The sequence below is a fragment of the Lathyrus oleraceus genome, chromosome 4, assembly GCF_024323335.1.
Source record: "Lathyrus oleraceus cultivar Zhongwan6 chromosome 4, CAAS_Psat_ZW6_1.0, whole genome shotgun sequence".
Lineage (NCBI taxonomy): Eukaryota > Viridiplantae > Streptophyta > Magnoliopsida > Fabales > Fabaceae > Lathyrus > Lathyrus oleraceus.
Genome location: NC_066582.1, coordinates 161742004 through 161814092, shown reverse-complemented (window position 1 = coordinate 161814092; position 72089 = coordinate 161742004). Strand labels below are relative to the sequence as shown.

The following is a 72089-nucleotide window of genomic DNA, read 5'->3' as shown; positions in this document are numbered from 1 at the left end:
TACGTGATTCATTCGCGGCATGGGTATCGTCTTGGTTAGCCATTTTATCTGTAATATAGAAATGATTCAATAAGACCCAAGTAAGACAATGATTCAATACGTGAACACATTCATATACCTTCCATTTCTCTCATGTTACAACAATCTAAACTCTTTTTTTTTATCATTATTGAATACAAACTCACACACACCTACTGCATGCAAAAGACCAATGCAAACTTATGGTGTTTGGAACATGAACAAACTTGCATCCATAATCATCAAACTTCCAAGCACAAGCTCAAACACACTTCAAATATATCAGTTTTCAATCAGAAATAAAAAACTCAGTTTGCCCTAAACAACATTAATCAACATAATGCACAAAATGAAAAACTAAGTTTAGAAAATGCCCTAATCAAACACATGAAGAAAGTGAACGGTAACGATGGAGAAGAGAAATACCTTAAAGGTGACGGTAACGATGGAGAAGAAAGTGAACAGTGACGGTGGAAGAGGTTAACGTAGTGAACGTGAACGGTGAGGGAGGGAGAACGAATGGCGACGATGACGGTGAGGGAGGGAGAACGAACGGAGGACGAGAGTAATCGCAGTAGAGAGTAATCGCAGTTGAGAGAAAACCCAGTTACGTAAACGAAATAGCTTATAGAGAGGGAAAATAAAGAGACATGCAGTATATGTTATAATTTTAATGTTTACTAAAGGGGATCTTAGAGGGCGCTTTTTTAAAAAAAGCGCCCTCTAAAGGGGGCCTAAGAGGGCGCTTCTGAAAGCGCTCTCTAAGGCTTTCCAAAAGCGCCTTCTAAACTGGAAATGTACATGGACTTAGAGAGCGCTTTTTCAAAAGCGCCCTCTAAGGGTAACCTTAGAGGGCACTTTCACAAAAGCGCCCTCTATTGTTGTCCCTCCATTTTTTTTTGGCTTCACTTTAGAGGGCGCTTTGTTACAAAAGCGCCCTCTAAAGGGGGCCTAAGAGGGCGTTTCTAAAAGCGCTCTCTAAGGCTTTCCAAAAGCGCCTTATAAACTGGAAATGTACATGGACATAGAGAGCGCTTTTTTAGAAGCGCCCTCTAAGGTTACCCTTAGAGGGCGCTTTCAATAAAGCGTCCTCTATTGGTGTCCCTCCATTTCCTCATTATTTTTTCGCTTCACTTTAGAGTGCGCTTTGTTACAAAAGCGCCCTCTAAAGTGCGCTGTCTATTCCAATAGTATGCTCCTTATTTTTTCTCTTCACTTTAGAGTGCGCTTTTGTAATAAAGCGCCCTCTAAGGGGCGCTGTCTATTCCAGTTTTTGGCGTAGTGTCCCTAGGGCTTGGTATGAGAAACTGCATCAGGCTCTTCTACAACTTGGTTTCATCTCCAGCAAATGTGATCATTCTCTCTTCATCTATAAAAATAATAATGTCATATTATATGCCCTAGTGTATGTAGATGACATACACATCACAAGTACCTCATCCAAACTAGTTCATGACTTGATCACCGAGCTTCATCATAAGTTTTCAGTTAAGAAACTATGAAAGCCAAATTACTCTCTTGGCATCGAGGTACTTGAGCAACATGGTGGTGATATCATCCTAACTCATACAAAGTACATAAAAGATATACTAACCAAGGAAAATATGGAAGGTGCAAATGGAGTTAACACTCATATGTTCAATCAATGCAAACTGAACAAGCATGGCATGAATATTATCTCTGATCCAATAAACTACAGATCAACTATTGGAACACTTCAATATGTGACTTTAACACGACCAGGCATTGCATACAGTGTGAAGAAAGCATGTTAGTTCATGTCAAAACCACTGGAATCTCAATGGAGTGCAGTCAAACGGATCCTTCGATACCTCAGTGGCATTGCATATCATGGTTTAATGCTTAAGCCAACAGCCTCTTTACAAAAGATGACAATTTATGCCTACAATGACTTTGACTGAGCTAGTGATCCTAATGATAGGAGGTTCACGTACAACTCATGTGTGTACTTTGGTCCAAACCTTATTTCCTGGAGCTCGAAGAAACAACCCTTAGTGGTACGCACTAACACTAAGGCAAAATATTGTGCCCTTGCTCACACAACATCTGAAATCCCGTGGATTAAATCACTATTGAGAGAGCTCCATGTTCCATATCAAACTCCAGTTTTACTTTGTGGTAACATTAGTGTTATAATAGTGTCAGATAACTCAGTTCTACATGCTAGAACAAAACACATCAAGTTGGACATTCATTTTATAAGAGAAAGAGTAGCAGCTAACAAACTCTTGATTCAACATATTCCTGGTACGATGCAGATTGTTGATGCACTAACCAAATCACTTTTTCATACATCATTTCAAGATTTCAAAGACAAGTTCAAAGTTGCACTCATTCTACAACTATGATCTTGCTGAGGGATTTTAGTGTTATACATTATGATTATACAAATATAAAAAGTTAGTTAGGATAATGGTGGTTATAGTAGGAAAATTAGTTAGAAATACTAACTAACTGGAGCTCTAAGGAAATAACTAACTATAGAAAGTGTGCATCATATATATATATATATATATATATATATATATATATATATATATATATATATATATATATATATATATATATATTCACCTTCATGCATTGTAATATTCAATGAATCATAATCACTTCACAAGGAAACCTTGTGATAACTCTCTTTTTTTTTTCTCTCCCACTCTTTCTTCCATGATTCTTTCAATTCTAATATTCTTGATTAGGAAGTATTTATTACAACAAGCATCTAGATTGTTTGAATAAATATAGAAATTTATTCATTTTAATTAAACCGTCTCTTCATATTATTATAATTTGTATATATGTTTCACGAAAATTGAATCTTTTAGAGAATTTTATAGAGTCATCAAATATGTTGCACCACATTTCATATTGAGCTTTTATTGTACTACTAAACTTAATCAAATAAACAAAAAGTTATTTAATTCACTTTCGCCTAATATGTCTCTTTAAAAACTTACATTTATACTCTCTTACTTTGAGATAGAGCTTTCATATAAACTAATTTCACATTTGTTTTGTACATTTATATTCCCTTGCCACAAAAACTAATTTGACATTTGTTTTGTAATAACCCAATTGTGATAACTAATTTGACATTTGTTTTACAATAACCCATTTGTGATAGAGTGTATAATATATTGTAAGAAGTTTCAAAAGGAAGGTGTCCTTATCAGGGTCACCGTGTCAAGCCAAACCTTTTTTGTTGCAAAAGCTAAACGCCAAGGCAAAAGTTGATAATGATAATGCATTTGTCTTTCAGTTTCATAGGTCCAAATAAACCCCATGTGATTTATCCTTAACAGTAGTTTATTAAATGGACAAAGTGTTTATTTGGAAGATTAGTCCCTACGTGCTTCATATCATGTCATCTTATCCTTAAATCAAATCACTGCATTGTTCATGGGTCTTAAACAAGTAAAGGACATTAACTAATTAGAAGTTATCATCAGGCAACAGGACAAACTAATAATTGTTGTGGGGAAGTTAAGCGTGCTTAGGGGATGCTAAGCGTGATTAGGGAAATTGGACTTAATGCATCGAATCAAATTAATTTGGGAATTTCGTTCAAAATCTAAACATGACTTATTTTGAGACTTTTTTTTTTAGTTTAAGCAATTTAAAAAGTGACAATGACCTTAGAAGATCACATATGAGATACACCAAATCTTTTTTAGCTAACTAGTAGAAGACCTGTGCGGACTATTATATTTTTTAATCGGAAATGCTAAAATTATTTTGTACCATACAAAACATGTTATAAATTAGCAAAACCCTCTATATAGATATTGTCCTCTATTTATTATAATTCAGGAATAGAATACTAAACAAAGGATAATGCGAAATCCTCTATATTTTTTAAGAAATGTCAACCAAGTTTCACTTTTTTCCTTTCTTTTGAGAATCTTGAGATGTCATGGCTTTATCATTGGTCATAATCAAATTGTTATCAAGTTTCCATCGATCTTCACCCTCTTATCAAAAAGTTATGTAAAATGAGAACAAAGGATAAATTTCAGTAGCAAATTTTCTTAACCAAATGGCAAAATTAAAAAACCAGAACACATTTTTATAAGTCAGAAATATATGTTTCAGCTTTGAAACTTCATGTAAGTAAGTTGTACCAAAAATTTATGTAATCATCATTTGGAGAAATAGCTTTTGATTTTAGAGTTCAAGAATATGTAAATATATCAAAAATTGAAACCAATATGAATAGATTTTTAGCAGAATATATTGAAGTAGAATTTGAAGCTAGTGCTAACACAATATAATTGTAACATAATATATTGAGGTAGAATGTATTGAAGCAGAAATTGAAGATAGTGCTAACACAATATAAATGTAGAATTCATACACTATTGAAGCTGAATGTTAGTCTAACATAATATTAAAGAAGAATGTGATGCAAACACAATATAATTGTATCATTCATAAAATATTTAAAGATAAAAAATTATATAGCAAATTCTAATAATAAAGTGAATGGAATAAAGTATAATTGTTAATATATAAGTAAAGTAGAACAAGAAATGAAATTTCCCCTCTTGGATTGATAATAAGGTTGTTTAAGATAAAGGAAAATAAACCAAAAGAGTTGTAAAATATATGAATTTCTACACAACATTATGAAAAACCTCTTTGAAGACAACATTTGTTGTTTTAGATAAAAGATTTTTATCTTTGTCATGAATCAATATTTTGAGTCCAACTTTGCTCTTGACTCTTGACATGGCTACATATAGTTGTCTGTGACTGAATATATCATTTGGAAAATATAAACCAACATAATCTAATGATTGACCTTGAGACTTGTTAATGGTCATTGAGAAAGAAACAACAATGGGAAATTGTCTTCGAATAAGTTTGAACGGTCAAGGAGATTGAGAAAGAGACAAAGACGTTCTTGGTATGTAAATAGTATTTCCAATGTGTGTACCTGATATAATTTTGGCTTCAATGACGTGATTTGCTAGTCTAGTAACCGTCAATCTTGTTCCATTACATAGGGCTTCAAATTGATCCAGATTTCGTATCAACATGATGCATGATCCAATTTTTAATTTCACGAAATGATTTGGCAAGCCTGATGTTTTCAAACAGTTCAAGAATTTTGGAGTTAAATGTTCAAAACCATCAATATCATTTGCTTCTGATCTGTCAATGGAGTCACTACTCAAAAACTCCTTAGTGTCACCTGTATAGTTGAGTATTTTGATTAAGATTTAAAGGGAAAAATAAGATAATAGAAAGGGACAATAGTAGATAAATAATTTTACCTGGAAGAAGATTTATGACATAATCATTGATTTCGTCAACTATTTCAACAGTTGAAGCCAAAATAGCTCGACTCTATAGGTAGGTAGTATCAGTAAAATTTTGAAGGAGATTTGGATAGGTACTTGAAACAATTTTGTCGATTGGGTCCAAATAATCGTTTAGTAGGAACTCGGGTGGAATTGGAATTTCAGCATATCCATCATTTGGTTCAGATATTTTTCCATCACCAACTTGTAAAATCCATTCAGAAAACTTACGAATGTCTTCAACATCGTTTGAAAGTGACTCAGTTCCCAAACGCATATTTTTGGTTAGTGTTAAAACTTTGCAATGGTCCCAAATGCATGAAGCATTTATTGTAGAATGTACAATGTCATACCTAGTACCTCTTGGAACCACTGGCAGAATTTATCGGAAGTCACCACCAAATATGACAACTTTGCCTCCAAAAATTCTATCGCAAGGCACATCATCAATACCCATGATATTTTTTAAAGACTTGTCAAGAGATTCAAAGCAGAATTTGTTTGTCATGAGTGCCTCATCCCAAATGATTAGATTTGTTATTTGCAACAACCCAGCCAAGTCCGATTTTTTCTCGATGTTACAAATATAAGATTCTAGGCATGGGACAAGTATTTTGAATCTAGAATGTGTTGTTCGTCCTCCTGGTAAAAGCAGACTTGCAATTCCATTTGAAGCCACATTCAAAATAATGTCGCGGTTTGAACCTAAAGCTGCTAGTTGTGTGTTCCACATGAAAGTCTTCCTAGTACCACCAAAAACGTATAAAAAAAACACCTCCTTTTTGTTCAGCAACTGCAACCATGATCTCCTTAAAAATGTTGTGTTGTTCGTCTAATATCACCGGAAATTGAGAAACAAAGAAAATAATAAGTAAAAATAAAGAATCAATTTAGATGAAATTGTAAAAATAATTAAGGAACAAATAGAAAAATAATTAATGCTTTTAGTAACAATTGTTTTTATGCTGTGCCATACGAGTAATTCAAGAATCAATAACATAATTTCAAATTTTTGTTCATGCGACGAATTCACATTAAAGGCGGATAATGTAATAATATTTTAGAATTAAAGTAGACACATTCAATTTAGTTTTAAATGCAGGTCTATATGAAAAATTATGAATTCAGATTGAAATAAAAGAATAATTATTTGAGTTTCAGAATACCTGTTAGCTTTTGAAACAAATCTTGGTATAATAGTTTCTAAGCCGCAACATCATATTGCCGTTCATCATAAATCAATTTGTTGCCAAGGAAATCTAGTACATAATGATCTGGATATGGCATAGGTTTACAGTCTTTCAAGCTCCTTTTGTTTTTTTGTAGTTGTGTCTCGATTTCCATCAAAGTAAGTTGTTGGAGTTCTTCAGAAGATAGTGATAAATATATAATAAATAAATGATGAGATGAAATATATTTGAATCAAGGGCATTTCATGATTTGAGTCAATTGAACAAGTAAAGTGGAATAAAAGAAAAACAAAGTTTTGACCCATTTTTTAGTTGATTCTAATAAAGAGAAAAGTCGGTTTCGAATCAAAGACCCTGTGATTCGAATCTTGTGTTAATTTTGATTCAAATCAATCAAGCCAAGCCAACTGAAAAATATGGAAAAATTGTCTGATTCAAATTAGGTGTTAAGTCTGATTCGAATCAATTCTAAAAGAGGTGACTGAAGGAGAATTGCCATCCAAGGCGCAGCGGAATTTAAAAATTTCTCCATTTAGTGATCCTTACGAATGGGCATGATCAGTGATAGAATCGTTACCTCTTGTGGCGATTCAAACCTTTGGTGCAGATCTCTTGAAACGACCAAAACCTTGGATACAAATCCACGGGGCGATCACGAACGTTGAACGATGACAACGTCTCTACTCAGTCCACACGAACGGATTCCTTCAATCGCAGTGCTAGCTGTTATGAATGAAGGCTTTGAGTGAGAGAAAGAGGGAAATAAAATTCCAAGTCTCTACTTGAATTTCTGTCTGAGTGGAGTGGAGTAACAATGCTTCTACCCAAGGGGTTCTATTTATAGAACCACTTGTGTGGGCTTCAAGCTAAAAAGCCCACTTAAGTGTATTTTGGCCCATATCTTATAATATGCCCAAAATCACTTAAGTATTTGGTATCTTACCATATTTCGTCTCCCACTTAAGTGCACCGTACCTTACGGTGTTCCTTAGTTACTCTATCTCTCATCAATCCGTCCTTTGTGTGTGACCCTATAGGTTTTCGCGACGTTGGCAATTATATTAAATCACGCATTTAACATAATAAACAGTGAGCGGTATCTAGCAACACATCACTGCTACCCAAGTCACGAAAATGTCATGTGATCTGACAAAACCTCCTGTGATAATAATTATGTGTATAATTACCCCTTTGCCCTTATGTCTATATTGAACACAAGGTATAGACCGTGTCACCCTTGTCCAGTTCAATATTGGGCCCATAGACATTTATCCTGTTACGCAGGATTGGCAAATTCCATCTAGGACACTCATGTCCCTCAGCATGCTTCGTGGAGTACCCATTAACTGTCTTTATGGTTATCCAGTTACGGACAACGTTGGATCAGCAATAAAGCACTCGACTCTACATCTAGGATCTATAGTGGTTTCAGGTCGAAGAGTGGTATACACTATTATCACCATGAGAATAACTTATGACACTTTACATAACTTTCTATATAGTATTCTCATAGCGGGTCAATCCGGTATAAATATTACTCCTAATATTCATACCTATGTTTAAGACTTGATAACTCTTTATCCATGATCCACGAGATGTGATCATCAGTCTACAAACATAATAGTCTTAATGCTTTAATGTTATCCCACTTCACATTAAAGCTCGACTACGGATACTTTAAGAACAGTGCCCTTGTGTTTAATGTGTTCTCATGATTAAGTCACACTTAATACATTAAACGGACTATCTATTCTAGGGACTTTATTAATCAACCATAATAAAGAAAATGCCTTTTATTATTAATAAATAATTCGATACAAGTACCAAAAGTATTGGCCTCTAGGGCTTACACCAACAGTGACCCTGAGTTGGCTATTTCGAATCATGTGTCAAATTTTATTCGAATTAAATTATTTGAAAAATTCTATTTTGCCTCTATCCAAAGTGATATGAATCAGGATATGTGCTTGATTCGAATCAATCACCCAAAATCTCAATTTTGCATAATTTTCAAAAGACTTTGATATTTTTATTTCCACCTAGCTTGAATCAATAACACATATGGTCCTTATTCCACTAACTCATGCAATTGATTAAAAAAACATCATGATCAAGTTCAAACCTAACGAATGGTTTCTGCATGCTAAAAATGAATCATTTCAAAACTTGATCCAGAGAGGTGTAATCATGAAAGAGACTAAATAATCGAAAGTAAATCAAAATGAAAGCGATAAGACAAGCAATAAAATAATCGTATTGGGGTTCTCCCCCTGAATGTATTAGGGACATGCAACTATATTCTCTCTCATGCTTGGTGCTTTCACTTGGAATTAAGTCGACTTTGAGTAAAACACAAAAAAACGTGTATGCTCCCCTTAAACATTGCACACAAACCACAATATAAAACACATAAAATAATTCTAGACTCACATTAAATTTTGTTTCCTTTTGACAACATCAAAAAGAGATAGATCGAAATGCATCTAAAAACCCAAATAACCAACCACAAACAAATAATTATAACTAAGAAGAATATACAACAACAACGATCTCATATTGAACACGAAGATAGACATGCCATATGCAATAAAATTCAAATAGACATGCAACACCAACATTCAACAACAAACAATTAAGTGATCAAAACCATTATGTAAAGGGATGCATTAACAATCATTAATAGTGCATGAACAATTGCACAAATGCTCAAATGCACATAATTAGCAATACAAATTTAGATAGACTTAAATGCAAAGTAGATCAATCAAGAATATACACTAGAGATAAATGAGTGAGGTAAGGAGGAAATAAGCAAACAAATGCACAACTCCAGGACAATCATATACAATGACATAAAACTGTATACAAGAGTTTAGAGACATACCAATGTAGTCGGTAAAAAACTATGATTTGCTACAAAATAGTGTTAGCGAAAACAAAATTTATAGCAAATGAAAGTAAGAAAAATCATCACTATATTTAAAGCACAAAGATTCTAAGACTCCCAATTCCCTACATATCTTGTGAAAGGGATCCAGTGACAATGGTTTTGTAAAAATGTCAGCAAGATGACTTTTAGTGCCAACATGTTCAAAAACAACATCCCTTTTTCCACATGACCTCTGAGAAAATGGTATCAGATCTCAATGTGTTTGGTCCAAGAATGAAGTACCTAATTCTTATTAAGGCTTATAGCACTAGTATCGTCACACTTAATCGGAACACAACCAAGTTTTATATCATAATCTAGTGATTATTGTTTTAGCCATAATACTTGTGCACAACAACTACCAGCTGCTACATATTCAACCTCGACGGTAGAAAGAGCAACGTTATGTTGCTTCTTGCAGTGCCAAGAAACTAAACAGCTTCCAAATAAGTGACATGCATCGCCAATACTTTTCCTATCCAATTTGAACCCCGCGAAATCGGAATCAGAAAAATCAACTAAGCTATAAGCACTACCTTTAGGATACCAATGATCATGGTTGGATGTTCCCTTAAGATACCTCAAAATATGTTTTACGATCGTAAAGTGAGATTACTTAGGTGATGCTTGATATCTAGCACACATTCACACACTAAACATGATACCTAGCCTACTCACGGTGAAATAGAGTAAGGATCTGATTATACATATGTACCTGGTTACGTTGAAATCACGTCCTCTTTCACCTTTGTTAATAAGCACATTTGATGCCACGGGTGTCGAGATACTCTTTGAATCTTTCATATCGAACTTCTTGAGAAGCTCTAAGCAGTATTTTGTTTGACTTATGAAAGTGTCTTCTTTGACTTTCTTTATTTGTAATCCCAAGATATATGTTAGATCTCCCATAAGAGACATTTCAAATTCTCCCTATAATAAAATCGCAAATTCTCGACAAAAATATTCATTAGTAGACGCAAATATTATATTGAAGGTGGCAAGAAACACAAGAAATGAGGGTTTGAATTGAGTTTCTAAAAATGAAAGCTTTTTCGAAACCAACTCAATCAAATAATAACACGATCAAGAAAAATAACAAGGTTATTTTTATACTGGTTCGGTGTTAACGAAGCTACCTCCAGTCCACCCTACCAAGGTGATTTTGCATTCTCAACAAGGACTTAATCCACTATAGCCGAAACTGATTACAGACAAAATGTCTTTGTCTTCTTAAGTCTATCTGACTAAAACCTAATCACTCAAGGAAACCACTCAAATAATTTGAGATTTACAAGATTGTGTTTACAATATTGCTTATAAGAAAGCAGATTAACATAAGTTAAGTACAATGAATCTCTCACACAATAACGAGCAAAAACTCTATGTGTGTTTACAAAACTATACACAGAAAAATATATACTTCAGCAAAAGTGTGTTGTGTATGAGCGTAGTATTAGCATAAACAATTTCTTCCAATCTTCCAAGTCTCCTTTATATAGGTAGTTAAAAGATTCGTTGGAAGGTAGAATTGGAATAGCAAATTGCAGTTTTCTCTTTGTATAATAGTTTGCATATAGGAGACAAAATGGTACAATAGTATTGTTCTTAGCCCACAAAATCAACATAGTGGAGGGAATGGTGATCTTGTATTGTGTACTGTTTACTTGACGTAAAATGTTTTATAGTTATCTTCTAATCTTAAGAGGCTTCTGATGAAATGATGTTGAAGCATGCTTAGAAGGATCAAGAGAATATTTGAGAGAATCTTCAAAACCTCGGTCTTTAGAGTCTTGACACAGTTTCCCAAAACCTGGTCTTTAGAGTCTTCAAATTTTTTTCTTCATAATATTCAGAACTTGAGCGCATAATCTTGAAGGTTGACAATCCTTCAGAGGCTCTTTAACCAGATTCACAGTTAGAAGTTTTAGCACAAACGTTCATCAGAACCGTTGTCTAAGAGCTTTCTAGAACTTGACAACATCTTGTAAAGCACTTGTATCTCTTCATAGTCAGAGTGTGTTAATTCCAAAATCTGATAACGTCACACATCAAAGCTTTAGAGTCAGAACGTGTTAGCAAAAGCTACACACTAGATAAAAACCATTAGTGTATAAAATTATTTTCTAAGAAACATTGCATTGTTATCCTCAAAACTAAAGGCCAAATGCAGAACCAAATCTTGTTCTTACACATATCATCTATATAAATTTGAACTAAGAGAATATACTTTTACTTATGTATTATAAACAAAGTGGTGTCCACTTTCATACGATTGAATCCTTGTTTTATCAAAACTCCACTTAATCGCTTATACCAAGCTCTTGGAGCTTGTTTAAGACCATAAGTAGACCTTATAAGCCCTTTCACTAAAAGCTCATTTTCAATGGTAATTATGGAGGGATTTTCCATAATAACTGCACCAAGAATTTTACCTTTCGTATTTTCTTTGTACATGACGTGACTGCTTTCCTTCTTATCGACCTTAAAGAACACTGAATCCTGTCATATGTCTTGAACATCCACTATCTAGAAACTAAAATATTTTCGCGGATGCAAGACTTCCCTGCAACAATCAAATAGGTAATTTAGGTCCCTAACTAGTGAGTCCTTTAGGGCTAGTTAAGGTACACTTAGGAACCCATGTCATTTTACTATTGGGAACTTGAATGTTCCTAACATGACAAAGAGGCCTAATGTGACCCTTATCACCACAATAATGGCAAATAACTTCAGATGAAATATTTCTTCTATTTATTTAGTGACATTAGGGTTTTTCTTAAAAACCTTCCCTCTTTCACTCGAAGGACTAGAATAAGTACAAGATAATGAAGTAACATGTATTAGTTATCTTTTAAGAGTTTCAATTTCAAGTATTAAAATTGGATATTCAACACATTCCATTATTTCCATCTTTTCAACTAAAGTATCTGAAACATTATAATGCTCATCAACTAGAGATGTATGCGCTTCCTTAAGAGTTTCCAAAGCACAATTAAGATTATTTATCCTCTCTTCAAGTTTTAAAATCATTTCTTTTTAAAGATAAATCTTCTTAAAAGCATTTATAGAACCAACATACGTATCATTGAACGCTTTAGACAATTCACTATAAGAATACTCATTATCGGAATCAAAATTATATACATTTGAAGTTTCACCTTTCTTACATGCCATCAAATATATGTTGGCACACTCATCATCCGAACTTGAACAAGAATCATAGGAGGAGCTCTCATCCTCTTCTTCCCATGCGATATAGGCTCTACGATCTTTGGAGCTTTTTCCTTTCGTCTTGTAGAATTCCTTATCTTTTTTTTTATGATGTTTAGTGAGACTTGGACAAGTGGTTCTAAAATGTTCTGATTTTCCACACTCGTAACACTTAATATCATCATCCTTTTTCTTGTGTTCTTTCTTAGGTGGATGTGTATTTCTGAAATTTACTAGTCCTTTGTCACTTTGCTTTAGCTTGTTTCTCTTTAAGTATCTATTGTAACGTCTGGAGAATAAACCCACATCTTCCTTTTTAGAAGATTCTTTGTCAAAGTAGTCACTCTCTTCCTTTGAATTCTTCCCTTTAGATGGTAAATCTTTCAAAGAAATATCTCATTTCTCTTCTTTTCATTTCTCTTTATTTTTCGACTTTACTTTGTTATCAACGAGTCGGTTTAGCTCATTCTCATGATCGACTAACTTTCCAAACAACTTTGTAATATCCAAAGTAGTAAGATTGATATATTCTTAAATAACAGTAACTTTTGGTTGCCACTCCCTGCACATAGATCTCAATATTTTGTTATTAGAATATTTGTTAGAAAAGGTTTTACCCAAGTTGCATAATTTGTTGAATAAATGGAGGAATCTAGTTTGCATGAAATCCACGGATTCTCCGGGTTCCATATGAAATAGTTCAAACTCCTATGTAAACATACTTATTTTAGAATCTTTGACGTCATTCGTTCCCTCAAAGAGAATTTGGAGAGTGTCTCACATACCTTTAGCACTCGTATGATATGAAATTGAGTAGAATAATTTCACGCTTAAAGGGAAGAGATAAGTATGTTCCTATATTTCAAATTATATGAAGCCTTTTTTGTCTCATCATCCGTCCAATCCTTAGGATGTTAACAACATCATTATCATCCATAGGGATAAATGGTCCTTCGGTGACAACACACCATAGGTTTTTGTCAACGAATTACAAGTGCACATACATCTTTGCTTTCCATTAAGTATAATCCTCGTATTTAAAAATAGGTGTTCTATTGTACACTCCCTTAGGATCGTCATCGTCTGCCATATTCACAACTTTTTGATGTTGATATTCACAATTTTAATCAAAAGACCAGCTCTTTATGCCAATTGTTGGGTGTGAATAGGGAAGTAGAAAATCAGTCTAGATGAGGGTGAATAGACCCTTACTAAAAAATGCAACAGTTTTTTTCAAAAAGAGTAACATAGTTTTTCAAAAGATACGAGCGGAAGGTTTAAAGGAAAAATATGAAAATTATACTTTTCGAAACTTGATCACGTTAACACTAAAATCGATTCACAAATATCACAAATGATTTTATGATGATACACAAAGGTATTTAATTGATTTAGTTGTATATTCCACAAGATGTATTTATACAACGATTCAATGACAATGAATTATAACCTCAGTTCTTTCTCATATTTTAATCACCAATGCAGTTAAATTAGGCACCAAATCTAACAAAATCAAGGCTTACGTAATAAATCACTATCAATTGAATAAACGATAAACTACGCTAGAATTGAAATACCTAAGCATGTAAATCCTATGAAAATAAAATGCAAGAGTAAGGGAGAGAGATGACATCAGGATTTATAGTCATTCAGCGTTCTTCCTCGCTTTGCCTACGTGTACTCTTTAATGGTTTCCCATTGGAGCCTGCATTGTTTATTTTTATTTGACAAATATTTACAAGAGTTCATATAATCACAAATCCACAATAATGATGAGAATTATTAAATTTCCTATCATGATCTTGACTTGTATACAGCGTAATGTCAAACTCTTTTGTGTAATCTTTACTCGATTGGCGTTTCTTGAATCTTCCAATATCACCAATCTGCTCCAAGCCTTCATGTGTAGCAATCATCCCCTTGATCCTACCAATTCATTGAGCAATGAATTTTACGAAGATTTGAGAAAAACTTCGTCTTATTCATAGCCTTCCCCCACAGTCACTATCAAGGCAATCTGGAGAGAAGAATCTCCTTCTTTTCACTAGAACTTGTCGGCACCAATGACAAAAACCTCAATCTTACAAGCTACCTAAAAATCTCAATCAACTCTTAAAGAACGATTAGTTTCAAAAGCATATTTCTTTCAATCAATTACAAATCTCTCGTTATCAATATCTGGAATCAAATTGAAGTTGAAGATGTAAGAATTTTGTTGAAGAATTTTAAACTTTCAAAAACATAGTGTATTGATTTTTCACATAATCACACAAAAAAACGATTATCAATTTGTTGATTCGTAACATGAAAAAATGTTTGACAAATTTTTTTATGCGCTTGAGATTAAGCGTAAACTATGGTTGAAAACATAGTTAGAAGTGTCTGGTATTTTAATCAAAGTGTATAAATTATAAAAGTGTAGGGATAATTATAGGAGTAAAATTTTCGAACATTAGGATCAGGCGTCTACAATTTATAAAGTAATAACAACAAAAGATTTTAACCATAAAATATTAAAAGCAAATTTGATTAGAAGCAAAATTAAAGGCATGTTTGATTTTAGTTTTGAAAAAATATTTTTAAATTTTAGAAATTTGAAAATAATAATATTACTTTAATTACCTAATTTTACAAAATTATTTTTAAAAACTATCTTCTATTTATAAATTTTGAAAACTAAAAAAATTAAAATTTTTGAAGTTGTTTTTTTTTTCTTTTGAAAATTGAAAAGAAAAAAGAAACAAGAATGTACAATTTTATTAATTACCGGTTACTATAATATTGTACAACTTTAAAATAGAAAAATAATGTATATAGATTATCTCGCTTTATAATTGCAAAAATGTCTGTTATACAGGTTTCTTTTCATTTTTTTCATTTTAAAAATAATTTTCAAAAATAAGATTAAGAAGCATGTTTTTTTTTCCTTCAAAGTAATATTTTGAATTGATTGATAAGATAGATTTTGAAAACCAAAAAATAAAGCTCACTCAAAGAGGTTCTAGCCCTATATTTTCTAATCATAATTGCAAGAGTTGCAATTTCCATTTTCATTTTTTTTTAAAATCTTAATATTTGGCCTTGCGACCCACTTATATAAGGGAACCATACTCACCGTCTATTTGCAAGAGCTCCGTCTAAAGAGAGAGTTTGCTCCATATGGACTTATCCAACACAAGAGTGACCCACTTATATAAGGGAACCATACTCACCGTCTATTTGCAAGAGCTCCGTCTAAAGAGAGAGTTTGCTCCATATGGACTTATCCAACACAAGAGTTATTTGCACGTAACGGAATTTAAATTTGAGACCTTGAGAAGGACACACTCTCAACACTCAAGTCTTCACCACTAGGGTTGTTTTAAACTCCGGGTATTACTTCCTACAGTCCTACTGCCAAATGATCGATAAAAGTCCCATATGATGAGCTGATACAATCCACCTTCCTAATGGTAGCCTAGAGACGTTCATAGATATTATTTTGAAACATCTTATGTACATGAGAAAAGGTAAATGATCTACATTCATTCAACCTTCAACATTTACACCTTAATTTGTAATCACTCACCCATGGCATAGAAAAATAATTCAAACTGTATCAACTCTCAACGGGAACAGTTAAAATCTAAGTGTGTTTAAAAAAAACCAAACCTAAGTTGTGACAGGCATCACACGGCGGCAACTTATACACTTGACAGCACAATATTGGCATTGCTGCAGCTTTTTCTTTCCTAGAAAAGGGTGAGATAACATGAAGAGAAGAGTCGTCATTCTTCATCATTCTTGTTGTTTGGATACACCACAGAGAAATAGTGGCCAACTGTTTTGGATGTGAGACCAGGGAACCTATGAGGTTTTCCTGGCCTTGGGTCAATCTTGATAAATGGCCATCTCATGATTTCTGCAGCTTCACATTCTTCCCATCCATCTCCAATTACACAAAAGCGAACATTGGGATGGTTGAAACGCTGCTTTATCCATCGAAAACATTGAGTTTTCCCCACATCCCAGGAACTATACACTGAAATGAGATAGATAATACATCATTTTCACTGGCAAGTAACATTGACTCATTTTCAAGAATGAACTCTTAATCTTAACTCTATTATAATGATTATTACTAATTTTGAATGGTTGAATTTTTGAAAAGATAATGGTTTTTGGGATGATAAATTTTCAAGTTTAGATATGAATTTAGTCACCAACAATTACAGTATTTTTTTTGTTTTAATCACTAAGTTTTTTTGTTTGGATTTAGTCCTGCAAATTCAAAAACTACTGCTTCTAGTCCCTAACGTTAGGTTATTAGGCCACGCCACGCTATTAAATTGGGGCATGTTATGAGGTCATGGACTAAAATCATATTTATACCTAAATATATTGTCACATTGAATTTGTAGTAATCAGAATAGAATCAAATGACTCACCATTTTCATGTGTTATTAAGCTGTCGAGATGAAAGAGCAGGCATTTTACCAGAGATGGTATCAACGATCCAGATGTCACCAGAACATTTACACGCTGATGCTTTGCATTAGTTGATTCAGTGCTTGTGTTACCATAAGCAGTGGAAGAAACCACATCTTTCTTTTCACCGGAACACTCTTCCAAAAAGGCCCGTGCTAATATAAATAAAAACAAGAAAGGTATAACTAATACAGGTTATGCAACTGAAATATATAAATGGATTGTCAAAACATACCTGATGAAAGCCATTTGTCAGTATATTCATCAGTTTTACCATACAAATCATCCCATACTTTTATTGTCTCGTGATCTAAAATATTATGTAAACCCTGAAACAAGAAGAGAGAAAATAAGTTTATCCTTCAACAAAGTTAACTTGTATGGTTAATATTTATCCAACTCGGCAAAATATAAGGAACAAACAAATTCCTCATAGAAATGCATAAAAAGTTTAGCAGACAATTTTTTTTTAAACAGCATTATTTACCAGTTTCAAAAGTCTTTTATATCTAAAATACATACTAGAAAAGATACATCAAGCGTCACATGATATTATATGCAACCCATTAACCTTCATTAAACAAGTTATGACAGGAAAAAATGACAAACCAGTTGCAAGTTTTACCATACATTTTCAGAATGTTCACAACAAAATACCATCCCTATGTTTGCAACCATCTACACTAATAAGAGTAGGCCTACAAATAACACCGCAAAAACTATGTTCTGTAAGTTCCATTTTAATATCTAGGAAGTTTGTGACAATGAGTAATAGTTAAAAAAACTTGCTTCAAAATCTGTTATACACATTACAATTATGGTTTTCTAGAGAGCACAAACAATAGAACAGATAAGTAAAAGTGAACTCAATCAAAAATCATGTTACCTTGTAAAATCATAGATATCATGTTGTAGAAACATATATCGTTAAATAAGAGTGATAAAACAAAACAATTGTATGGTTTACTCGTATATATGACAAAGAACTCACCAAACCCATAGCTTAAGAAGAGAGAGAGAGAAATTGCATATTATGATTATTGATTCAAATGGAATGAATGAAATGTACAAAGGGGTAGTTTATATACAATAATTCAACAGGTAATTAGCTAATCATGTAATATTTACCAAACCAGTCCATCAAGAAAACACAGGCTTTAATAAATACTCAATGTTCAACAAGTAAAATTCAATGTCATCCATAATTTGTCGTCAGCTATACCGGCAGTTCTCCAGAAGTTTTACCTGCAAGTATTTTTGGGCTATAACTCTATGCCTATATGCAAGTTTTCTTTTGTTGACATCATCATGTGGGGGGCCTAATCCATCTCTGTTGAAGTCATAATCAGATAGGTCCCTCCCATCATCATATTTGGACAGAACATCAAGAAACGGCTTATTGTAATTTTCAATCTGCAAACACAAGAAACCCCGCATCAAACTATCTCTCCACAACTAAAAACAAACCACGGAAAATAATCGGTACGGAAAGCCAACAAAGTTTACTTGGTCGTAGAAGAAATTATCATCGCACAGTTGTAGAATGAGATTTTCCCACACCTTCCCAAGCTCGACACCTTTTTGCGCATCCTTCAGACCGTTAAAAGCCTCAGCGTATGATGATTTCAGCAAGGAATTGAGTAGTATAAGGGTCTCATCCATGTCCCACACATAGACATCCAGCCTGGGATCGACGTCGTCACTGGAAGACACTTGCGTGTCCTCCTCAGCTATCCCAGATGTAGCAGCCATTCCAGCACACACTCAAAGAACTAACCTAACTATACCCTGCAGAACAATAACATGATTCATTGCACACTGCTACTTTATTTCACACATTTACCTCCACATATTGACATCATTATCTAGTTTTGTTGATAGCAGATCGCAGAAAATAGCAATAAAAGTACATTAATTACATCAAAGAATTCCCAATTAGAAACCTAATACATGAGATAATTAGGATTAGAACAAATGAAAACAGGTTTACCATCAATCACACATTCAATTGCTGTACTGATTTAGGCAAACCTCAGGGGAAATTAACGGAATCATTTTGAAATGATCAAAATTTTAGCACTATGAATAAAGAATAATTAACGGTGTAAAATATGAGATATTGAGATTCGAATCAGCGTGTAAACTACGGAAGAAAATATTCAAAATTAATGTATGAATGCATAGTAATAGTTGAAGAAATAGAAATTTAGTTACTTTAGGTTAACGATGCAGAGAAGAACGATGATGAAGTTGTGTTGTGAATGTGGAGACCATCACACTATTCATACTTAATTTTAATTTCTTCTAATTTTCCTATTTTGTTTTTTCACATGCCAAATTAGTAGCTTTATGGCCCGTTATATGAACATGCTTCCGACCCCGATTAGAACTATACCCCAAATCACTTGAACTTCTCAAAATACATTTCATTATAAAACAATTTTTAAAAAATCTATTTTTTTAACAAAACACATGGTCTAAGAAGAAGAATTTGTCCTGTCACCATATTTTGTTGAGAAATAAATGTGAGTCGTGTATTAAAAAATGGAAGTTCATTATTGTATAAGTGAGAAGATTTATATATCTATTGCCTTAAGATTTTGGGTAAATATGTGGTGTCTCTCACATTTATTTGGACGAGCCTTTGACCTTTAGATGAGAATTTGACTCAAAATAGATGATTTTCTCTCATGATGATCCAACAGTGGTATCAGAGTCGATGGTTCGAGTAAGGGATCAACTCCTTATATCGAAAGTTTTCCTAACATTGTGGTGGTCATACGACGTGTACCGTCGAAATGAAAAATCGACTTCATAACTCATCTCGTTATCAAATGTCCAACGCAATTGCCTTAAGATATGTTCTTGGATGATGATTTTGACAAAGAATAGTCTCACTTACTTACGTGTTTTAGTTTACCTATTTTTCACACTACTGTTAAATTCTTCAACTTCCTGCTTTTTGGTACTTCAATTCCAATATATTTTGAATTAATAAAGTGTGATGTTTGCAAATTTAATTTCTCACAATGTATCTTTTACCCGCCTTTTTATTTTGACAAAGGGGATAAGTATATTTCTAAGGGGAGTAAAGTATATTCTCTACTTAATTGAGGGGAGTTTAACCACTCCAAATATATATGTGTTTGTCTCTTTTACCACATCCGTAAGAGATGCGTTGTCATCATCAAAAAGGGGAACATAGAAGGAAGAAAACAAAGGTTTCGATCAATGGATGAAGAAGATATAATAAAAAAAATTGAAGAGTAATTATTTTACAAATGGTTAATCGTTATAATAATCTTAAACTTATTAAAGAAGAAGTTAATGACAAAATGAAGAATGTGAGACTTTGATTAAAGGAATATATATTGAGTAAAATAATGTATTCATTTAAGTCGAAAATCGGATATAGTAGGAAGAAAAAATAATTAAAGTATTAATATAAATAGAAATAGGTAGTTTGAATTTTCTCACTATAATAAATTATAGTTTTGCGAGTGCAATAAATTGTATTCGACATAGTCGAATACAACATGGAGTTGTTGAAATATGCTAGCAGTATTCGACAGAGTCGAATACAACATATTATAGTCGAATGGTGTAAGATAATGGAAATCGTGTCCTTCTCATTGATCAGAATAGAATATATATACATCAATGTGTAACATTTGGTCAACTATCTAATTATGATACACCATAATTATAGGAAATTAATTATGACTAATTATAACAAAATATTATATTCTATCACACCCCCGCAGTCAAAGCGGGAGGTTCACAGACGCTTAGACTGGTTCGAAAATCATCAAAGAGAATGCGAGGAAGTCCTTTGGTGAAGATGTCTGCGATTTGATGTCTTGAGGGAACATGAAGGACGCGAGCGTGACCACGAGCTTCCTTTTCCCGAAAAAAATGAATGTCCATCTTAATATGCTTAGTGCGCTGATGCTGCACAGGATTACCAGATAGATAAATGACATTAACATTGTCACAATACACCAAAGTGGCCTGGGGAATAGGAAAATGGAGTTCCAGGAGAAGATTGTGAATCTAACACGATTCAGAGACAACATTGGCAACCCCCCTATATTCAGCTTTAGCACTGGAATGAGAGAGAGTTAGTTACCTTTTGGAAGACCAAGAAATAAGGTTGTCACCTAGAAAAACATAGTACCTAGATGCAGAACGTCTGGTGTCAGGACATCCACCCCAATCAGCGTCAGTATAAGAGATAAGCTTTGTAATGGGAGATGAGGATAAGTGTAGTCCAAAATGTAAGATGCCCTGAACATAGCACAAAATGCGCTTAAGAGCAAGCATGTGTTCCGTGCGAGGGGCATGCATGTGAAGACAAACTTGTTGAACAACATATGATATATCAGGTCGAGTGAAGGTGAGATATTGTAGGGCCCATGCAAGACTCCGATACAAGGAGGGATCCTCGTAAGAAGTGTCGGAGGAGGTGCTGAGTTTCTACTTGGTGTCAACAGGAGTGGTTGATGGTTTACAAGACGCCATGTCAGCACGTTCAATGATCTTTGATGTATAAGTGCTTTGACTGAGAAATATGCCATCAGGATGACGAGATACTGCAATACCCAGAAAGTAACTCAGAGGGCCCAAATACTTCATTGCAAACTCAGATGCTAAGAGTGACATAATTGATTGGCGGAGGACCTGAGTGGAGGTGATGAGGATGATGTCGTCTACATACAGCAGAATGTAGGCCATGTCTAAACCTTGTCGATATATGAAGAGGGAGTGGTATGATGTGCTATGGTGAAATCCAATGGTGGCGATATAGTCAGCAAAACATTGGTACCATGCCCGAGGCGCTTGCTTGAGACCATACAATGACTTCTTCAACCGACATACATAATTTGGATGACGGAGGTCGCGGAAACCCAATGGTTGATGCATGTATACAATCTCATGAAGATCACCATGTAAAAAGTCATTCTGGACATCCATTTGATGAATGAGCCAAAATTTGGAGAGAGCGATGGTACACACTGCTCGAATGGTAGCGGGTTTCGCCACGGGGCTAAAAGTCTCATCACAATCCACACCTGCAACCTGTGACCTGCCATCACCTACAAGACGAGCCTTATAATGCTCAAAGGAGCCATCATAATTATTCTTATGCCTAAAAATCCACATACATCGAATAAGATTAGCATCACAAGGACGAGGAACTAAATCCCACGTCTTATTTTGAATAAGAGCATCAAATTCAGATTGCATTGCGGATTTCCAATTTGGGTCTGATAAGGCTAGTTTGGGGTTTTTAGGTATGGGAGAGATGGTGTGGTCAGAGTGAGAGATTGATAAGTTAAATATCATGCGGGGTTTGACAATGCCTTTCATGCTTCGGGCGGTGATGGTTCGTGTAGGTGGAGGTGGATGCGGTTGAATTGATGGTGGTGCTGGAAAGTTTATTGTAATGGGTGTGTTGATCGAAGAGGTAAGAGATGATGATTGTTGGTTTATTGAGGGTAGTGGTTGGTCAATTGGGATTGTGGGTGTTGGTTGGTCAAGTGCAACAGGTGGTGAAATTTGATTTTGCCACTGATGTATAAGGTAGGGGCGAAAGTCATCATTTAGGAATTGATAAGAGTGAGGTGAATGGGATTGTATCTTGGTGAAGGGAAATTGAGTTTCATCAAAGATAACATGCCTCAAAATTATTAATTTTCTATTAGACAAATCAAAACACTTATAACCTCTATGATTCGGCGGATAACCCAAGAAGACACACGGAGTAAAACGGGGTTATAACTTATGAATGGTAGATGGCATGAATAATGGATAACATAGACAACCAAAGACTCTGAGATGTGTGTAGGTGGGATCACGATGATACATGAGTTGTGTTGGTGACTGATTATGGAGTGTTTTACAGGGAATAATATTTAACAGGTAAGTTGCCATATGGAGAGCATGATGCCAAAATGAGGGGGGAACAGAAGAATGAGCTAGCATAGTACGTATCATATTATTAATGGTTCTTATTTTGCGTTCCGCTTTCCCATTTTGTGAGGATGTGTGGGGACAAGAGAAACGAAAAACTAGACCATGATCAGTGCAATATTTTTGAAAAAACTCATTATTATATTCACCGCTATTGTCACATTGAAATGTTTTGACTTTTTGCAAAAATTGAGTTTGAATGAATTGAGTAAGTAACTTGAACGTTTCAAACACATGAGATTTTCTGCTAATAGGAAAAGTCCAAAAGAAGTTTATAAAATCATCTAAGAATAAGACATAATATTTATGACCAGCAGAACTTAAAATTGGAGACGTCCATAAATCACTATGTAAAATGTCAAAAGGCATCAAAATCGTAGTTTGAGAATCAAAAAATGGCAATTTAACTTGTTTGCCTAAAACACAATAGTCACAAACGACATAAGAATTAAAAGGTTCATAACATATGAACTTATTTTTGCGAAGGGAATTCAAAACAGACACGCCAGGATGACCAAGACGACTATGCCAAAGATTGGATGTGAGGCCGACAAAACTGGGAGGAGTGGTAACTGGATAAAGATCTCCACGACTGTCACATCTGAGAAGGGTGATCCCCGTCTGAAAATCAGAGACAGTAAAACCAAAAGGATCAAAGGAAACAGAAACATTGTTGTCAATGGTGAGTCGTCTCACAGAAATTAATTTTTTAATAATTTTCGGGGCATGCAGGACATGGTTAAGGTGAAGGGGTTGGTGAGATATGGTTATTTGTGTGTGTCCGATGCCGTGAATTGGAATTCCATGGCCACTACCTACAATGACTTTTTGATTTGAATTACTTACTGGAAAATAAGACGAGAGATTACCTTGTGATGCGGTTGTGTGAGATGTTGTGTCCGTGTCCATGTACCACTGATTGTCAGGAGTGTGGAGTGACATGGTGTGCATTTCAGTCTTAATGTATGTCAGTATCTGAGATGAGGTAGAGGTTGCATACACCTGAGGATGTTGTCATAGAATATCTGGCTACTTAGGAGGCCCGGCAGGGCGTGTCCACTGAGAGGTGGGGTACGGACACGGTGGCATAGTCCATGGTGGTGGAGTCCAACCCCATGGTTACCAAGTTGGGTACTTCTGTTGCTATTGCCAAGGAGGAGCAGACCAAGGTGAGGGAGCGCTGGGAGCTCCAGATTGAGGTGCACTGTGGTTACCACGTCCCCCTCCGCGATCCTGGTTGCCACGGGAGCGAGAACGGTTGTTGGGGCGGAGCCTGCCACGCTGAGAGGTGTCTTCAGTAGGTTTCGGTTGAGTGGTGTGCATAGCAGCATGAGAGCCTGTGTTTTCCATCTTATCCATACAGGCTTCTTCCAAAGTGAGCATGGAACGAGCCTGATAGAATGCCGTAAGAGGGTTGCTCTGGCGAATCAAAGTAGCACTATGCCAAACAAGACCTTAGACAGCGCTTTTTTTGGCCTTAGACAGCGCTTTAAAGCGCTGTCTAAACCTCCGCTGCTAAAGGTTTAGATAGCGCTTTTTTAAATCTTAAAAGCGCTGTCTAAGCCCCCCCCTTAGACAGCGCTTTGGCCAAAAGCGCTTTCTAAGACCCTCCTATTTTAATTTTTTTAGGTATACTTTAGACAGCGCTTTTGGCCAAAGCGCTGTCTAAGGGGGGGGGGGGGCTTAGACAACGCTTTTCAAAAAGCGCTGTCTAAGCCCCCCCAATTTTAATTTTTTTAGGTATACCTTAGACAGCGCTTAAGGCAAAAGCGCTGTCTAAGGGGGGGGGGGGGGGGGGGGCTTAGACAGCGCTTTTCAAAAAGCGCTGTCTAAGCCCCCCCCCCCTTAGACAGCGCTTTTGCCTTAAGCGCTTTCTAACCCCCCCTTTAGACAGCGCTTTTTACAGAAGCGCTGTCTAATGTATACGAAAATTTTTGTAGCTTTTGTTTTAAATCCCATTTTTTCCAGGTTTATAAACCAGAATTTCTACCTGTTTTCAACCAGATTTTGACAGACAGTTATCACATTTTATACATGCCATTTTGGCCTTTTTTCTACCAATTTTTGGCTAACAAATATATATATATATACCAATTCAAACCAATTTTGTACACATTTACAAATATGACAATTAGTATCAAAATATATACAAATTTATGTACACATTTACAAGTCATTACATATACTACAAATGTACACATTAATTACACAAATTTATGAAAAAACTTTGAGCTCTATCATGAATTGACACCACTCCTCTTTGATTTCGTCCACTTGATCCTTTGTATAAAATGCACACTTGAATTCCTCAAAGTACTACATAATAATATAACATATTTTGAATTAATTCCAACTATTTAATTATATGAGATATGTGTAAATATAAAAATAACTCATAGGTTAGAAATACATACATCGGTGGGAATCACTAATCGGCCCAAAGCAAGAGTATCCCGCATAAACCTCAACACGAAATACCCGCAATCTATTTGATTACGTTGTTGAGGACACTACATGAAAAAAAAATATGGATTATAAATCCTAAGTTTTATCAAGTGTCATCACTAATATAATAAAAAATGTGGTAATTAAAAATATACCGCCACTTTAATCCATGTAATGCGGTTGGCGCTCCTCCTTGAGGTTTGGATATCTCGTTGGGCCCGAAAAGCTTGTAGGACGCTAATAAAATAAAAATGAAGCAATTAGAACAATTCACATAAACTAAGAAAAATTTTGAACATTCTCACTTACGTGTCAATTAGGTCCTTCATATCCGGGTATGTTGTCCAATCATTTCCTAACGAGTCAAGATAATACACAATTTCTCGGATAGGATTGATTGCGAGCAACAACCAATGTCCACTGTAATGATTAGGCAAATGTTAGATGGTAACTTGGAAAATAATTATAATAGATGAATTTAGAATGAAATGCTAACCCGGTATTAAACGGTATAAAAAACAACTTCTCCGCATCTTTATTCTCCATGAGGATCCGAAGAACATACTCCGTCACGGTATGCGGTCTACTTAAGATTAAACCTAAGTTGACGCTCGCGGGTGCTAAGAATCCGAATGACTCGTCCAAATCATTGGGGCGCATCAATTTGTCATACAAAAACCTAATATAAAAACATCATTAACACCTCTTTTGAAACATAAAGTAAACCGGATTAACATAAAGTAAACATCATTAACATAAGTTGTTTAATTAATAAAACAAAGTAGACCGGATTTACCTAATATATGTATTGACAATGTTGACGCCGATTTCTTCATGACCAAAAACTTGCATGAAGTCTTCATTACCAATCATTTGGTCGTAATCAAAGCCGAAAATCCCTTCCTCCATATGTATAGTCCGAACACCTCCGGTCGGTATATCGGTCATCTCTAGAAATGTCCTGAGGCACGACCTATACTTGGTGGTAGGTTTTTTCCTAGCTACGGTCTTCTTAGCACCAGAACTTTTTACCCGTGCGGAGGCGTTCCTAACCTCCTTTATTTGTTGTGCGGAGGCATTGCTAACCTCATTTTCTTGAACCTACATGTCATATAAATAGTTAGATCAAATTAAGAATGTAACAACTTCCATGAATATATGTCATATAATTGTATATTACCTCTTTTCTTGATTTGGATTTTGTGGGAGTCTATTTAACATAATCAAGGAAAATATGTAAGTAAAATTTTAAGCATAAATTTTAAACTTTGAATATACACATTAAAGTTAACATAAGTTTTAAGCATACCTCATATCCTACGCATATGAGGTTTGTCGGCCATGCAACAAACGAACCTACTGCTTCGTGCACCGTTGTTGCATCCGAATCATCGCTAGGATATGGTAATAATGCATTCGGGTCAACTGCAATATCAACTGATACCTTCAAACATCCAGCAGGGAGCTCTCTAGTGTGGAGTAATACTCCGCTAACGTTATGCACTTTTCCCTTGCCAACCATCCGATAGTGTGGTGACGACAAATACAGCTGACAATGGGAAATGCCCTAAAACCAATAATAACAAGAAATCGTTAATGTGTATATATGTCAAATACATAATTTAAGCAAATAGTTCAATTTAAGACAATTATATGTAATTACCTCTGGAATGTTCGGCTGAAAGGTACAGTTGATACTGTTTTTGTCCGAAGCATCTCTGTATACCGTTGAGGCGCTAGCCTCTCTTTCTCTCCTCAATGCATCAAGCTCAGCTTGCATGGCTTCCAATCTTGCATGAAGCTCCCGATTACTAGGAGCCTTTCCTTTTCTAACACTGAGGGAGGTCGGAGTGACTCCAAATCCCTTACCCCTCACCCGACCAGAATACTCAGGGACATCTAATGCCCGACTAAGTATGCTCTTAGTATCATCGGGAGATAGAGACTGAGATAGCTCCTCCTGAAAAATCAGATGAATACCGTATACTTGTCAAATATGTGTATAAAAATGTTATTCAATTAATGAAAAAATATTATACTTACACATTTCTGGTATACGTTTAAAACTTCTTCTTGTGGAACTCCAGATTTGCCCACACGGGCTTCCTTCCACAAAACATGTGCAGGAAGAGATGTTTCTGAACTTTCCTCCTTCTGCAGCTACACATTAAGTCATACAATTTGATCAGATAAAACTAATATATGATGAACAAATTTGTTTTCGCAATTTATAAATACTTACCATGGATTGTTCTAAGCGTCCATATCCGACACGTCCTTTTCGGTACGGATATGCGGGACTTGATGCTCTTTCCCGATTCGTAGCACTTATTCTTTGAAAAGTCGGGTCTTGTCTCTTGGATTTGAAAGCTTCCCATTCTTCAGCCGATATCAAACTTTCATATTTTCTAGGAAGCTCCGCATCCACAAAATTACCATCCGCATCCTTAAGGAACTTGGATGATAAAAATGTCCGAAACCCTCTAAGAAGCTTTCCGGCCAATTTCATGCAAAACCCTCTTCTTTCTTCTTCGATGTTAAAACATCGCTAAGAAAAACATACTGATTGATAGTTAGTATCGGTAATTGAAAAAAACATAATTGATACCGTATAATTAAGGGCCAAATGATTGTACCTTTATCTCACTCCAATTTTTTTCTTTGGACTCTTTCAACTCTTTATTTCTCCAATCATCACATGTAATGGGAATTTCATTCCTTACTAGTGCACCGATGAAACTAGTTAAGGTATGCCCATTAGGTTCTATAAGTTGTCCCTGGTTGTTCCAAGAGACATCTAGTATGATGCCTCGAGATCTTCCTTGGACCACCCTTCGCATTACTGTGATGCCTCTTCGGATTTCTTCTTCCGCGGATACTTTACTAACTTCCTCATGTTGGTCATCAGCCATGTCTAACCTGTAATAAACCAAGGAAACCATCAAATATCAAATATAACTTATAATCAAAACAATTGAAAACAAAAAAATAAAGAAATCATGCATTATCAGATATAACTTATAATCAAAGCAATTGAATACAAAAATATAATGAAATCATGCATTACCACATATAACTTATAATCAAAACAAATGAAAAAAAACATAAAGAAACCATGGATAATTTACCTAAGTCACTAACATCTCTTTCTTTTCTTTGTTGGAATATTAATCACTTGTTTCTTAGCAATGCGTACGGATGAATTGATCCAAATTCCCTCATTATGATCGTTTCTTATATATGACTCATCCGGTATAAGATCCTCAACTTCATCATTTCTATTCAACTCATTCCGTCTAATGCATGACTCATTCTCAACATCAATATCACATTGATCGACACCGCTATCATCAGTCACTTTGTTAGAGAAAAGCACTATAGACCATTTTGTACTCTTCGGGTCATTCACATAGAACACTTGTTTAGCTTGAGATGCTAGAATAAAAGGTTCATCTTTGTACCCCACCCTAGTAAAATCAACTTGCAAAAATCCAGACTTATCCATTCGTATGCCACTACTATTCACCCACTTGCAACCAAAGATGGGAATCTGAAACTTCTCGTAATCAAACACCCAAATATGCTCAATAACTCCAAAATATGACAAATTTGCATATTTGGGGTTTAAGTCCTTCATACTTGATATATGCATTGCTTCAGCTAGCACGGTGACACCACTATTTTGCATAGTACTCTTATCATCTTGTTCTTTGGTATAAAATGTGTATCCATTAATTGAATATGCGCTATGAGAAAACACATGCAAACTTGGACCATACGCCAAACATCTCAACCTTTCTGTTACCGAAGAAGGATCTGAAGAGCGCTTCAAATAAATATGATCCTTCAACCATTGTATGAAACTTTGATTGTGCTCTATAACTATCCAATTTTCATTTCTGTTCGGATTTAACTTTCGGAGTACATCCTTGTGCATTTCAACATATGGCTCAACCTCATTATTATTGTGCAGAACATACAAATGAACTTGATCCCGTTCATCCCTTGATATTATCACAATTTTATTCCCAATTAATTTTTTACCTTCCATTTTGTCGAAAATCTGAGCTCTGGGGAGTCCAATCGATTGAACGTTAGACAAATATTCAGTACAAAACTCAACAGCTTCTTCAACAATGTATCGTTCAACAATACAACCCTCTGGTCGACTTCGGGATTTCACGTACCCTTTTAATATTTTCATATACCGTTCAGCAGGGTACATCCATCTCATATAAGCTGGTCCACACAACTGTGTCTCTTTCACAAGATGAACAACTAAATGAACCATTATGTCAAAAAAAGACGGAGGAAAATACATTTCAAGCTCACACAAGGTAATTACAATCTCTTTTTGTAGTGTTGGTAAGATCTCGGGATCGATCACCTTACTACAAATTGACCTAAAGAAAAAACACAATTTAGTTATGGCACTTCTTACTTTTTCAGGCAAAATAGAACGTATACCTATCGGTAGAAAATGTTCCATTATAACATGGCAATCATGTGTCTTCAAATTCTTCAACTTGAGGTCTTTCATAGAAACAAGTCTTCTGATATCAGATGAGTATCCTTCTGGAACCTTAACTTCACTCAGAGACTTACACAATTTTTTTTTCTCCTTTCTAGATAAAGTAAAAGCAGCAGGTGGTAGATATGTTCGTCTTCCTTTCTTCACGGGTGCTAATTCAGTTCTCATTCCCATTTTTAACATGTCCTCCCTTGCTTTAAGGCCATCCTTAGACTTGCCTTTTATATTGAGTAATGTACCGATAACACTTTCAAATACGTTTTTTTCAATATGCATAACATCGAGAAAATGTCTCACGTACAAAGACTTCCAATATGGCAATTCAAAAAATATCGACCTTTTCTTCCACCCACCTTTCACAATCTTATGTGCAAAAGGCTTGCCAAACTCAGTACGCACATCTTTCACCTTTTCAAAAACTTGTTCACCTGACAATGCGGGTGGAGCTCTACGATGTTCGGTGTCTCCATTGAATGCTTTTCTCCACCCACGGTAGTGATGTTTAGAATGTAAGAATCTACGATGACCGAGAAACACATTCTTCTGGCAAAGTTCCAATCGAATCGTATCGGTTCCGTCTTCACAAACAGGACACGCACGTTGACCTTTAATGCTATACCCAGATAGATTCCCGTATGCTGGAAAATCATTAATTGTGCCAAACAACATCGCCCTCAAATTGAAACTTTCTTTCCTATATCCATCATAAACCTCCACACCGTTCTCCCACAAAATCTTTAAATCTTCGATCAGAGGTGTCAAGTATACGTCTATGTCATTCCCTGGTTGTTTAGGCCCAGAGATTAACATAGATAACATCATGTACTTACGCTTCATACATAGCGACGGAGGTAGGTTATAAATCATAAGAATCACAGGCCATGTGGTATGTGAGATACTTTGAAGACCATGTGGGTTCATTCCATCAGTAGATAATGCCAATCGAAGGTTTCTTGCTTCTGATCCAAACTCAGGATAATCATTATCAATCTTCGACCACTGTGGTGAATCAGCCGGATGCCGATACATTCCATCAATAATTCTTTCATCTGCATGCCAAGTAAGATGTCTTGCATCGGTTTCACTACGAAACATGCGCCTAAATCTCGGAATTATCGGAAAATACCATAAGACTTTTGCGGGAGATAATCTTTTCTTATATCGAGACAAACCGCATTTAGGGCACTCAGTTAACATTGCATATTCGTTACGAAACAAAATGCAATCGTTAGGACAAGCATGTATCTTATCATAGCTCATGCCAATAGAGCACAACATTTTTTTTGCCTCATAGGTTCGATTAGGAAGAACATTATCATCCGGTAGCATTTCTCTCATAAGGGCCAACAACTCTGTGAAACTTTTATCCGACCATCCATTACCCGCCTTTAAGTTGTACAACTTTAATACCGCAGAAAGTCTTGAGAATTTAGTGCAACCTTTGTACAACGGTTTCTCAGCATCGCTTACCATCCTCTCAAACATTTCAGGACAATCATGAAGATCTTCTTCCAGTGCTTCTACAATCTCTTCAACTCGATCACAATCGTATGTTTCCGTGTCTTTGTCGTATGAAGCATAGGTCGTACTACTTTTTCCACTCGATTCAACATTCTCGTTAATTTTCTCACCATGAAATATCCAACACTGATAACTTTGATCAATTCCATGCCTCAGCAAATGCGATTTCAATCCATGTGCGTCAACCTTACCAATATAACAACAACGCAAGCAAGGACAATGCATTCGTCTGGGGTTTTCAGCGTGTTGAACAACATACTTAACGAATTCCAAAACCCCACTCTCGTACTCTTTGGTCATTCGATCGGCACAGATCCATGTTTTATCCATGGTTTTCCTACTTTAGAATGAAAGTGAGATGAACAACACTTTCACAGTTAAAAAGAAAAAAAACTACCTATTCAAATGCAAGAAAACATCACCTCTTCAACAAAAAATCAAAATTGGACATGGGGTTGCATATTCTTGCTTGGACATTGTTTATCATGGGCCGGTTGGATAGTTTTTCAGGTATAATTATCAATAATCATACACCGGGAAATACCTAAAGTTTAAACCCTAAACATTTTTATAACAAGAATTGTAAATTTTTGTGCAGGATCCTGTTGTGAAAAAGTATCCAGCTAAACTCACAATGACTTCATTCACATGTTTCTTTGGATTGATCCAATTCTTGATCATAGCAGCCTTTACAGAAAATGATTTTGAAAAGTGGAAGATACAATCAATAGAAGAGCTTTCTACCATCCTATATGCTGTAATAATCCTCACTTTAATTCTCAAATATTTGATTTAGACTCTATATCCAATAAATAAGTACTTAAGGCATAAGCACTTATTATACTCTATGCAAATAAATAAGCTGAAAACAACTTATGGACATGTTATAACTTATAAGTTGTTTCCATAAGTTCTTTAAAAAGTCTCACAAGTGCGCATGCAAATAAATAAACTGCCTGCAAAAACTTTAAACCTAAGGAGGCTCCAAACAATTTAGAAATTGAACATGGTACTCATAGAATCACCCTAGCTCAGAAAAAACACACAAACACAAGAAAAACAATAAAAACGAAAAAGAAGTATCTTGAAACAGGGCAGCCATATGCTAACACCAACCCATACACATACGTTCAGCCATGGATCTAATTGCACACATACAAGGCTATAATAAACAACAACGGGTCCATTCAAGCAGAGCAATTAACATAGGCAAAACATACAACTGCAACAAGTATAAGAGAAAGAAACTATTGCAGTAACAAATCCAAGAACACTCCAACATTCTAACTTCATTCTATGACAGAAATCCCACTGAGTTCATTAATTTTTCTTATTGTAATTGACAATGGAAGAAGAGGAAGTGCATTAGAGCAGAACGTATCGTATTCAAGTGTCTCCTTGCGCTGCAACCTTTGATTGTTTGGGTGACGGCGGAGGTTCGGAGGTGAGAGGCGAGTGCGGCGGGTGACGGCGGAGGGACCCTTGAAGGCAGAAACTAGGGTTTTCGGAAGTTGAAGGAAAATAGGGTGATATGCGTGATGTCGTGTTTTGGAGAAGAAGGTTATGGCTGTTGGAGACTGAGGAGAAGAAGGTTACGACTGCGTGAGTGAAGAAGAGGGAAAACAAATGAACAGAAAACGAAAGCGCTAAGGTCTGAAATTTTATTTTTATTAGACCTTAGAAAGCGCTTTTGTGGAAAGCGCTTTCTAAGGTATGCCTTAGACAGCGCTTTCCAAAAGCGCTTTCTAAACCCCACCTTAGACAGCGCTTTTGTTTTTTAATTTTTTTTTTAATTTAAAGACTTTAGACAGCGCTTTATCAAAAGCGCTGTCTAAGGTCTATATTAAAAAGCGCTTCCAAAAAGCGCTGTCTAAGGGGGGGTCTTAGACAGCGCTTTTAAAAAGCGCTGTCTAAGACCCCCCCTTAGACAGCGCTTTTAGTATTTTCTTGGAACATTTTCAGCGCTTTATTTTAATTTTAACTTTAGACAGCGCTTTCTGTTAAAAGCGTTGTCTAAGATGCGCTGTTAAAAGCGCTTTTTGGCGTAGTGTAGAAACACTGCAGTAAGCTTCTGGGAGACCAGAGATCAGAAAGCATCTTAAGACGCTGACAGTAAGCTGAGACATTGGGAAAATCCTCCATACGAGTGTTAGAAAACTCTTGCTCAAGAGTGACAACTCGAGCATTTTGGTTGTCCTAAAAATTATCTTCCAAGCGATTCCATGCTTCCATTGCAGTGGAGTTGAGTTCTAGAATAGTGGTCAGCAAATCGGTAGAAATAGTGGAATAAATCCACTGAAGAACGATGGCATTAAGAGTGGACCATTGTTCATGGTTGGCGTCAGTAATGACTGGTGGCTCTTTTCCGATAGATGGAACGATGTGATGCAGGACTCGATGTGAGCGAGCATGGATGTGGAAAAGCTCGACCCAGGTACAATATTGATCTTTTTCCATCTCAAGAATAATAGGAATGTGGTTCTTAATATTGGAGACGATAAGTGCGGGATGAAACTCCGATTTGGAACCTCGAAACATGGTGTTCTTGGGTTGGCCTGAATCACCAGTATCAGCGGATTTGTGGGTATCGGCGTCACTGTGTTCTGAATGGTCTAATTCAGACATGGCTGCAGGTGCGACATCGGCGGCGCGAACAGAGGCAGAAGGCGAGAGAATAGGGTGGTTCTCGTGTTTGACGGCGGCGGTATAGAGTACGGTAGTCCGGTTGCGGCGACAGACTTCAAGGAGGGAGAAGAAGCATGCGACGACGGACTAAATGAGGGAGAAGAAAAAATGCGTTTCTGCGTTTGCTTTTTTTAAATAAAAAAATTTAGAGAGGGATCAGTTAGGATTGATACCATGCAAGATAATAGAAATCGTGTCCTTCTCATTGATCTGAATAGAATATATATACATCAATGTGTAACATTTAATCAACTATCTAATTATGATACAACATAATTATAGGAAATTAATTATGACTAATTATAACAAAATATTATATTCTATCAAATGGAAGTAGTATGTATTCGACTCTATCGAATACATCTTGTAACAATCAAGTTTTGTTAGTTGCATATAAATAAGCATGTGATGATGTAGAATCATAAGCATTATATAACATTCTCTTTTCATAATACAATTATTTTTCTCACTATTCTCTTACTCTCTTTTCTTTATTCTTGAACAGTCTTTCGTTCCAACAAATGTGTCTCTAATCCTATCTCCAAGGTAAAGATATAGCTTCATACATATAAAAAAGACTTGGGAGGCAACTCTTCCAGACTGACCAAACGGTCCAGCAATTTCGGCCCAACACCAAATGCCCAATTTAAAATATCTTCGTAGTAAAATGATGAACAAGTGAACTGTAACACTCGAGGCCGAAGAGGGCGGAGAGTGGTTAAATGTAACACCCGAGGGTGAGAAAGTTGTTGTAGGTGCATGATGCATGACAATGAGACACTCCTAGCAGCTTCTAGGAAAAAAAGTTGAATTCACATCGAAATGAGAGTGATCTTGAGGTTGTGCAGGTATGAGACTGCATGGTTGAATGAAGGCTTATAAGGATTAATTGGTACTACCTATACCAACGAGATGCATCTTCTTTTCGGTAGCCTAACAAATAAGAACTCCATAATTAAGCGTGTTTGACTTAGAATAGTATTTGGATGAGTGACCTTCTGGGAAGTTTTCCGGAAAACGTGTGAGTGAGAACGAAACATGATGAAAAGAGCCGTGTTGGTTTATGGGGTCAGTCGATAACCTTGAAAGTAGGCTGGGGTGTTACAAATGGTATAAGAGGCAAACCTCTTCCAATACGATGTGTCCGAATTCACATCAAAATGAGAGGGATCCTAAGACTGTGTAGTATGGAACTGCATGGTTGAAGGAAAACTTATAAGGATTAATCGGTACTATCTATACCAATAAATACATTTTCTTTTCGGTAGCCTAACAAATAAGAACTTCACAGTTAAGTGTGCTTGACTTGGAGTAGTATTTGGATGAGTTCCCTTCTGGGAAGTTTCTCGAAAGCGTGTGAGTGAGGATGAAGCATGCTGAAAATAGTCGTGTTGGTTTGTGGGGTCAGTCAATAATCTTGAAAGCAGTCTGGGGTGTTACATGAACCCTCGTCAAAAAATTGCACACCATATCTGAGTTACTTGTTTGCCATCAGCCATTGGATCCAATCCAACGATCGCCCATATTCTGCATTGCGTTAATCGGGAGCGGTTTTAACTAGGGGTGGCAAAACGGGCTCGGCCCGCGGGGCATGCCCGTTTTTCCCGCACTTTTGTGCGGGGCGGGCCAAAGATTTAGGCCCTCACCCTCAAATGTGTCCGCCCCGCCCCGCCCCGTTTTTTTCGCGGGCTTTTGCGGGCACGTGTATTTACATAAATTTTTGCGTTTTTAAGCTTAAATAGTGCAGTGCCCGCGGGCTTTCCCCGCCCCGCCCTCACTTTTTTGCGGGGCGGGTCTAAGTTTTAGGCCCACATCCTCAACTATGACCGTCCCGTCCCGCCCCGTTTTTTTGCGGGCTTTTGCGGGGCGGGCCTAAACGGGGCGGGCATACCCGTTTGCCACCCCTAGTTTTAACTGTTCGTTATATATAAACTTGTCTACAGACTTGGTGTGTGACTCAAATTATCGATATATGAGACTTGGTTTTTCCAATACATCATCTTACGTCCAATATTATTGGGTTTGGTGTGCATATGTAACTGGTGGGTGCCCCAAATCAATAGACTCTTAATACCATGTAAAAATTAGAGTTTGACATAATTTAACCCTACAAAACCGACTTATAAGGTGATGGATATCATCATATATATAAATAACTTATAGACTTTACGTAAAACTTACATTTCTTTTCAATAAATACCATAACAGTTAAGAGTTTTGCATCCATAGATCATCGATCTTCTGTTCCATTATAAATAAAATTGTTAATACACAATAAAAATATACTTAATCTTATGAAATGAATACATGTTTATGTCATTCTTTTTTTTGTCAACATATGCTTAAATCATAGGGTTAGTCTAAACAAATAGATATAAAAGCTGATACAATAATACACTAAAAAAAGTTATACAATAGTGGTCAAAGCCAAGGCAACCAGGAAAGTACTCAACATCTTCTTCTATCGACAATTGACAAATAAACTAAAGTAAATGATTTAACGACTTTTTCTTTGCTGACACAACAGCTTCATAGTTTAAGCTCAACGTTTTACAGCAACAATATCTTCTTCCTTTTCTAATTGCTTCTCTGTCTTTTCTCCAATCTATATAATTAACATAATCAACCATTGAACTCAAACTAAGGACATATTATGTTATCATTAACCATTACTAAACTTTAATTAGATATTTTATTCATTCTATGATAAAAAAAATATGAAACAAAGATCTGCCGCCATCGATGCTGACATGTTTGGTTTGATCCAAAGTGAGATTGGATTAAGGATTAACAAATCCCTTGTCATTTGTCAACTATGACTTTCTTCTGATTCTGATTATATACTTTTTATTTCAAGACAAGTTTCTCCATATCAATTCATGTTTATCCTTTTAACTGGTCATCATTTGCTTTCACTTCATGATTTTATTTGCATACAAAAAGAACATCAGAAAATTCTATAGTTATAAACAAACACTCATATTATATACAAATGATTAACAAAAACTCAAATGTTACAATCACTCTTTTAGAACTCAACCTCAAAACTTGTCTTAAAACACAGTTTACAAGGTACAACAAGGTGTTCCAAACATATACAATAGATGAAATATAATTTGAGGAAACATGAACTAACAACACGGTTTTGTTAAAACCTCATTCTTGCTTTGGCCAACATATGGAACAAAACCAAAACCAAATTCCTGTCTTTTTCTTCTTTATTGACAAGAGTTTTGCATCCCTATTGGTCACATAATCAGCCATATACTTCACAACTTCCTGGTGTAACCAACAATGAACAAAACATGATTCAATCAAACCATTGAAAAAACTAAAACAAAACAACTATTATTTCAAGTTTAACCTTTTATACAATTTCAATGTAAAATGTTTTTTTTATCTATAAACGAAATGATCATAACCACTAGAAACTCACACACAACCGGAAAAGTCAGGATACGAACCCTAGCCGTAAGGATCAAGGTTCCAACTCTGATATTAACGTCAAATATAGCAATAGTGACTTTTGTCAATTGCGCCAGGATTTGCAGACTCAGTGTAAAAAGTTTTCGGTTGTCTTTATAAATCAAATCTTATTGCTATACACCAAAATCAAAATCAAAATGCTTTTATTTACCTGAGCACCCAACTTGACAACTTCTTTTGGTGGTAACTCGAGAGGAGTTATATCAGCCCGAAAAACTCTCAACTTAGACAAGAACCTAAAAGACTCCGGCAAAGCTTTTATTTGATCATCACTTATATCCAACTCCTCAAGCATTTCAAGGTTTCCAATTGATCTTGGCAATGCTCTTAGATCAGCAAAATTCTTTCCCAAGTTCAGTTTCTTCAAACCAACCGCGAAACAAAGATTCTCCGGTACGAATTCGAGTTCATTGAAACTAACATCAAGTTCCTTCAAATTACTTAGATTACCAATTGTTGTAGGCAACTTCTTGATTCTATTATAGTGCAAAGTGAGAATCTCCAAACTCTCAAGTTTCCCTATTGCCTCTGGAAGTGCTTTGAGTTCATTGAAATCTAGCTTCAACACACTTAGTGAAGAGCAATTTCCAATTGTGAAAGGTAGTTCCTCAATCTCATTTGTTTCAGCATTTAGTCTCTTTAAGCTGATTAAACTCCCAATGGACTCAGGTAACTGTTTGAAATCATTTGAACTTAAGTCAAGATCAGCGAGATTCGTCAAGTTTCCGAAACTATCAGGAAGTGATTTCAATCTATTGGCATGTAGGTCAAGTTCAATTAGGTTTATCAATTCGCCGAACGAGTTTGGAAGGTTTATGAGTTGGTTTGAGTGAAGATCAAGCTTTGTTAAAGCTTTTAGACCTATGATCGTTGTTGGAAGAGCCATGATTCGGTTTTCAGATAGGTCTATTTGAGTTACATCAGATAATTTCCCAATTGATAGTGGTAACCATTCCATTTGATCCACTAATTTTCCTCTAAGCTCAAGGGTTGTGTCTTTGTTATTAGCACAGTTTTCAATCATAGTAGCCACTTTCATTAGACTCAATTTCTCAATGCTTTCATCTCCTACAAAATTAAAGCCAAACCAAAGAATAAATCAAACATCATATAAGATGTTTTCATAAGTCAACATGTAAGGAGTATCAGTGTCGTGTTTCAGGTGTCCGTGTTTTATAGATTTTAAACAGAGAATCCAAGAAAAATTATTGGAACTAACCTGTTATCAAAAGCTGCTTGTGTACTGAGGAACCCTTTTGAGGTTCAAAATCTTCATCACTCTTTTGAGGTTCTTCATGTTCCTCTTTTTCATAGGTAACCATAGCTTCTATTAAAGTGGAAACTTTCTTTTTCTGTGTGTCCTCATCATCAGGAGAAACAAACTCAGAAGCTCTTTGAATGAGATCACCAAAGGTTTGAAACATCTTTTCAAGTTGAAGAAGGTGAATAGCTTCTTTTCTCAGTTGATGACTTTGAAAGAGGACCATGGTGTTCTTGAGTTGTTGAAGAACAGAGAAAAGTTCTTCAGGAACATCTTGTGGTGGTTTTTGGTTTGAGATATCTTGGAGTTTGGTTTGTTCCACGTTGTTAAGGGTGTCAAGAGTAGAAGTGGCAGCTTCTACTTCTTCTATGGAAGGTCTAGGTGGCAGTGAAGAATAGATTTGAGTGATTTCTTGGATGGTATTTAGAAAGGCACGTGAAGGTGGTTGTTGTGGATAAGGTGTGGTGGCCATGACTGTTGATATGGTGGAAGATGGAGGAGTTTGGAGTAGTTATGTAGAAGTAGTTGTAGGATGAAACAGAGTTGGGAGAAAGAAACAAAGTGGAAATGAAAAAGGACAGAAAATATTGTGTTGTGAAAAAGAGAGAAATGGTTGATATGTACACCAAATGATGATTTGGTTAGGTACTTGTCTCTATTACTTTGTTAAAAGATAATAAGGACGACTATGGGAATTTGATCTCTACAACAAAACTTCTTTGATATATATATATATATATATATATATATATATATATATATATATATATATATATATATATATATATATATATATATATATATATATATATATATATATATATATATATATATATATATATATATATATATATATATATATATATATATATATATATATATATATATATATATATATATAATTTAGAAACCATCCAAGTATGAGAGTTTCAAGAAGAATTAAATTAATATATTTGATTTGTGATACATATTTGAATTAAATTAAAAATTTAGGTTTTATGGCGTATAATTATTTATATTCTTGAATCGAACTGGTTGTTGAGTCGACTTTCTTTAGAATAATAAATGAATTTTTTTATTGGACTTTTGGCTGACTCAAAAAAGTTCTCCATAAGGCTTTATATGAAGTGTTAAATGGAAAGTCTTCCACAATATGTGATAGCCTAATTTTGTCAAGTTTGCCGCAAACAAGATTTGACGTGTTTAAGTGATCGAGAGGGGAACAAACACATTAAATCTCTTTCTCGTCACTAAGGTGCTTCACATGAGTTTTAAATATGTGCCCCTAGGCTGGTAGATTAGGGCGTGGTACTAGACACCTTGGGTGTTTAAGTGTACTTAAGTTTCGTGGTATTCCCGATGTGTGATTTGACAGTTGGTTTTCGTCTTTCTCTTTCTTTTTTATCTAAGACGTTGCTTACTGGATTTACCTTTCCCTATATAAAGACAATTTTACCTTCAGAAGAACTTTTCGTCCTCATTGTTCTCTATAATTCGTAGATATTTCGTGATTTCACTCTCTAATACATGTAGGTGACCATTGGATTTCTTGTTGTCTCGTTGATCTATGGCTAATACTTCCTAATCCACATTGTCTTTGGTCCCGCCTATTATTCTTCTATTTCGATCCATTTTCTTCTTCTCATGTATCTTTATACCTCATTTACCCATATCCCACACATTTCCATTCTCTTGGAATGGCTAATTTAGGGAATGTTCGTGTGAACATGTTCAGTGAGTCTGACGATGGGAATTTTTCCCCGTCGTCAAGGGTTGACCACCCGACCCTTGAAGAATTTTTTTATGGCAACCCTTTGAAGGTTAACTATCTTGTCCATGATCCACATGTGTTCAACGATAGTCTCAAGCGTGGTTTGGAATTTGAAGAGGGTGATAGCAATCTTAGAGTAAGGGAAGTCACTGCTCACATTATCTCCTTTGCTCGTGCTTACTCGAACTTGGGCCCATTTTGACTGTGAAGACTGTTCGATCGGTTACTCTATTAGGTCCCTAATGGGTTTCTACCAACATGTAGGATATGGTTCTTACTGAATTTCATGACCCTTTTATCAATCTTAATAGTGATTTGATTTTTTTATGGCAGTCAAGAAACTATGGTGCATCGAGAGTACCGGATGAAGGCGTTAGATCTCGCTTAGTACTAATATATTCAGAATGTTGGGAAATAGCTTGCAACTTCAACACTACCGCTAGAACTAAAGGTGCCTTTATGGATGTAGACCCATCCTCCAAGTAGTGTAATTCCCCTGTTGATACGTTATAAAATTTACATGGGGTGTTCCATCCCCATTTACAAGTGTCTATTCCAAAGATAAAAGTTGAGACTCCCTTTCACCGAGTTCGAGAAAGGGGTGCTCGTGCATTTGCATATTTCCCCTTCTCAACTATACCATGCATCTTGGGCTTTCGTGAAGATATTCCAGCATTGGTATGATTATAAAAGGGCATGAGGGTTCTGGTTTAGAGAACCTTTTTTCCATATTTTCGCAGTCTCCTTCAACACTACGAAATGGGGTCGTGGTCGGGGGTTGATTTCTTTGGGTCAGGCTAACAAAATCTCCAATGTCTATATTGACAATTGGAAGTACTTAAAGGACCATTATCACCTGGCGACTCCCTTACCTGGCCGCTCATTCTAAGTTTTATCAGTTTTCGGTTCACAACTCTGCCTCCTCGACCGTTACCGATTTAGCACAAGATATATGCATGGGTAATATCCATAAGTTTTAGTCTTCAGACCATTTTGATCATGACTCTAACGTCTACTACATCCTCTATCACTCGCTTACAACCTTAACAAGTTGATGTAAGTCGATTTGTTGGCTTACTTAGATCGATTGAATGTTGAATAAAGGTTTGGCGCTTCTCCTTCGGTCCAAGGGGAATGGTTTATTAGCACCCGGGTGGTGGTTGATACAACTTTTTCTTGAGTTAGGAAGGAACTCTTTGGTAAGAATGTTTGTGTTTCTTAAAACGGTAGTAGCTTTTAAGTTTTTCAGAACATTCCACTAACATGTCTTATCTTGTATTTTAGAGAACATATGGGCTATTGCGAGGGATCTCTCCAAGAAGAAGAAAGATTAAAGCATTATGGAAGCAACACAACCTTCCTCTAATAGATTGGGTATATTGGTCCCTGAACTGCTAATTAGATGGGTTGTGGTCCATTCTGTTGTTTGGCCACAATCTGACGAAGTTGTAGGGTCGCATTCGATGGTCCCTCATCCATCCTCAGAAAGATGGAGAAAGAAAAGTAATGATCATTCTAATGCTTTGGTCAAAATGAGAAGAAGAACAAGGGCAATGGGTTGATCCAAGAGGAAGGACCGAAGGAGAAACTCAAGACTTCTGAATTGGATTATACTATTGTTGTTCTACCTGGTCGTGGAGCCTCGTCTTCTTACAAGTTTTTCATTATCTTTGGGTATAGGATTCCCCACACACCTTAAGAAGTGAAGGCTTGCTTGTCCGAGGAAGACTACACTTATGTGCGAAATTTTACTGACACAGGTAAGTCAGGGTTGTTTGTTGAGTCAACCTATCATTTGATTTGTGGTGTATGTTAGATTTCCTTGGTTTCAGAGGGTCTAAGGGAATCTCTGGCTCTTGACAATTTTTTTAAGGATAAGTAGTCTTGGAGGAAAAAGTATGACCGTCTCATTTTTTAGCAGCTCCAACTTTAAAAGGAGTTGTCCAACCACCATAAAGAAATATACTACTTGTCTAACCTTAAGGAGGAAATAGATGTTTAAGGTGCACCTTCTGAGTTGGCCTCCATGATAGTCGACTTGATGACTTCTCTTGAAGAGAAGGGGAATATTCTTAACGATATGGACCCGTCAAAATGGGTTAACCTATATGGGTCGGCCCGCTAAGCCCGAAAAATCATAAGGCTCATGCCTTAAAAATTATAGCTCATATTTTTTAGGGCTTTTTTAGCCCGATCTTAAAAAGTCCGTTATCCATTAGGACAAGCCCGTATGGGCCGCGGGTAGTCCGTTAGGCCCGCATAACTATAAACTTTAAGACAATTATATTAATATTTATGTTGCCTCCCTCCAAAATAACACATTAATTTTTCTCACCTCAGTAAATTTTATCTCTATTCTATTCAATCTTTCTTATTTAAATATTATACATTAATATAATTAAATTAATATTCAATTGTTTTGTGTTTTACTTTACAATTTCCTCATCTTTTGTTAGTTTCTCTCATTTTAAATATTTGATTATTATTATATACACTTTAGACATATTATTTAAAAACATATTACACTATTTATAAAAATAGTATAGTACTTAAAAAAGTATTGTGCTTAAAATATTTTTTTTATTCTTAGGTTTATAATAAATATTATGCAAACAAAATGAAGATCGGAAACACAACAACTAAAAATTTCTCAATCAAAATTCTAAAAAAGTATTAAGCCAATAATATGAAGAATAGAAAATGCATTAATCATATAATATGATAGTAAACATATATTTTAACAACATTGTTTAAGTTTTTCAAGTTTTCAACATACATGAACTTGTAAATTATTGTTGACTTAACAAATAGTTGTACCCTTATGGAGTTTGCACTACACAACCATAAAGAGACCCTGAACCAATTGCATCCAAAACACCATCCATATTAATATTACCACCAAAATTATGTAGCACGCATTTGGAGAAATAAAATCAAACATAAATCCACAAATAAGAAACATATCAACAATAAAATCAAACATAATTCCATACACTTAAAAAACCCAGCAGATAATGCATTCTCAAGTCTAAAATTAAGAACATTAAACTCAATAAGCACACAAAACCAACTTCAACTTTTGCAGTTTCATATTCTACAAACATTTTACACAATCTCACAGTTTCAAACTGCTAGTAACCCCTTAACATGCAAGCTGGGAACAATGATGATGGGGAGTATCCTCTTAATGTTACTACTTCAACAAGCTCCTTTGTAAAAGCAGAGTTGAGAAACATTAAAATTAGTACATTGTGAGTTTTAATTTGAACCAACATTATAGACATATAGAAAACATGTGAGTTCAGGTTGAATTAATATCAACTTCCACTTGATAAGTTACTTAAGTTATTAGAAATGAGGACATACAATTGGTTGATCTTAATTGTGATTTGGAGTGAATGTTCCCTTATTCAAAACGGCAACATGAGATGTGTGATGCCAACATATGTGCAAAAGATTTATTTAGATTGACTTGATTACAAGCATGAAAAAAAATAGATTAGAGAAACTGGTCAATCGTAAAATAATTATTGAGAATGAGTTGTTGGATACCTCATTTGGGTTAAGGCAGTCCTTCAATTTTTTGATAACAACATCATCCTCAATGAACCTCACAAAATCAAACAAACAACAATAAATCATAACCGATAAAAGTAGAGAAGATAAAACCAAAGATAAAGTATAGCAAAGTAAAAGAAAGCTTCAATATGATAAATGAACATCAAGACATAAAATAAACAACAACAAATCACCATGAATGGGAAGTAAAGTTGGAAAATGATGTTAAATATACTTAAGAAAGAGATACTGAAATAAACAACAACAACAATAACAACAATAAACCACCATGAATGAAAAGTAGATATAAAGAAAAACTTCAAAGATATGACAAAACAAACAAAAAAAACTAGAATTGAAAAACCTGTGATACGAAACAGCAGTGAAGAAATTAAAGAACATAAAGCCAAACACAAAGTAACATAAAAAGACAATGTGATAATACAAAACCAAAATCTAGAAAACTAGTGAAACATAAAATGGTCAAAAGAAAATACATAAGATATAACCAAATACATAAGAGAAGTAATGTTTGATTGCTGTTTACACGGCAGATTTGATGTTCAACTCTTACACGATGTAATATATGTGGTTTATTGTGATGGTTGAATTAGTAGATCTATGATGGACATTTACAGTATCCCTATTACTAGATTTGTTGTTGGATTCTTCAAATCTATGACCTTTACTAGAGATGTGATATTGTGTTCGCTGAATTGTTCGTTAGTTTATGTTCTATTTTTTAAATCCAACCAAACAGATTGGTGTTGGCTTTCTTAAACATGTTAATGGTTTTCTATGTTTCTTTGTCATCATCAAATTCAATACCTTAATCTATTTGGTAAAAAATGATTGTAAATGCTTATTGTAACATGTTAACAAGTTGTTGATTAATAAACTTATTATCACATTAATAGCCACGTTTATTCTTCATTTTCAAAATATGGATTATGTGTTTGTCAGTTCACTTTTTTTTGCGATTTGGTTTTACGTTTGTGCTCGAATTTGTTGTATTATGGATGTGATATGTGAGGTATACCTTTGGATTTGGACTTGATTTTTAATTTTGCTTTCCTTACCCATTTGAATTACACTTACATTGTATCACCTATTTTGCTAGTTAGTTTTTTGCTCATTGGATTAGATTCTATGTCCTTCAGTTTTTGTATACGGTTTATTTTTATTTAATCTATTTAGGGTGTTGAATATTCTTTTGCATCCCATTTTCTTTAAAAAATTGTATATCTTTGATTTGTATGTTGACAAATGTTTATAGAAAAAGTTTGTTTAAATATTAATGTTGAAGTATGCCTTACAACCTTAAGTGATGAAGAGAAAGAAAATATATTTGAAGATTGCATAAACTAGAAAAGAGTAAATTCCAGAAAGTTAGGGGATAAAAAATCATGCAAAAATCAAAATCGGCGCCAATGGGTGATTCTCAGTTTGCATGCTTTAGGACTTTTTCGGTTCAATTCATGAATCTAAATGTTAATGGGTTGCATTTTGGGTTTTGTTATGGATTTGTTGGAGTTTAGCAATTATAAATATGTATCTCTTCTATTATTTTATTTGTGAGAATATTTAGAGGTTTAGAGCTAAAGGGAGAAATAAGGGTTTAGGGTTTAGGGAAACCTTTAGAGTTATCTAGAAGGATCAGACAATACTTCTAATTAACTTGGATTTATATGATTACTATATTGAGAGTTAGAGAGGATGGGAAACACTTGGGTAGAAAATAGGGTTTGTTCTTGGGGACTTGAAAGGTTATTTTCTTGTAACTCATTTGTAATCTATTGTAACAACTTTTAAAGTATTGTGAATTGGAGATATGCTCTCTCCTCCAGGCGTAAATCATTTGATCGAACTGGGCAAACAATTTTTTTTTGTGTTTCTCATCTTCTTTTATCATTTTATTCCGGCGAGTTAATTCACTTTCTTATAGCATTAAAGGTTATTACTACTGAAGGTCATTTGTTTTATTGCCATTTTTATTTGTCCCACCCATCAAATTTCTTGGTGAGAATGAACTCTGAATAATATCTTCTAAAAGAGTTTTAATTATTCTATCAGTTTCACAACAAGTGGTACCCACCGTGGGACAAAGGGGTATTGTTTACAATTTAGTACCATGGGTAAATTGGAGATCGAGAATTTTTCTAGTAACAATGATTTTGGGTTGTGGAAAGCAAATATGCAAGCAATTTTAATTTAAGATAAGTGTATTGATGCTTTGAATGGCGAGGAATCAATGTATGCACGCCTAACTAAAGCAGAGAAGACCGAGTTAGTGGGTAAGGCTAGGAGTGTCATTATCTTATGCCTCGGGGATAAAGTTCTAAGAGAAGTCTCTAGAGAGAAAACTGCAGTTGAGATATGGATAAAACTTGAATCATTGTATATGACACAATCTTTGGCTCACAGATTATGTCTGAAACAACAACTCTATTCATTCTGAAAGGTAGAGAAAAATCAATAGTGGAGCAATTGACATAATTTCACAAGATGATTGATGCTTTTGATAATATGGAAGTGAATATTGAAGATGAGGACAAGGCTTTACTCTTGTTGAACTCATTACCCATATCCTTTGAACAATTTAAGAATGTCATTTTTTATGGTAAGAAGTCAACTAACTTATCTTTCCACACCCCGCCTCGTAGAGGAAAATTTACCTATGAATGCGGTGCGGGCCACAACTCTCCCTTTAACTCGAAACAAGAGTTATGTGCCAAGCATAAAGATTGAATCAATAGGACCGTATTCTAATCCTAGAAATGCCATAACTCTCTTTCTGAATGTCTCGACTTTACTATTACTTTAGATGAAGTCCAGACGATGGTGAAATCCAAAGAATTTTTAAAGGAAAAATATTTGAAGATTGATGATAGTGGTGAAGTCTTGAGTGTCTCAAAAGAAGGAAAAGATCGTAGAGGGATGTCCAAATCAAAGAGATTTTACAAGTCAAAGGTAAAATGTTGTAATTGTCAGAAAACTGGTCACTTCAAGAGGGATTGTCCTGAGAGAAAGGACAATGATGATTTTGTTCAAGTTGTAGTTACCTTATATGAGTATGGTTATAAGAGTGTTGGAGCACTGGTAGTGTCAAGTTTTAAGACTGAAGATAGTTGGATCTTAGACTCAGGTTTCTCTTATCACACGTGTCCATGAAAAGAATACTTTGAGACCTTGAAGCAGGAGAAAGGTGGAGTAATTCTTCTTCGTGATAATAAGGCTTGCAAGGTTCACAGTATTGGTACTATCAAACTTAAAATGTTTGATGATCATGAGTTTATTCTTCATAACATGAGGTATGTTCCATAACTCAAGTGAACATTATTATCCACAAACATGTTTGATGATTTAGGCTGTTTCACTAGAGTTGAACGAGATGTTGAACATTTCATATGATGAAGTGATCATATCTAAAGTGTCTAAAATATGTGGTATATATATTTTAGAACACTCAAATGCTATTGTTCATTCATTATCAACTAGTGAAGACTTTCATGACAAAATTATGGTATTTATGGTCAATGCATGATGATTACTTGGAAATTATTTCAGAATACTTTAATGTGCTTTGTAGAAGACAATGGATAAAAACGCTTGAGACTGTTGAGTTGTCATTTAGTTCCTGGGGTAAGATTCATGCCTAAGCGGATTACTTGGTTGGTGATAATGCGAAAATGTATCGTATTTTTGGCTCCATATGCATTGCTTTTTACTCGATTAACATTTATTATCACACAATATTTTATGTTCATTTCAGGTATTTATCGATTAAAAGGTTTACCGCAAGAAAATGGAAAATAGCAAAAAGGAAAGAAAAAGGCAAGAAAAGAGAAGAAAATGAGGTTTCCAAAGGGATAATGGGCCACCGAAGCAAATGGGCTTGTGGCGCCATTATCCAAAGAGTGTGGCGCCCGCCACATAGGCCCAAGAGGGAGGTGGCGCCCGCCACCAACCCTTGAGAAGTGGTGGGCAGTTGTTACAAAGGTGGCGCTCGGCACTCAGCATGAAGCTAGGGTTGTGGCAACTGCCACAACCTAGTCTTTCTATTTTTCCTCCACTTTTGTAGCCATGATTTCCACTACTTTTGCTACAAATGAGGAATATGGAAAGGATATAAAAAAGGACCTCTAAGACTCGCACGGGCTCACTCTCTCTTCTTCCAGTTTTTAGTTTACGCTTAATTATTTTCAGCACTATTTTTCTTTTAGTTTTCTAGGCAGTTTCTTACCATTGTAAAAGTGATAGTTTCTCCACATCGGGGACTATTACGGTTTATTATTTTTTTACGCACTTGAGATTCAATTTTAAGGTATTCATTGCCAAAGCCTGCCTGAATTATTTAATCGAAGATTCAAGATTCAATTCTAGTTCTTAAATTGCAATCCAGGTTTATTATTGTTTACTGTTTTATTTATTTATGCCTTACTATATGTTTAATTCCCCGATTGCCATGTTTGTCACCGGATCTATTTCCGGCTAAACCTTAGGTATCGGTATGTAAAGATCGTCGAAATGAAGGGATTCAATAAATAATTGGTGTTAGTTTTTATTAAAACTTATTTTTCTGGCTTTAGTTTCTTATTTTAATCAAACTGTTTTTCGTACGAGAGTACAAAACAAACTAAGGTTACGGTCAACAAGAACAGGAGTTTGAGATTTTAACCAGATAGCTGACACTAGGCATTGATCCTAAACACAGCGAGAGCGCTTTAGGATTAATTAGACTTTATCTATATTGAAAAAATACTTTTAAATTCAAAATGAGACCGCGAGAGCCAAGCATTCTGGTTTAGGAGTATGGTCAGAGTCAATAAAAACGAGAGTGTGAGACTAAGTCCTTTCTATAAATAATTTCTACTGAAGAATATTTTAATAAATAAGATTACACCAACTATCTATCGAATCCCCGACGTTTGATGTGTTGGTGTAAGCCCTAGAGGCCAATACTTTTGGTACTTGTATCAAATTGTTTATTAATAATAAAAGGATTTTTCTTTATTATGTTTGTTTAATAAAGTCCCTGGAATAGATAGTCCGTATCAAATTGTGCTTTCTAACAGATTTTCAAACAGTGTTAACCGGTTAACGTATATGGTTAACCGGTTAACGCAAGACGGAATACAACTTTCTAACAGATTTTCAACAGTGTTAACCGGTTAACGTATTTGGTTAACCGGTTAATGCAAAACAGAATACAAATTACGAACATATTTTCAACAGTGTTAACCGATTAACGCATTTGGTTAACCGGTTAACGCAAGACAAAATACACCCGTTCCCGCTGACCGGGCAGCGGACCCCGGCTAACTCTGCGTAGTGTGATCGATCGTCGAAATTTAATTTGGTTTTAATAAATAAAAAGAATTAAAATTAATAATAATAATAATGTGTTTATTTTTTTCTTGTGGTGATCGGTTATGGCCTTAGTTTTCCTTTATTTTGTTTTGGATTTTAAAATACGACCTGCGTGTCGTGCCTCTCTTTTAATCTCTCAATGTAACTTCTTTTCTCATCTCACTCCCTCGTATGTAAAACGAGTTTCTTTTATGTAATGTAATGTTATGAAGAAAGAGAAGAAGTCAATATCAAAGGAGGACAACCTTGAAGATCTTGCTTGGAGAAGCTTAGATCGTTATTAGGTTAGCTTAGGTTCTCTCATTGGCTTGGGAGAACAATTGCGCTAGGGACCATAATTGTTTCATTATATATGTATGTTGATGCATGTGAATGTATGTTGATGCATGTGAGAGACGATTTATATGATAAATAAGCCGGTGAGATCAGAATAATTGCAAATTCCCTCAAATTAAATATTAAGTTTATGCTTTCCAAGTTTTAACACTCATCAAGACTAGTATCGGATAATGTAGGTTTCGCCTACGCGAGGTGCATGTTCTATATTAGTAAGGTGCGATGGGATAATTGTAATATCCAATTGTTAAAACAATGGGTCAAACTTTACTAAACAAATTATAATAAGATTATATATGTTTAGAAGCAAGAGTTGGAAATTATCCATGTGATGGATTGGAATAAGGAGTTATTCACCCAACTAAAATATTCGAGAGTTGTATTAGATACAATTGGAAGGAGTTCCTACCTAAATAACCTAGTTTTGTGTAATCCGCCTACGCGGACTTAAAACGAAGTGAAATATGGATCTCGACCCACTAGAAAATCTTCCAACGGGATTTTCCAAATCAAATGATGAGGGTCATTTGTTTTGAGTAAAATAGTGGGAGCATATTTAATTAAAGGCCTAATTAAATATGTTATTGATACTTATATTTTCATTAATTCTTATGTAGATTACCATGACAACAAACACCTCTAACAACATCTTGCGATCAATCCTTGACAAAGAAAAATTGTCTGGGACAAATTTTCTGGATTGGCACCGAAACCTGAGGATTGTCCTCAAACATGATAAAAAGTTGTATGTCTTGGAGAAACCTGTTCCTAAAGAGGAACCTCCTAGTTCTGCACCTAAGGCAAAAAGAGATGCTTATAAGAAGCATGTCGATGATGCCAATGAAACTGCTTGTCTCATGCTAGCTACCATGAACTCAGAATTGCAAAAGCAACATGAGAACATGGCAGCGTTCGATATGATCGAACACCTGAAGATGCTCTATCAAGAGAAAGCAAGGCATGAGAGGTTTGAAGTTTCAAAAGCCCTTTTTCAAGGCAAGTTAGCTGAGGGAGCCCATGTAGGTTCCCATGTGCTCAAGATGATTGGGTATGTGGAAAATCTTGAGAGATTGGGTTTTCCCCTCGGAAAGGAACTTGCGACTGATTTGATCTTGCAATCGTTGCCAGATAGATTCAGTCAATTTGTCCTAAATTTCAATATGAATGATATGGACAAATCTCTTCCTGAACTGCTAGCCATGTTAAGAACTGCTGAGCAGAATCTGAAGTTAAAAGGGAAGTCCATTCTGATGATCGAAAATGGAAGGAGACAGAACAAAAGGGCCACCAAGCAGGGTGATAAAGGAAAAGGCAAGGAAGTTGCCAAACCCAAACCCACCGTTGCTGCTTTAAAGCCTAGTGGAGGCATAGCAAAAGAAGGCACCTGCTTCCATTGCGGTAAGACCGGACACTGGAAGAGAAACTGCCCAAAGTACCTGGAAGATAAGAAGAATGGAGTAGAGACTTCAACTTCAGGTATTTTTGTTATTGAAATTAATTTATCTACTTCTGCATCATGGGTATTAGATACTGGATGCGGTTCTCACATTTGTACCAATGTGCAGGGACTAAAAAGGAGTAGAGATTTGGCAAAAGGTGAAGTCGACCTACGAGTTGGCAATGGAGCAAAGGTTGCTGCCTTAGCCGTAGGAACTTATGTATTGACTTTATCTAGTGGTTTAATAATCCAGTTAGAGAACTGTTATTATGTACCTGCAATTAGCAGGAATATTATTTCCGTTTCTTGTTTGGACAAGTTTGGTTTTTCATTTATAATAAAGAACAATTGTTGCTCAATTTATTTGAATGATATATTCTATGCTACTGCACAAATGAACAATGGGCTATATGTCCTTGATCTTGAAATGCCTATTTATAACATTAATACTAAAAGGATGAAACCTAATGAGTTAAATCTAACTTACCTTTGGCATTGTCGATTAGGCCACATAAATGAGAAACGCATTTCCAAACTCCATAAAGATGGACTCTTGGACTTTTTTGATTATGAATCATATGAGACATGCAGATCTTGTTTAATTGGAAAGATGACAAAGTCTCCATTCACAGGAAAAGGTGAAAGAGCTAATGATCTTTTGGCCCTCATACATACTGATGTATGTGGACCACTGAACATACCAGCCAGAGGAGGTTTTCAGTACTTCATCACATTTATTGATGATTTCAGTAGATATGGTTATGTGTATTTAATGAAACACAAATCAGAGTCCTTTGAAAAGTTCAAGGAATTCAAGAATGAAGTACAAAACCAACTAGGTAAGAATATTAAAACTCTTCGATCAGATCGAGGTGGTGAGTATTTAAGCCTAGAGTTTGATGACCATCTGAAAGAGTGTGGGATCCTATCCCAACTTACTCCTCCTGGAACACCCCAATGGAATGGTGTATCTGAGAGAAGAAATTGAACCCTGTTAGACATGGTCTGATCCATGATGAGTCACGTCGATCTTCCAAACTCCTTTTAGGGACATGCACTATTGACAGCAGCTTACACACTTAACCGTGTTCCATCCAAAAAGGTTGAGAAGACACCATATGAGATATGGAGTGGTAAGAAACCACATATGTCTTACATGAAGATTTGGGGTTGCGAAGTTTATGTGAAACGACAAATTTCAACTAAGCTTGAGCCCAAATCTGACAAATGCTTATTTGTGGGGTATCCTAAAGAAACAAGAAGGTATTACTTCTACAATCCTTCAGAGGGCAAAGTGTTTGTCGCTCGAACTAGAGTTTTCCTAGAAAAGGATTTTATTTCCAAAGGAATTAGTGGGAGGAAAGTAGAGCTTGAAGAAATTCAAGAATCACAAAGCATCGATACACCTATGGAGGAATTAGAGCAGGAAACACAAGTAGTTGTGGAAGAGCAACCTGCTCAAGTAGAACAAGACCAGCGTAGGACAAGCAGGATACGTCACATACCTGAGAGATATGGATATCTCATAACTGATCAAGGTGATGTATTACTCATGGATCAAGATGAGCCTGTGACTTACCAAGAGGCCATAATTGGTCCCGAGTCTGAGAAGTGGCTAGAAGCCATGAAATCTGAAATGGATTCCATGTACACAAACCAAGTTTGGACCTTGGTAGAGCCTCCTGTAGGAGTTAACCCTATAGGACGCAAGTGGGTCTTCAAAAAGAAGATTGACATGGATGGTAAGGTACATACCTGTAAGGCAAGACTGGTTGCAAAAGGATATAAACAAATTCATGGGGTTGACTATGATGAAACCTTTTCACCAGTTGCAATGCTTAAATCTGTTCGGATTTTATTTGCTATCGCTGCATATCATAATTATGAAATATGACAGATGGATGTCAAAACTGCTTTCCTTAATGGGAATCTTCTTGAGGATGTGTACATGACACAACCTGAAGGATTTGACATGCCAGAAGAAGCCCAAAAGATATGTAAGTTACAAAGGTCAATCTATGGATTGAAGCAAGCTTCCAGAAGCTGGAATCTTTGTTTTGATGAAACAGTAAAACAATATGGATTCATCAAGAACGAAGATGAGCCTTGTGTCTACAAGAAGGTTAGTGGGAGCATGATCGTGTTCCTGGTATTATATGTAGATGACATATTACTTATTGGAAACGATGTCCCTACCTTGCAACAAGTAAAGTCTTGGTTGGGGAAATGCTTTTCTATGTAGGACCTAGGTGAAGCAGCCTATATATTATGAATCAGAATCTATAGAGATAGATCACAAAAACTGCTTGGCCTAAGTCAGAGTTCGTACATAGACAAAGTGCTGAGACGCTTTAACATGCATGATTCCAAGAAAGGATTCATACCTATGCAACATGGCCTGTGTCTATCAAAAACACAATCCCCTTCAACTAAGGAAGAAAGGGATCACATGAATAAGATCACATATGCATCTGCAATAGGATCTATCATGTATGCCATGTTATGTACTCAACCAGATGTCTCGTATGCTTTAAGTGCAACGAGTAGGTACCAATCTGATCCTGGTGATGCCCATTGGGTAGCTGTCAAGAATATCCTTAAGTATTTGAGAAGGACAAAGGACTCATTCTTGATATATGGAGGTCAGGAAGAGTTGGCTATAATTGGATACACCGATGCTAGCTTCCAGACAGATAAGGATGACTTTAGATCGCAATCTGGTTACGTGTTTTGCTTAAACGGTGGCGCTGTGAGCTGGAAAAGTTCAAAGCAAGATACAATTGCTGATTCTACAACCGAGGCCGAGTATATTGCTGCCTCAAGTGAAGCAAAGGAAGTTGTTTGGATCAAAAAGTTCATTAGTGAACTTGACATAGTTCCTAGCATTGTGGATCCCATTGGTCTCTATTGTGATAACAATGGTGCTATCGCACAAGCTAAGGAGCCTAGATCTCACCAACGATCCAAACACATACTTAGGCGTTATCACCTCATTCGAGAGATAATAAATAGAGGAGATGTGAAAATATGTAGAGTACCTACACTTGAAAATATTGCTGACCCACTGACAAAGCCTCTTGCGCAGCATAAGCATGATGGCCATACTAGATCTATGGGCATTAGGGGTATGCCTGATTGGCTCTAGTGCTAATGGGAGATTGTTGGTGTAAGCCCTAGAGGCCAATACTTTTGGTACTTGTATCGAATTGTTTATTAATAATAAAAGGCTTTTTCTTTATTATGTTTATTTAATAAAGTCCCTGGAATAGATAGTCCTTTTAATGTATCAAGTGTGACTTAATCATTAGAGCACATTAAACATAAGGACACTATTCTTAAAGTATCCGTAGTTGAGCTTTATTGTGAAGTGGGATAACATTAAAGCATGAAGATTATTATGTTTATAGACTGATGATCACATCTCATGGATCATGGATAAGGAGTTATCAAGTCTCAAACATAGGTATGAATATTAAGAGTAATATTTATACTGGATTGACCCGCTATGAGAATACTATATAGAATGTTATGCAAAGTGTAATAAGTTATTCTCATGGTGATAGTGGTGTATACCACCCTTCGACCTGAAACCACTATGGACCCTAGATGTAGAGTCGAGTGCCTTATTGTTGATCAAACGTTGTCCGTAACTGGATGACCATAAAGATAGTTGATGGGTACTCCACGACGCATGCTAAGGGACATGAGTGACCTAGATGGAATTTGCCCATCCTGCGTAACAGGATAAATGTCTATGGGCCCAATATTGAACTAGACAAGGATGACACGGTCTATGCCTTGTGTTCAATATAGACATAAGGGCAAAAGGATAATTATACACATAATTATTATCACAGAAGGATTTGTCAGATCACATGACATTTTCGTGTCTTGGGTAGTAGTGATGTGTTGCTAGATACCGCTCACTGTTTATTATGTTAAATACGTGATTTAATATAATTACCAATGCCGCGAAAACCTATAGGGTCACACACAAAGGACAGATTGATGAGAGATATAGTAATTAAGGAATACTGTAATGTACGGTGCCTTTAAGTGAATTATAGAACATCGTAAGGTACGGTGTACTTAAGTAGAATACGAAATATGGTAAGGTACCACGAGCTTAAGTGATTTTGGCATATTATAAGATATGGGCCATATACACTTGAGTGGGCTTTTTAGCTTGTAGCCCACACAAGTGGTTCTATAAATAGAACCCTTGTGTAGAAGCATTGTAACACTTGCGATTTCGTTTCTCTCTCTCTATCTGACTCAAAGCCTTCATTCGTAGCAGCTAGCACTGAGATTGAAGGAATCCGTTTGTGTGGACTGAGTAGAGTCGTTGTCATCGTTCAACGTTCGTGATCGCCACAAGAGGTAACGATTCTATCACTGATCATGCCCATTCGTAAGGATCATTGAAGGAGAAATTTTTAAATTCCGCTGCGTTTTGGATCACAATTCTCCTTCATGATGTACCACATACTGATATCCCTTATATCTCATATCTTTATTCTATTTACGTTATAGTTATTTCTCTTCATCCCTTCAATGATAGAACAATCATCAGCCTTAGATTTACATAGCAACATTGGACTATTTTACGTTCGATTATTAGTCCTTGTGGGTTTGATAATCTTTAAAACTACGTGATAGGACTGTGCACTTGTAGTCATGATTCACATAGACTTACCAAAGTCGCGCTCAAGTTTTTGGCGCCGTTGTCGGGGACTAATTTAGTCAATATTGTAACTCTAGCGTTACCCAGTATAGACTAAGGCAAACAATTCTTTTTCCCTTTCTACATCTGTCGAGTGTATGCCAAGTACTCGCTCTCAAGGCAAGAAATTAAAGCTACAACTCTAAGAACCCGAGCATTATCTTAGATTTGAACGCCGGATACGAGACTTGATATGGGAACATTGTATCAGCTAAATCTTCCTGACCTTAACATTCCTACTTCTGAATCAATTGTTCAACTAGAGATGGCCGAACCAGTGCACAACCTTCCTCTTAAATATTATGCAATCCCTTCACGGGATGAACCTCATAACAACATCGCTGCCCCTACGATCGAAGCCAACAATTTCGAGCTAAAACCCTCATTGTTGTCAGCCGTACAGCAAAACCAGTTTTCAGGTAGTCCCACGGAGGACCCGAACCTACACTTGTCAGTATTTTTGCAATAGGCAGACACGGTGAAAGCGAATGGTGTCATCTCAGAAGCTATAAGACTCCGTCTTTTCCCATTTTCATAAAGAGATAGAGCTAGAGCTTGGCTCCATTCTTTTCCATCCAACTCTGTCACTACGTGGAACGAGTTGAAGAAAGTCTTCTTAGCTCGATATTTCCCACCTAGCAAGACGGCTATGCTAAGAGCCCAAATAAACGAGTTTAAACAAAAGGATAATGAATCACTTTTTGAAGCTTGGGAGAGATATAAAGACATGATGAGGCTATGCCCATATCACGGTCTAGAAGAATAGCTGATCATTCACACCTTTTATAACGGTCTCTTGTACAATACAAGATTGACAATAGACGCCGCCGCAGGTGGCGCAATGATGGATAAACCATACAACGAGGCCTATCAACTCACCGAAAGTATGGCCCAAAATCATTACCAATGGGGAAGCGAAAGAACCTCTGTAGAGAAACCTCAACCGAAGGGCGACATGTACAAATTAAGCAGTCTTGACCATGTCAACGCCAAGGTAGATGCCCTGGCCCAGAAGATAGACAGCTTGACCATAACACCAGCAGCCACCATGGCTGTCGTAGCACCAAACTGCGAGATATACGGAGTTCAAGGGCACATTGCCCTAGAATGTCAACTCTTGATAGGAACCTCCACTGACCAGGTGAACTATGCCCAAGGAAACCCCTACTCAAATACCTATAACCCAGGTTGGAAGAACCATCCTAACTTCTCGTACAAAAATAATAATGCATTGTATGCACCTAACCAAGCACCTACTGTACCACCAGGATATCGAAAAGTTGCCATAAACACTCAAAATGCTCCTAGAAAATCAAACTTAGAAATAAGGATAGAAAACTTTATAGCTACCCAAGCCCAAACAAATAAAGATTTCTTAAATCAAAACATACACACTTGTGAGCAAATCAAGCAGTTAGCGAACAAGGTAGACGCATTAGCCACCCATAACAAAATATTGGAAACGCAAATCTCACAAGTGGCTCAACAACAAGCACCAACCGCTGCTTCTGCAGGCACATTTCCTGGACAGCCGCAACCAAACCCGAAAGGTCATGCAAATGTTATTATACTACGAAGTGGGACAGAACTAGACGGACCGATCGACCCTAGAACTCAAAACCCATCCATGCATCAAGACCCAGGTAAGGTAACTGATAAGGAAGACAAATAAGAGGAAGATAAAAACGAAGAGGTCGTAGAGAAAGAAGAACCTTATGTGCCTCCACCACCGTATAAACCCCCTATCTATTATCCTCAAAGACTTGTTAAATCTAAAAGTGTAGGGCAATTTAAAAAATTCGTAGAGCTTCTAAAACAATTGAATATCACAATACCCTTTACAGAAGCCATAACTCAAATGCCCTCATATGCTAAGTTTCTCAAAGAAATATTATCTAACAAGAAGAAGATAGAGGATAACGAAACCGTTACACTTACTGCTGAGTGTAGCGCCATAATACAAAACAATATGCCTCATAAGCTAAAAGACTCGGGTAGTTTCTCCATACCCTGTGTAATCGGAAAGTTTGTCATCGACAAAGCTTTATGCGACTTAGGATCCAATATTAGTTTAATGCCCTTGTCCATATGCGAAAGGATAAAAATGGGAGAACTAAGACCTACGAGGATGTCCGTCCAACTTGCAGACCGTTTTGTTAAATTTCCCGTAAGTATGCTAGAAAACGTTTCGGTGCGCATAGGACAATTCTATATTCCTACAGAATTTATAATCATGGATATAAAAGAGGATTCCAACATCCCTATCATATTAGGAAGACCATTCCCAGCTACAGCCGAAGCTATCATAGATGTTAAAAGAGGCAAGCTAACCTTCGAAGTTGGTGAGGAAAAGGTCGAATTCATTTTGATGCAATTCCTAAAGGCACCAGCTAATAACGACACATGTTGTCTACTAGATGTCATCGACAAATGCATAAGAGAAATGGAGAATGAACAAACATCATACTCCGAAATACTGAAAATTCCAAGGCCTCCTACTTTTGAAGATGAAAATTTAAGTACGGAATACCAAGATGACAGCCTAAGTGAATGCCTAGCACTAATGCCCGATCATATGCCTTCCCCAAAGAAACCAGCCCTAGACCTTAAGACTTTACCCAAAAATCTAAGGTACGAATTCCTAAACACTGAACTTGAGCGACCTATAATCGTAAATGCAGACTTAGGACAGATAGAGACCGAAAAGCTTCTACACGTTTTAAGAAAATACCCAACTACTTTAGGCTACAATATCTCATATCTAAAAGGAATAAGCCCTTCCATATGCATGCATTGCATAATGCTATAGGAAGACAGTAAGACCTCTAGAGAACACCAAAGAAGGATAAATCCCATTCTGAGTGATGTAGTAAAGAAAGAAGTACAAAAGCTGTTAGAAGCAGGTATTATCTATCCAATATCCGATAGTCAATGGGTCAGCCCAGTGCATGTAGTACCAAAGAAGAAGGGCGTCACAGTTGTTAACAATGAAAAAGGAGAATATATAGCACAAAGAGTGGTTACTGGAAGTAGAATGTGTATTGACTATAGAAAATTAAACAAAGCCACTCTGAAGGATCATTTTCCTTTACCGTTTATTGATCAAATGCTTGAACGATTGGCTAAGCATTCTCACTTCTGCTACCTAGACGGTTATTCAGGATTTTTCCAAATTCCCGTTCATCCCGACAACCAAGAGAAAACGACCTTCACATGCCCCTATGGTACATTCGCCTACCGTCGAATGCCATTCGGACTGTGTAACGCTCCCGCAACATTCCAAAGATGCATGATGTCAATTTTTGTTGATTTCATAGATGAAATCATGGAAGTCTTCATGGACGATTTCTCTGTATGCGGATAGAGCTTTGAGGGCTACTTACCGAATCTTGAAATGGTACTAAAAGATGCGTAAAAGTGAACCTAGTGCTAAACTGGGAAAAATGCCATTTCATGGTCCGACAAGGAATCGTGCTCGGACACATAATATCCAACAAAGGGATTGAAGTCGGCAAGGCCAAAATAGAAGTTATAGAAAACCTCCAGCCTCTGAAAACTGTAAGAGAAATACGAAGCTTCTTAGGACACGCCGGTTTCTACCGGCGATTCATTAAAGATTTCTCAAAAATCACCAAACCACTTATTGGCTTATTGATGAAAGACATTGAATTCGTCTTTGACGACAAATGCCTACCGGCGTTTGAACAACTTAAAACAACTCTTATTACCGCACCTATCATGCAACCACCCGATTGGAGATTACCTTTTGAAATCATGTGTGACGCTAGTGACTATGTTGTAGGCGCAGTCTTAGGATAAAGAAGGGACAAGAAACTTCATGCATTATACTATGCAAGTAGAACCCTAGATCCTGCACAGATGAACTATGCCACCACAGAGAAGGAACTTTTAGTCGTAGTGTTTGCTCTGGATAAATTCCATTCCTACCTAGTAGGAGCAAAGATAATTATATATACCGATCATGCTGCAATTAGGTACCTGTTAAACAAAAAAGACGCCAAACCAAGACTCCTAAGGTAGATCTTACTATTACAAGAGTTTGACCTAGAAATCAAGGATAAAAGAGGCACTGAAAACATCGTAGCCGATCACTTGTCAAGAATGGAAGGTATTGAACCTAAACGAGTGCCTATAAACGATGACTTTTTGTACAAAAGAATCATGGCCCAATTAGAAAGCGATACAGCTAAAGATGCGTTAACCCATAAGAATACCAAAACAAACGAAGTAGTGGAAGCAATTTACACCCAAACCGCACTACCATGGTACGCTGACTTCGTCAATAACTTAGCAACTAGGGTGCTTCCGCCAGACTTGACCTACCAACAAAAGAAAAAAATCTTCCACAATCTTAAACACTATATTGGGACGAGCCTCTACTTTTCAAGAGAGGCGCCGGCGGAATTTTTCGTCGATGTGTCCCAGAAGATGAGGTAGAAAACGTAATTTCCCACTGTCATTCTGCTCCTTGTGGAGGACATGCAAGCACCTCGAAGACTTGTGCTAAGATCTTGCAAGCTGGCCTCTTTTGTCCTACTCTACGGAAAGATGTCCACATCGCGATCACAAATTGCGACCGGTGTCAACGTACTGGCAACATATCTAGACGCGACGAGATGCCGCTTAAAAGCATTTTGGAAGTAGAAGTCTTCGATGTTTGGGGAATCGATTTTATGGGACCTTTCCCATCTTCTTTTGGTAACAAGTATATCCTTGTTACGGTCGATTACATATCAAAATGGATTGAGGCCATAGCCTCTCCAACGAATGACACACGAGTGGTAATTAGACTCTTTAAGCGTATAATCTTCCCTAGATTCAGAGTGCAGAGACTTGTCATCAGTGATGGTGGCTCCCATTTTATTTCAAAGATTTTTGAAAAGCTATTACTGAAATATGGAGTCTGGCACCGCGTAGCAACACCTTACCACCCACAGACGAGTGGGCAAGTAGAAGTCTCAAACCTAGAAATTAAACAAATCTTAGAAAAGACAGTTGCCACCTCTAGGAAAGATTGGTCCTCAAAATTATCAAAAGCCTTGTGGGCATATAGGACAGCTTATAAGACCCCAATAGGAACCACACCTTTTAAGCTAGTTTATGGAAAATCATGTCATATGCCGATAGAATTAGAACATAAAGCATATTGGGCGATTAAGACCCTTTATCTCAATTATACTACCGCGGGCGAGAAAAGAATATTAGATATCCATGAACTAGAAGAACTTAGGCTAGATGCGTATGAGAATGCCTGAATCTATAAAGAAAGAACAAAAAAATGGCACGAAAATCGCATATTAAGGAAAAAGTTTAACCAAGGCGATAAAGTACTCCTGTTTAACTCCCGCCTCAGACTCTTTCCCGAAAAACTTTGTTCTAGGTGGTCCGGTCCCTTCGAAATTACCAATATCTTTCTGAATGGAGCAATAGAGATAAAAGGAAAAACAAGCGAACCATTCATAGTAAATGGCCAACGGTTGAAACATTACCACAATAGTGATAACAATGATTTCATTGCAAATCTTAAGCTTACAGAGCCTCACGCTCATTCAAAGAATAGCACCTATCATATTTCTGTCGAGCTTACGACAATAAACAAAGCGCTTGGTGGGAGACAACCCACACTCTGTCTTTAACTTCATCACAAGTTTATAATTATTACATTTACTTAATTTTCATTTCTTTGTTTTCTTCTTTATTTATTTCTCATAAAGTTAATCGGTACATTTCTGTATTATTGACCATTACTAACTTAATGTTATTATCTACTTGATTTTATCTAGCTACTAACTATCACAATGTAACAAGTAATTACATGGATATAGTCTTCAGAGGCGGAGCTCAAAGGAGACGTTTTGAGGCTCTAGCTCAGAGAGAAATGACACTAACCTTGTACCCAGATGGACGCTCCATGACCAAATTAGGTATAAGAGACAGTGTTATGTTCCTAATTAACCAACTAGGCTGGGACACCTTTGCTATCAAGAGAAAATTTAGTTCCATCACTAGGTTGACCTTAGAATTCTTAAGCTCCCTAGTGTACCTGCCAAACCATGGTATGGGATTTAACAAAGGCCTAATCACCTTTAGGTTGTTTGACAAAGACTACCACTACACCCACAGAGAAATGGCTGAATTATTAGCATATCCTAATGGCCCTGATACATTTACTATTACCTAGGAAAACATACTTGTGGATAATCAATTAGACCTCTTTTGGGGTAGCATCACTGGAAACAACCATCCCAAGCCAGGCCTTATGCAATCAGAGAATATCCATAACCCTGCCATTAGCTACTTTCATAAGATCCTAGCTCACACCCTATTTGGAAAGGAAAAGAGTAGAACCCTTGTGTCCAAAGAAAAATTATTTATAATGTACTGCGCATCACATGCCCGACCTATTAACGTTTCTACATTTATGATAGCTAATATGTATCGTATAACACAGGAAGACTATGGACCAATCTTAGTGGGAGGCTTAGTGACCATGATAGCGCATGCAATGGGACTACACTACCCAGTAGTCAGGGTTATACAACCTATGAACATCCGGTTTTGTGTCAACACCGGTATCATTAGGAACCTAGGCCCAGATGTATTTGAATTCCTCATTAACAGCCAACCAGTACACCTGTTTACCCTGCCAGACCCTAGGACGAGTGTACATGATAGGAACAACCGGCTCTATGATTTGGATGGACCACCACCTCAAATCCATGATCACCATGACAATTATCTATCTGATGCTGAATCACATGCCTCAGTCATACCTGTTGCACCTCTTACCGATCATGATGCTGCCATCGAAGTTGTTCAGACAGATGTCGCTAATCTGCGAGGCGGGCTGAGCACCCTCCGCGTGGAATTCCAAGGATTTATGGATGTAGTGACAGAGAACCTGGATCACATTTACCAACACTTCTACTTGTTCGCTCCTTCTACCAGCAGTCGCCGTAATGGCTAATTTATTATAGTGTTACCGATTTACTGACTTTTATTTTATTTTATTTTCTTGTTTAGGATTTTATTGTTATTTACTTTTACTCATTGGAAGTTATTTAATTACTTTATTCCAGTAGACATATTATTTCTTTTTTTCCTACTACCCGATTCTTTCATTCGTCAATTTTGCGATTAAATTCCATTCCAATGTATCATGTTTACTATTCCCATACACTATATTATTGGTAAATTAAAAATTGCATGATCAAAGTAAAATAAAAGCACACACATGGGAAACCACACTGCATGTGGCGCCTGCCACACACAATTGTGGCGCCCATGTGAGGGTTGTGGCACCCGCCACATGGCCCATAGTGGCACCCGCCACACACACCAAAAGTGGCGTAGGCCACTACACAAGCCTGCACACGCAGGCTATGTATTTGGACCATTCAAATCACCTTTATTGTGATGTTCCTTACATGCAGACAATGTCTTAATTCCATTCAACCACTTTCAAAACTCTTGGACCAAGGCATTGAATATGGTAAACGCTATTTATTTACCAATTAATTTTCTAACCACCTTCACCTCTATATAAACCACCACCACTACCTCAACAAATCACACCTCTCATTTACATATTTCTCTCCTCTCTTGCTCTATTCTCACTATATTACACAAGGAGTGTGAAAACCATTATGGCACAGATGAGAGAATACGAAATAGTGTTCAGAAGTGGCAATCGAGGCAAATTACAAGAGGAAACGTACACGTCTTTAAGCGCCAGAAAGATTGAATCAACAAGGTATGCCGATGAACACTGTTTATATGCCTTATGAATTCAAGATAACGTTAACTATATGCTAGATATTTTAAATTTGAATTATTTTCTATCTCTCAAGGACCCTGTCTATGCTCAACTAACACTAGAATTCCTAAGCTAATTAATCTTTAGTCCCACACCCAACACAAACTGCTCCAGTGGGACTGTCCAGTTTCGTTTATTTAATGTCGAATACGCCCTTATATTTTCCCAACTAGCGGACCTGCTACATTTTCCCCATGGGGATGGTGTAGTACGTGAGGTCCCAGATACTGGGGGTTGGCAACGCGCCTTTCAACCATTTTGGAGGGAAATAACTAGTACAGTAACCCATAGTTTTGAGGGAAACAAAGCCATTTTAATTCAAAACCCGGCTATTCAATATTTCCGCCAAATATTGGTGTGCACCATTTTTAGCCAAGAAAATTCTAACAAGGTGAACGAAAAAGAACTCTTTTATTTGTTCACCATATTTTTGCCACAAAAGGTGAATATCGTCCCTTTTATTCTATCTCACATGCAGGTCATTGTCAATGCGAAGCGAGGCCCGATTATTTTTGGAGGTTTAATAACCTCCATAGCCAGAGTCCTAGGACTCGAAGAAAAATTCTCCAGGCTAACCCCGCTCTCGCATCATGCCATTGACATTAACATGGCAAGGAGCATGAAACTAGTAAAACGCAGGAGCGACGGTAGATTTAATTTAATAATTGCTAATAATGTGTTACAAGATTTTATCCTCCCAAATCCAAATTGCATAGATGTGCGCAACCCGGATAATTATTGTTATACTAATGATCCGGTGCCTAACCAATTCCCCGCGCCCATTCCTGAGAATGTAGCTGCTGGCGGGGACACCGATGAGGATCACATTCCGGATAAAACTGCTCCCGCTACTGACCCATACACCACACACACTTCATTTGAAAATGTTGTAGATACATCTTCCAGTCAAAGACCAAGAAGAAATGTGGTGTCGCAACCCGAAAAATACTGTCTGCGAAAAAAACAACCGGCGAAAGAAAAATGACAGAAGAGTCGCCACCGTGCGTTATTTATCCCAAAGGAGGGAAAGGAAACGCTCGAAGTAAACCTGAAGAGAAGGAAAGGAAAAGACAAGGTCTCGCAACCAAATCTTGGGTTCGGGAGTCGATTATGCGAAGGGAAGGTATTAGCACCCCTACGCATCCGTAGTACTCTACGGGATCCACTCTTGTTGTTCTTGTCTAAATGGTGTATGTTTATCTAATGTACTATTTACTAAAAGAAGGGGTCAAAGAAAATGACTCGCACGGATGTCGCATCCACTGCATACGTATCTCATCTGAATATGAGAATCAGAGTCTTCGTAGCTCGGCTACCTATGGGTTGGAGAGGAGTGTGCTCGTTAAAACGTCGCGTCTTATGCCTACGTATCTCATCGGGAATGAGAATCAGAGCAAAACGTAGTTCAGCTAACTACGGAAGTAAGGGTCTCGATTGCAACTAGGGCAAGAGAAAAGGAAAGTCTCGATCGCAACGAGGGCGAGAGAAAGGATCGCAACAAGGGCGAAAGCAAACAAGGATTAGTTGTTAGTCGTTAGTCAAACTCGGCAAGACATCGCATCTTGTGCCTACGTATCTCATCTGAACATGAGAATCAGAGTTGCCGTAGTTCGGCTACACGCACACAAACAAACACAGGCAAAGGCAAACGTGGAGCCTGACTGCCAATCACTGGACTTACATCAGCATCCGAACCAAACACACACAAAGGGGCAAACGTGGAGCCCGACTGCCAATCACTGGACTTGCATCAGCATCCGAACCCAACAAAACCACACTGGAACCCGAATGCCACTTGATGGACTTACATCAGCTTCCAAGCACACAACAACCAAACAAGTTAATAGGGAGTCGGGAACTCGAGCCTATAACTGTCAAGCACACACAAAAAGAAAAAAGAAAGGTGCCCGGAGTGGTCTCGCACGACCACCTGCCTACATACCTCGTCTGGAACAAGGATCAGGGCGATGTAGTTCCCCTACATAGGGGTTGCCATCTGAACATGGACTTACAAAGGAGGACACCAGTTGTGTCAGAGGAGAGTGGGCAATGTGTTCACGTCCTAGCAGTAGGTGTCACAGCTCGCTGAATCGAGTCTTAGGCGGTTACCTCTTTGCAATAGAACGGACTACATGCCACAGGATCGGAGACGCTCGGAAAGGTCTAGAAGTGGGGGAAGCTCTGCCCTAGTGTTGTCATGCAATATGTACTTAAGTGTTTAGGATTTACAAATGGGAATATCTACCTAATGTTAGCATGCAAAGAATATGGGAATTCTACCTATGTTATCATACAAAAGGATATGGGAATCCTACCTAATGTTATCATGCAAAAGGATATGGGAATCCTACCTATGTTATCATGCAAAGGGTTCTATCTAATGGGTGCTACCTAATCGGAACAAGAATCGACGAATGGAGCAAGGAGAAGTGTTAGGGATAAGGGTAGATGGCGATGCACGAAGCAATCGACTTACAAGGTTGATGGCGATGCATAAAGCAATCGACTTACAAAAGGGTGGATGAATACGTGCTGGTTATGTTAGGTTTTGAAAAATGATTACTCGACGTTGGATCGAGGTTTTGGTCTTGTTTTGAAATGATGATCGGGTGTTCATTTTATTTCTTGTATTAACATATGGATAAAGAATAAAAGAATATTATACATTTCATGGGAGAGGGATACATTTGTTATGAATGGGGATTGTTCATGGCAGACAAACAATAATAATACATGCCTTATACACCATACAAGTAGGCCACAGTTAATCGGACAAGTAAGATATAAACAAGTATATAATCGAATCAAATAATCAAAGAATGAAATAATGAAGCATTAAACAATGTATGAGTGTAAGTGCGAAGGAACCGGCTCATTGTAAGAAAGCCCAAGAGTAAGCTATGTGAGGTTGATGGCGATGCTTAAGAAGCAATCGACTTACAAGGGTGTAAAAAATGGGCTCGACATTGAATCGAGAAAATATGATTTTTTTTAATTTTAAAATGGTTTTGAATGGTTTTTATCAATGAGATTGTGATGATTTATTAGGATTGTAACATAACCCACACATAAAGGCAAATAATTTGTACAAATGAAATGAACAAACACAAATATAATAATTCACATAGATCCTAAAAAATGAATAATCGCATAAGTCATATTAAAAATAAAACAATAAAAATGAATAAATGATGGAAACATGTTAGTTAAATGGTAAGGCTAGAAAAATATGGAAAGATCAAAAAATACTAGAAAACTAAAGCAACAAACCCGGGTATTGAACCCACCCCACTCAAGACCATGAAATCACACCTCTCCACCAGACCACTCAAGATCATATGCTATTGAAATACTACCCTAAATATATGAACCGGCTGAAACAGAAAAATAAATAACATATAAACATTTTTATGTTTTTTTTATCTCTGTTAAAAAACAAATTAAAAAATTAATTAAAAAAAAAAAAAGGAAACAGAAAAAAAAGGAAACGAAAAAAAACAAAAAACAAGAAGCTCGTCTTCTTCTCATCTCTCTCACCTTGCGAACTCAACCTTCTCCAACAATGGCAATCTCACGCACTCGAAACTCATCCTTCTTATGACATCAACAAAACCCTCTTACGCTCTCCAACTCAGCTCCCTCAATCCCCACAAATATTTTCAGACAACAAGCATATGAGAAAGATTGAGAGAAAGAAAAAACCTTACAAAATGGCGCAGTGGTGGCGGTGTAGGACGTGCAAACGCTGGCCTCCAGGTAATCACTCTTGGGATTTTTAGGGTTTCTTCTCAGATTTTCGCCTCCAGCCCTTCTGTGAACAGTGGCCGCCTCTAACCTTTAGAAATTAGGGTTTTCTTCTCTCCTCTCATGAACAGTGGCCTCCTATTATATATCTCTCATCTCCTCTGCTCTCTGCTCTGTTTCCTGCTGTGTTGCTGAGCTTCCTCAGAGTAGTGGGAAGTGTCTGTACGGAGGGTGCTTGGAGGTTTTGTCTTTACTCAAGCTAGTGGTCCCTCTTCTCAATTCTCTTCATTTTGAAAACTCTACTGTTGGTAAGAAAACTTTCACTACAGTAACTCACTTAGCTGAAAAGTTTGTTGTAGAATTAACTGATTTTTGGTATTTGTGTTGTGGTGGCATGACTGGTGATAATTTTTTGAATTGCAGAACGGAGCCGCTGCTTCTGCTACGGGCATACAGGATGCTGATGAAGGAGCACCTGCCAATACATTTGCTGAGGCTGCAGATGTAAATGATGTAGATGAAATTTCATACCCTGAAAGTATCCGAAGAACTTCCTCAGTGTCTAATGGAACTGCTGGTAGAGATACCATTGTGGATAGGTTGGCTTCGTTAATAGAAGTGCTGCGAACAACAATTTCCTGTGAATGTGTTTATGTTCGAGTGATAGTGATCGGAGCACTGATCCGGATGCAAGGCCCAATCGACTCATTTGAGGAACTAGAATCCATTATCACAACTCTCTGATCCAGCTTGGTCGGCATGCCTATTAAATGACGTATTGCTTACTCTACATGCTCGTTTTAAGGCTTCTCCCGATATGGCTGTTACTCTCCTTGAAATTGATTGAATATTTGCTACTAAAATTTCAGGAAAGGTTGATATTGATGTGCTGTAATTACTTTGGAAAACTTGTCTCGTTGGAGTTGGTCCTGAGGGGAAACATTAAGCTTTAGAAATAGTCATAATTGTTCCTGATCTACCACTTCCCTAACCAGGATCTATGCTTGGTCTGATTTCGGTGGACAGAGTGTCTGCATATGATCCGAAGTCTGCTTCCGCGTTACAAAGACTGGTCCAAGCTGTTGTTTGGTTCTAAGGGAGCACATGCCTTAACACTGGGCAAGTCATCATCTGCTGATTCTGAATGCACAATCCCATTATATGAAGTATTTACTGCAGTCGACGACAGCTTCCTCACAATTGTTAGTTTTGGATTTAGAACTGCCAGCCCACCAAGTGGGAGCTTAGGTGCTCCAGTAACAAATTGACAGAAGGCACGCTGCTGCTCCGGTGTGAACCCTCCCATGATTTCAAGCAAATTCACTATTGCAGGGCTCTTGGCTGTATACCCATGGTCAAATTTTATATGATCAGCTAGTGTCTCTGTCTTCCACAATTCTCGACGGCCACAAAGTAAATAATCCAATTCGTGAGGCGTAAATATTTGCAAAGATGAGACGTCAAAAACCTGATTGAACCCTGCTCTAAAGGCTTCCAGTTGTCGTGTTATTCCAGTCTTGGCAGTGGCATCAACAACCATGGATATATAATCCTCTAGATTATTGAGGTCGACAATTTCATCTCCAGGTTTCAAAGTGTAATCTGGATAACCAGGAAGGGTAAAATCCAAACAAAGATCTGCAACTGGAGCTTCACGGTAATGCAAATTTTCTACTGTACCAGTATAACCACCACCAAAATAACAGATGCAAGCAATATATCTACATGGTTCCAAAGGAATTGCACATGTATAAGCACTCCGATACTTGAGAGGGACAGAGCTGCAAACAGGTTCCGTATTGGTTCCACCTGGTCCAAAGTATGTTGAGCAAAGTCTGTTGTGGAAATCATAACACCTGCCATAAATGAACCTAGCTCAAGACTAAGGCCAAGCTTATCACTGCACCATGCAGATAACAAGCAGAAAACAACGGCAGCTAGCTGATAAAGTTCATTTGTCTGAGATGAGAGCCACATCATCAGTTTGAGAGAGCGAGGAACAAACGACCAAGTCAGTATTGATGTAGCAGTGAGATACAAGGACAATATTAGCAACAGTTTTCCCATTGAAATAATCCCTTGTAAAAGACCACTGTTTCCACCCAAACGAAGATGATATTTCTGCAGCAACAGATGAAAGGCAAGATCTGACTGGAAGCATCGTTTCAGCACTGCTCTCAAGCTCTACCATCGGAAAACGAGATCGTACCCCAAAAAAAGATCTTTGGAAAATGAAAGTGGAAGAATTGAGGGACTGATATCAACTAAAACATCAACCCATAACATTGGAATGCACATCCAATCTCGGCACTCTTGAGAGGCTATACCACTCTGCACATTGAATTCACTCCAAGAACTATTACAATCCTGCTCTTCGCCATCTAGAATAGATGACAGCAAAATATCATCACTTTCATCATCCAATTTAAGGAACTCGTATGCCATGCTACTATCAATGCTACGAGTTACGCGGCAATTCAGCACTGAATATATTAAAGCAGTAACATCTGATACTATGATTGTCTGTATAAGGTCAAATGCAGGTTGCCTCAGAGAACTGTGAAGTGAGGAGTCCTTCAAAGATGAGACAAACGGGGGTCCCCACATATGTGCACACTCAAAAGGAGGGCAAGGCGGGCTCATCTTGTAACCTCGGTGCACAATAAGAAGTGCCATCTGACATGCCAATCTTCTTGTTAGAATGCTGAAGTTACTGCTCGCTGGCACTTGATGAAAGAGAAAATAGAGAAAATGCCTACGTTGCTTTCCATGCTCCCCATCATGCAAAGCTTCAAGAGACTGTAGAAAGGGTTGGAATAGACCAAAAATATCTATATGGATTTTCTCATGTCCAACTGCAATTTTGGTGCTTTAGATGCAATTGATACATTGCAGGTTCATTTGTAATGCATTGTGAATTGGTTAGCCTGTCAGTTGCTCTGGTTGCAGCCTGTTTGCATGATGACTATTGGTATGGTTTGTTGGCATAAAGTTTCTTGGTGGTTTTTGACATGTCAAGACTGAGTTTGGTTATGCTGGATTATTTCTGCAGGGAGGTGTCATGCTTGCAGCAGCAGGATTGGTATACAATGCGTTTGTGACTGCAGGCTTATGGTCTGCTGAACAAGCTGCAGGGTGTTGGTTTATGGGCATAAACATGATGTGTGGATTTTGCGTTGGCAACAGCAGCAAGCAAGGCAGGACAATGTTCATGCGCCTGCAGCCATGGTGAGATTTTCCATCTTGCTGAGTTTTGGATTCAGTCAGGCTTCGATGTGCGCTTCAAGGTATCTCAGGTCATGTTTATGTGATTGCAGGACATGTTTGGCCAGATGGAGTTAGGGTTGGAAATGCAGCAACACATATGACATGGTGGACATGAAATTGAACATGAGTCAAATTACTTAAAAATGAAAAAACCAAACAAAAGTATATCAAATCAAAACCTTTGGATGAAGCATCAAGGCCAAATGGGTTAGATTAGGTTTTTGATGGTCAAGAAATGGGGAGGTCGACTTTGGTCAAAGTTGACCAAAAAGTCAACTGTTGACCAAAGTCAACAATAGGCCAAAACTTCATTTTTTTTGTATTTTCTTTGTAAATGGAATTCAATGGACAATTATGGGTGAATTTAGGGTTTAATGAAATTGGGTTGACTTTGGTCAAAGTTGACCAAAAAGTCAACTGTTGACCAAAGTCAACAGTTGGTCAAAAATGCCAAATTTTGTATTTTTCTTGTATGGAATCATATGTACTGGTTTAAACATGGATGAAATAGATTGAAATGGTTTAAAAAAATGATTGAAATTGGTTTTCACAATTGGCTTGAATGTTTGACTTTTGCAAAGAAAATAACTTGACTGATGATGTATATGAACAAGACCATGAAATGATACCATAAGGTTAGGGTTTTGACATAGTATCCATGAACCAATAACATGACTAGTAAGTGGCTTGCCCCACAAGAAACCTGGTTGTTCAGATGACCCAGACCATAGAAATATCCACAATCACAACACCAAAACTTTGGATAAAAAAACAAACTTCATATGAAACCCAAGTAAGGTTAGGCCAAGCATGTCAAACAAACATAAAAAATTCAGGAGCAAAATCGGGGTATGACATGTGGCACCAACCACTCTTGATGAGATCTATGCTGAACCGCTGCAGCGTAGAGAATTAGACGCCCAGTGAGACCTACAGATCCAAACCATGGGAGCTCAGCAAACTGAAATGATGCAAATTCTTCGCCAAATGCAGCATGATCAGCAC

General features: G+C 36.7%; 3 protein-coding genes and 1 non-coding gene across 4 annotated transcripts; all 4 read right to left on the bottom strand.

The window, feature by feature from the left end:
• Nucleotides 1-16072: 16072 nt before the first annotated feature.
• LOC127074308 (eyes absent homolog) lies at nt 16073-19540 on the bottom strand. The gene is made up of 6 exons (XM_051015621.1): nt 19353-19540; nt 18645-18926; nt 18384-18551; nt 17374-17467; nt 17099-17293; nt 16073-16692 (listed from the first exon to the last, which is right to left on the bottom strand). Exons 2-6 carry the CDS (start codon nt 18888-18890, stop codon nt 16439-16441), a joined length of 957 nt encoding a protein of 318 aa, XP_050871578.1. The 5' UTR covers nt 18891-18926; nt 19353-19540; the 3' UTR covers nt 16073-16438.
• Nucleotides 19541-33804: 14264 nt separating this feature from the next.
• LOC127136508 (uncharacterized) lies at nt 33805-34233 on the bottom strand. The gene has a single exon (XM_051063055.1). It carries the CDS (start codon nt 34231-34233, stop codon nt 33805-33807), a length of 429 nt encoding a protein of 142 aa, XP_050919012.1.
• Nucleotides 34234-37256: 3023 nt separating this feature from the next.
• Nucleotides 37257-39733, bottom strand: LOC127074307 (plant intracellular Ras-group-related LRR protein 5). Its single transcript, XM_051015620.1, has 3 exons — nt 38999-39733; nt 37931-38847; nt 37257-37572 (listed from the first exon to the last, which is right to left on the bottom strand). The coding sequence occupies exons 1-3, from the start codon at nt 39510-39512 to the stop codon at nt 37450-37452; spliced, it is 1554 nt and encodes a 517-aa protein (XP_050871577.1). The 5' UTR covers nt 39513-39733; the 3' UTR covers nt 37257-37449.
• Nucleotides 39734-56885: 17152 nt separating this feature from the next.
• On the bottom strand, nt 56886-56992 carry LOC127077119 (small nucleolar RNA R71). Its single transcript, XR_007787100.1, has one exon. It is a non-coding gene; the product is annotated as a small nucleolar RNA R71 (small nucleolar RNA).
• Nucleotides 56993-72089: the final 15097 nt, after the last annotated feature.

What these genes read in the sequence shown, in the direction of transcription:
- LOC127074308 (XM_051015621.1), bottom strand. Translation starts at nt 18,890, where the DNA reads ATGGCTGCTACATCTGGGATAGCTGAGGAGGACACGCAAGTGTCTTCC. An exon ending in ATAATTTCTTCTACGACCAA is followed by an intron (nt 18,552 to 18,644) that starts GTAAACTTTGTT and finishes TTGTGTTTGCAG; the next exon opens with ATTGAAAATTACAATAAGCC. An exon ending in CTTAATAACACATGAAAATG is followed by an intron (nt 16,693 to 17,098) that starts GTGAGTCATTTG and finishes ATCTCATTTCAG; the next exon opens with TGTATAGTTCCTGGGATGTG.
- LOC127136508 (XM_051063055.1), bottom strand. Translation starts at nt 34,233, where the DNA reads ATGTCTGAATTAGACCATTCAGAACACAGTGACGCCGATACCCACAAA.
- LOC127074307 (XM_051015620.1), bottom strand. Translation starts at nt 39,512, where the DNA reads ATGGCCACCACACCTTATCCACAACAACCACCTTCACGTGCCTTTCTA. An exon ending in CAAGCAGCTTTTGATAACAG is followed by an intron (nt 38,848 to 38,998) that starts GTTAGTTCCAAT and finishes TTAATTTTGTAG; the next exon opens with GAGATGAAAGCATTGAGAAA. An exon ending in TTGTCAAGTTGGGTGCTCAG is followed by an intron (nt 37,573 to 37,930) that starts GTAAATAAAAGC and finishes TGGTTACACCAG; the next exon opens with GAAGTTGTGAAGTATATGGC.